This window comes from Myxine glutinosa, chromosome 13 (assembly GCF_964187855.1).
Source record: "Myxine glutinosa chromosome 13, kmMyxGlut1.1, whole genome shotgun sequence".
NCBI classification, from domain to species: Eukaryota; Metazoa; Chordata; class Myxini; order Myxiniformes; family Myxinidae; genus Myxine; species Myxine glutinosa.
The window spans coordinates 84,868,536-84,939,837 of record NC_136273.1 but is presented as its reverse complement, the minus strand read 5'-3'; the positions used below and the strand labels follow the sequence as shown (position 1 = coordinate 84,939,837).

Below are 71,302 nucleotides of genomic sequence, written 5' to 3'. Positions count from 1 at the left end.
GTTAGCAAAACCCAACATTTAAATGTTCACAAAACGTTGGAGCAAAACGTTGCAACAACGAAAGTGAAACGTTGTGGCGACGTTGTGGAAACGTCAGCAAAACCCAACATTTAAATGTTCACAAAACGTTGGAGCAAAACGTTGCAACAACGAAAGTGAAACGTTGTGGCGACGTTGTGGAAACGTCAGCAAAACCCAACATTTAAATGTTCACAAAACGTTGGAGCAAAACGTTGCAACAACGAAAGTGAAACGTTGTGGCGACGTTGTGGAAACGTTAGCAAAACACAACATTTGAATGTTCCCAAAACGTTGGAGCAAAACGTTGCAACAACGAAAGTGAAACGTTGTAGCGACGTTGTGGAAACGTCAGCAAAACACAACATTTAAATGTTCACAAAACGTTGGAGCAAAACGTTGCAACAACGAAAGTGAAACGTTGTAGCGACGTTGTGGAAACGTTAGCACAACCCAACCTTTGAATGGTCCCAAACGTTTTGACAACAAATGGTCACAAGTCATTATCACATTGCAATGACCTCTAAACATTCCTAAACCAATATCCCATTAAAAAATCCCATTAAAATCCCATATTTTGTCACCCTTTGCATTGTTGAAAGCAATTAATTCCATAACTTAATATTACCTCAATTTATATATACTAGGGCGTGCCCGCACGTACGTGCTCGCCCGTACGTGCTTGCAAAAAACATGCGTGCAAACAACAACAACAAAACTTTGAAACCACGTGGCAGTAACGACCACAGAACCCCCCCTTCTATTTGCATGCAATGGTTTGGTCCATTCGCAAAGCCAAAGCGAACGACCACAGAACCCCCCTTCTATTTACATGCAATGGTTCGGTCCATCCGCAGAGCCAAAGCGAACGACCACAGAACCCCCCTTCTATTTACATGCAATGGTTAGGTCCATCCGCAGAGCCAAAGCGAACGACCACAGAACCCCCCTTCTATTTACATGCAATGGTTCGGTCCATCCGCAGAGCCAAAGCGAACGACCCGCGAGCACGGCGACCACACCCTGGGACCCACCCGTCCGATTAATTTCAAACCTTGAAAAGGCACATCCTCGGGTCCCCACAAATATACCTGGCAAGTTTCAAGTATATCGGACCGGTAGTTGTTGAGAAACAGCGGTCGCATACAGACAGACCGACACACACACCGAGATTACTGGAATTATAGATAGATAAAAATCCGATCTCATTAAAACCTTCATACAAACCACTAGCATATATTATTCCTAGGACTAAAATCACCAGGACCATTATCAAACATTTATCAAAATATTAGGACCATCATCAAACGAATGAATGACTCAATCCTTTAATGACTCCATCCAAACCCAGACATTTTGAGTTCCGTAACTTTTATACTTCAAATTTTCCATTCCTTCCCTTCCTTATCCTTCGATGTAGGGATGGGTTCTTTTTAGGATCATGTTGCATCGAGCATTATTTTTCAAACAGTGTGACTATTAAGCCCACGCCAAGACCTCTGACATCCCACCATTAACACCTATTTTAAGCGTGCCGAATCAGTAAGCATCACCCCTTCTATGAGCCTCGACCAGAGGGTGGTTGTCACCCACAAACACTCGTCGCTAGCTATTCCATTGTCTGTTGATTCCCATTCTGCTGTTTTTGTCTCATAATCAAGATAAATTTGGAACAGCCCTTTAAACTAACACCAAGCAGATCAATTTTTATATTTAAATATAAAATCATTTTCTCATTAATTCATAATCATAAAATCATTTAATCCGTGTCACCCATGCTATTTATCTAGCAAATTTCGTCAAAAAATACAACAGCACTGGTTCCGTGTCACCCATGCTATTTACCTAGCAAATTTCGTCAAAAAATACAACAGCACTGGTTCCGTGTCACCCATGCTATTTATCTAGCAAATTTCGTCAAAAAAATACAACAGCACTGGTTCCGTGTCACCCATGCTATTTATCTAGCAAATTTCGTCAAAAAAAATACAACAGCACTGGTTCCGTGTCACCCATGCTATTTATCTAGCAAATTTCGTCAAAAAAATACAACAGCACTGGTTCCGTGTCACCCATGCTATTTATCTAGCAAATTTCGTCAAAAAAATACAACAGCACTGGTTCCGTGTCACCCATGCTATTTATCTAGCAAATTTCGTCAAAAAAAATACAACAGCACTGCTCCCAAAATTCTCTATTTAAAACGGGTGTACACGATTGTACACGTGTACGGACGGACCTTACCGAACCGGCAAACAAGTCGCTTCATGCACATCAGTGGTGCGTTTCTTCGTGGCGCGTGTCAGAAGAATTACACAGCGCAGGAAAAATACGTATTTACAGAAATCGTTAAAAAAAAAAAAAAAACTCGGATAATCGCTAAAATCGTTGTGGCCGGTGTACCATATTGGAAATATATATATATATAAATATAATTCCGTTTCCCGGTTCCCTGTCGCTCGCCGAGCGCCGATCAAGTCAAGTGCTTCGAACAAGTGCAAAAAAAAAAGTAGTACTTTATCCGTGTGCGAGTGGGTAAACGAGTGTACCGGCCTTACACGTCCTCGAAACAAGCGGTCGCAAGGTGCACACTTGCTCCGCCCGCTTCCAGGTCACAGTAAGGCCCTTTAATAACCAGCGCCAAGAAGCCCCAGATCACCTGCTCCCCCATGTATGTACCCATAACTTCCAAGTTCGTAATCATATTGGGCAAGACAAGACACACTCACCTTTTAAAGAAGACTTGCTTGTACAATTGATCGCAGCGGTGCCTCCAAGATTGTCAGGGAATTTACTGGGGGACTCACAGGACTCCAAAGACCGGACACAGGTTACAAAAGGTCTCGTTTATTAAACTGTATTCACTTCATCCAATTACCAAAATGATACCGCATAATATAATGGATCAGGTTTAACTCTTTTCGCTGGTCCTTCTCTCCATCCGACACTCCCGTTCGGTCAGCGCTTCACGTAGCAAGTACTCGTTCATTCCATCGTTCCGTCGGGCAGGGCTTCTGAGGACCAGTGTACTTTACTCAACGTTTGCTCTCGTTATATCGCCAAACTGGACTTAATCTCCTCTCCGCTAATGTCCCGGGGTCATGCATCGCACCGAGTCCTGGCATCAGCTCGCTCCCCTCCTGCTGTGTAAATGGAAATCACAGCAGGGGGGGTGCTCTAGCCTGGGGCCTTGACCAGGTGTTTCAAGAGATTACATTGTTCATACACATAAAATGTATCTGCTTTGTTACCAGGTTAATTAATAAGTTACCAGGGCCAATCAATATGTTACACTGAGTTACACTTCCACACTTCCTATCTTTGCCAATGAAGAGTGTTGCTTCCTATCTTTGCCAATTAAGAGTGTTGCTTCCTATCTTTGCCAATGAAGAGTGTTGCTTCCTATCTTTGCCAATGAAGAGTGTTGCCTCCTATTTTTGCCAATGAAGAGTGTTGCCTCCTATTTTTGCCAATGAAGAGTGTTGCTTCCTATCTTTGCCAATGAAGAGTGTTGCTTCCTATCTTTGCCAATGAAGAGTGTTGCTTCCTTTCTTTGCTAATGAAGAGTGTTGCTTCCTTTCTTTGCCAATGAAGAGTGTTGCTTCCTATCTTTGCCAATGAAGAGTGTTGCTTCCTTTCTTTGCCAATGAAGAGTGTTGCCTCCTATCTTTGCCAATGAAGAGTGTTGCTTCCTATCTTTGCCAATGAAGTGTTGCTTCGTATCTTTGCCAATGAAGAGTGGTGCTTCCTATCTTTGCCAATGAAGAGTGTTGCTTCCTATCTTTGCCAATGAAGAGTGGTGCTTCCTTTCTTTGCCAATGAAGAGTGTTGCTTCCTATCTTTGCCAATGAAGAGTGTTGCTTCCTCTCTTTGCCAATGAAGAGTGTTGCTTCCTCTCTTTGCCAATGAAGAGTGTTGCTTCCTATCTTTGCCAATGAAGAGTGTTGCTTCCTATCTTTGCCAATGAAGAGTGGTGCTTCCTTTCTTTGCCAATGAAGAGTGCTGCTTCCTATCTTTGCCAATGAAGAGTGTTGCTTCCTCTCTTTGCCAATGAAGAGTGTTTCTTCCTATATTTGCCAATGAAGAGTGTTGCTTCCTCTCTTTGCCAATGAAGAGTGTTGCTTCCTATCTTTGCCAATGAAGAGTGGTGCTTCCTTTCTTTGCCAATGAAGAGTGTTGCTTCCTATCTTTGCCAATGAAGAGTGTTGCTTCCGATCTTTGCCAATGAAGAGTGGTGCTTCCTATCTTTGCCAATGAAGAGTGTTGCTTCCTATCTTTGCCAATGAAGAGTGGTGCTTCCTTTCTTTGCCAATGAAGAGTGTTGCTTCCTATCTTTGCCAATGAAGAGTGTTGCTTCCTCTCTTTGCCAATGAAGTGTGTTGCTTCCTATCTTTGCCAATGAAGAGTGTTGCTTCCTCTCTTTGCCAATGAAGAGTGTTGCTTCCTATCTTTGCCAATGAAGAGTGGTGCTTCCTTTCTTTGCCAATGAAGAGTGTTGCTTCCTATCTTTGCCAATGAAGAGTGGTGCTTCCTTTCTTTGCCAATGACGAGTGTTGCTTCCTATCTTTGCAAATGAAGAGTGGTGCTTCCTATCTTTGCCAATGAAGAGTGGTGCTTCCTATCTTTGCCAATGAAGAGTGTTGCTTCCTATCTTTGCCAATGAAAAGTGTTGCTTCCTCTCTTTGCCAATGAAGAGTGGTGCTTCCTTTCTTTGCCAATGAAGAGTGTTGCTTCCTTTCTTTGCCAATGAAGAGTGTTGCTTCCTATCTTTGCCAATGAAGAGTGGTGCTTCCTTTCTTTACCAATGAAGAGTGTTGCTTCCTTTCTTTGCCAATGAAGAGTGTTGCTTCCTATCTTTGCCAATGAAGAGTGTTGCTTCCAATCTTTGCCAATGAAGAGTGTTGCTTCCTATCTTTGCCAATGAAGAGTGGTGCTTCCTTTCTTTGCCAATGGAGAGTGTTGCTTCCTATCTTTGCCAATGAAGAGTGTTGCTTCCTATCTTTGCCAATGAAGAGTGTTGCTTCCTATCTTTGCCAATGAAGAGTGTTGCTTCCTATCTTTGCCAATGAAGAGTGTTGCTTCCTATCTTTGCCAATGAAGAGTGGTGCTTCCTTTATTTGCTAATGGAGAGTGTTGCTTCCTTTCTTTGCCAATGAAGAGTGGTGCTTCCTTTATTTGCTAATGGAGAGTGTTGCTTCCTTTCTTTGCCAATGAAGAGTGTTGCTTCCTATCTTTGCCAATGAAGAGTGTTGCTTCCTATCTTTGCCAATGAAGAGTGGTGCTTCCTTTCTTTGCCAATGGAGAGTGTTGCTTCCTATCTTTGCCAATTAAGAGTGTTGCTTCCTATCTTTGCCAATGAAGAGTGTTGCTTCCTATCTTTGCCAATGAAGAGTGTTGCCTCCTATTTTTCCCAATGAAGAGTGTTGCCTCCTATTTTTGCCAATGAAGAGTGTTGCCTCCTATTTTTGCCAATGAAGTGTTGCTTCCTATCTTTGCCAATGAAGAGTGTTGCTTCCTATCTTTGCCAATGAAGAGTGTTGCTTCCTTTCTTTGCTAATGAAGAGTGTTGCCTCCTTTCTTTGCCAATGAAGAGTGTTGCTTCCTATCTTTGCCAATGAAGAGTGTTGCTTCCTTTCTTTGCCAATGAAGAGTGTTGCCTCCTATCTTTGCCAATGAAGAGTGTTGCTTCCTATCTTTGCCAATGAAGAGTGTTGCTTCCTATCTTTGCCAATGAAGAGTGGTGTTTCCTTTCTTTGCCAATGAAGAGTGTTGCTTCCTTTCTTTGCCAATGAAGAGTGTTGCTTCCTATCTTTGCCAATGAAGAGTGTTGCTTCCTATCTTTGCCAATGAAGAGTGTTGCTTCCTATCTTTGCCAATGAAGTGTTGCTTCCTTTCTTTGCCAATGAAGAGTGGTGCTTCCTTTCTTTGCCAAGGAAGAGTGTTGCTTCCTATCTTTGCCAATGAAGAGTGTTGCTTCCTATCTTTGCCAATGAAGAGTGTTGCTTCCTATCTTTGCCAATGAAGAGTGTTGCTTCCTATCTTTGCCAATGAAGAATGTTGCTTCCTTTCTTTGCCAATGAAGAGTGTTGCTTCCTATCTTTGCCAATGAAGAGTGATGCTTTCTATCTTTGCCAATGAAGAGTGTTGCTTCCTATCTTTGCCAATGAAGAGTGTTGCTTCCTATCTTTGCCAATGAAGAGTGTTGCTTCCTATCTTTGCCAATGAAGAGTGTTGCTTCCTATCTTTGCCAATGAAGAGTGGTGCTTCCTTTCTTTGCCAAGGAAGAGTGTTGCTTCCTATCTTTGCCAATGAAGAGTGTTGCTTCCTATCTTTGCCAATGAAGAGTGATGCTTCCTTTCTTTGCCAATGAAGAGTGTTGCTTCCTATCTTTGCCAATGAAGAGTGGTGCTTCCTATCTTTGCCAATGAAGAGTGTTGCTTCCTATCTTTGCCAATGAAGAGTGTTGCTTCCTATCTTTGCCAATGAAGAGTGTTGTTTCCTATCTTTGCCAATGAAGAGTGTTTCTTCCTATCTTTGCCAATGAAGAGTGTTGCTTCCTATCTTTGCCAATGAAGAGTGTTGCTTCCTATCTTTGCCAATGAAGAGTGTTGCTTCCTATCTTTGCCAATGAAGTGTTGCTTCCTATCTTTGCCAATGAAGAGTGTTGCTTCCTTTCTTTGCCAATGAAGAGTGTTGCTTCCTATCTTTGCCAATGAAGAGTGTTGCTTCCTTTCTTTGCCAATGAAGAGTGTTGCTTCCTATCTTTGCCAATGAAGAGTGTTGCTTCCTATCTTTGCCAATGAAGAGTGTTGCTTCCTATCTTTGCCAATGAAGAGTGTTGCTTCCTATCTTTGCCAATGAAGAGTGTTGCTTCCTATCTTTGCCAATGAAGAGTGTTGCTTCCTATCTTTGCCAATGAAGAGTGTTGCTTCCTATCTTTGCCAATGAAGAGTGTTGCTTCCTTTCTTTGCCAATGAAGAGTGTTGCTTCCTATCTTTGCCAATGAAGAGTGTTGCTTCCTATCTTTGCCAATGAAGTGTTGCTTCCTATCTTTGCCAATGAAGAGTGTTGCTTCCTTTCTTTGCAAATGAAGAGTGTTGCTTCCTATCTTTGCCAATGAAGAGTGTTGCTTCCTATCTTTGCCAATGAAGTGTTGCTTCCTATCTTTGCCAATGAAGAGTGTTGCTTCCTTTCTTTGCCAATGAAGAGTGTTGCTTCCTTTCTTTGCCAATGAAGAGTGTTGCTTCCTATCTTTGCCAATGAAGAGTGTTGCTTCCTATCTTTGCCAATGAAGAGTGTTGCTTCCTATCTTTGCCAATGAAGAGTGTTGCTTTCTATCTTTGCCAATGAAGAGTGTTGCTTCCTATCTTTGCCAACGAAGAGTGTTGCTTCCTATCTTTGCCAATGAAGAGTGTTGCTTCCTATCTTTGCCAATTAAGAGTGTTGCTTCCTATCTTTGCCAATGAAGAGTGTTGCTTCCTATCTTTGCCAATGAAGAGTGTTGCCTCCTATTTTTGCCAATGAAGAGTGTTGCCTCCTATTTTTGCCAATGAAGAGTGTTGCTTCCTATCTTTGCCAATGAAGAGTGTTGCTTCCTATCTTTGCCAATGAAGAGTGTTGCTTCCTTTCTTTGCTAATGAAGAGTGTTGCTTCCTTTCTTTGCCAATGAAGAGTGTTGCTTCCTATCTTTGCCAATGAAGAGTGTTGCTTCCTTTCTTTGCCAATGAAGAGTGTTGCCTCCTATCTTTGCCAATGAAGAGTGTTGCTTCCTATCTTTGCCAATGAAGTGTTGCTTCCTATCTTTGCCAATGAAGTGTTGCTTCCTATCTTTGCCAATGAAGAGTGGTGCTTTCTATCTTTGCCAATGAAGAGTGTTGCTTCCTATCTTTGCCAATGAAGAGTGGTGCTTCCTTTCTTTGCCAATGAAGAGTGTTGCTTCCTATCTTTGCCAATGAAGAGTGTTGCTTCCTCTCTTTGCCAATGAAGAGTGTTGCTTCCTCTCTTTGCCAATGAAGAGTGTTGCTTCCTATCTTTGCCAATGAAGAGTGTTGCTTCCTATCTTTGCCAATGAAGAGTGGTGCTTCCTTTCTTTGCCAATGAAGAGTGCTGCTTCCTATCTTTGCCAATGAAGAGTGTTGCTTCCTCTCTTTGCCAATGAAGAGTGTTGCTTCCTATATTTGCCAATGAAGAGTGTTGCTTCCTCTCTTTGCCAATGAAGAGTGTTGCTTCCTATCTTTGCCAATGAAGAGTGGTGCTTCCTTTCTTTGCCAATGAAGAGTGTTGCTTCCTATCTTTGCCAATGAAGAGTGTTGCTTCCTATCTTTGCCAATGAAGAGTGGTGCTTCCTATCTTTGCCAATGAAGAGTGTTGCTTCCTATCTTTGCCAATGAAGAGTGGTGCTTCCTTTCTTTGCCAATGAAGAGTGTTGCTTCCTATCTTTGCCAATGAAGAGTGGTGCTTCCTATCTTTGCCAATGAAGAGTGTTGCTTCCTATCTTTGCCAATGAAGAGTGTTGCTTCCTATCTTTGCCAATGAAGAGTGTTGCTTCCTATCTTTGCCAATGAAGAGTGTTTCTTCCTATCTTTGCCAATGAAGAGTGTTGCTTCCTATCTTTGCCAATGAAGAGTGTTGCTTCCTATCTTTGCCAATGAAGAGTGTTGCTTCCTATCTTTGCCAATGAAGTGTTGCTTCCTATCTTTGCCAATGAAGAGTGTTGCTTCCTTTCTTTGCCAATGAAGAGTGTTGCTTCCTATCTTTGCCAATGAAGAGTGTTGCTTCCTTTCTTTGCCAATGAAGAGTGTTGCTTCCTATCTTTGCCAATGAAGAGTGTTGCTTCCTATCTTTGCCAATGAAGAGTGTTGCTTCCTATCTTTGCCAATGAAGAGTGTTGCTTCCTATCTTTGCCAATGAAGAGTGTTGCTTCCTATCTTTGCCAATGAAGAGTGTTGCTTCCTATCTTTGCCAATGAAGAGTGTTGCTTCCTATCTTTGCCAATGAAGAGTGTTGCTTCCTTTCTTTGCCAATGAAGAGTGTTGCTTCCTATCTTTGCCAATGAAGAGTGTTGCTTCCTATCTTTGCCAATGAAGTGTTGCTTCCTATCTTTGCCAATGAAGAGTGTTGCTTCCTTTCTTTGCAAATGAAGAGTGTTGCTTCCTATCTTTGCCAATGAAGAGTGTTGCTTCCTATCTTTGCCAATGAAGTGTTGCTTCCTATCTTTGCCAATGAAGAGTGTTGCTTCCTTTCTTTGCCAATGAAGAGTGTTGCTTCCTTTCTTTGCCAATGAAGAGTGTTGCTTCCTATCTTTGCCAATGAAGAGTGTTGCTTCCTATCTTTGCCAATGAAGAGTGTTGCTTCCTATCTTTGCCAATGAAGAGTGTTGCTTTCTATCTTTGCCAATGAAGAGTGTTGCTTCCTATCTTTGCCAACGAAGAGTGTTGCTTCCTATCTTTGCCAATGAAGAGTGTTGCTTCCTATCTTTGCCAATTAAGAGTGTTGCTTCCTATCTTTGCCAATGAAGAGTGTTGCTTCCTATCTTTGCCAATGAAGAGTGTTGCCTCCTATTTTTGCCAATGAAGAGTGTTGCCTCCTATTTTTGCCAATGAAGAGTGTTGCTTCCTATCTTTGCCAATGAAGAGTGTTGCTTCCTATCTTTGCCAATGAAGAGTGTTGCTTCCTTTCTTTGCTAATGAAGAGTGTTGCTTCCTTTCTTTGCCAATGAAGAGTGTTGCTTCCTATCTTTGCCAATGAAGAGTGTTGCTTCCTTTCTTTGCCAATGAAGAGTGTTGCCTCCTATCTTTGCCAATGAAGAGTGTTGCTTCCTATCTTTGCCAATGAAGTGTTGCTTCCTATCTTTGCCAATGAAGAGTGGTGCTTCCTATCTTTGCCAATGAAGAGTGTTGCTTCCTATCTTTGCCAATGAAGAGTGGTGCTTCCTTTCTTTGCCAATGAAGAGTGTTGCTTCCTATCTTTGCCAATGAAGAGTGTTGCTTCCTCTCTTTGCCAATGAAGAGTGTTGCTTCCTCTCTTTGCCAATGAAGAGTGTTGCTTCCTATCTTTGCCAATGAAGAGTGTTGCTTCCTATCTTTGCCAATGAAGAGTGGTGCTTCCTTTCTTTGCCAATGAAGAGTGCTGCTTCCTATCTTTGCCAATGAAGAGTGTTGCTTCCTCTCTTTGCCAATGAAGAGTGTTGCTTCCTATATTTGCCAATGAAGAGTGTTGCTTCCTCTCTTTGCCAATGAAGAGTGTTGCTTCCTATCTTTGCCAATGAAGAGTGGTGCTTCCTTTCTTTGCCAATGAAGAGTGTTGCTTCCTATCTTTGCCAATGAAGAGTGTTGCTTCCTATCTTTGCCAATGAAGAGTGGTGCTTCCTATCTTTGCCAATGAAGAGTGTTGCTTCCTATCTTTGCCAATGAAGAGTGGTGCTTCCTTTCTTTGCCAATGAAGAGTGTTGCTTCCTATCTTTGCCAATGAAGAGTGTTGCTTCCTCTCTTTGCCAATGAAGTGTGTTGCTTCCTATCTTTGGCAATGAAGAGTGTTGCTTCCTCTCTTTGCCAATGAAGAGTGTTGCTTCCTATCTTTGCCAATGAAGAGTGGTGCTTCCTTTCTTTGCCAATGAAGAGTGTTGCTTCCTATCTTTGCCAATGAAGAGTGGTGCTTCCTTTCTTTGCCAATGACGAGTGTTGCTTCCTATCTTTGCAAATGAAGAGTGGTGCTTCCTATCTTTGCCAATGAAGAGTGGTGCTTCCTATCTTTGCCAATGAAGAGTGTTGCTTCCTATCTTTGCCAATGAAAAGTGTTGCTTCCTCTCTTTGCCAATGAAGAGTGGTGCTTCCTTTCTTTGCCAATGAAGAGTGTTGCTTCCTTTCTTTGCCAATGAAGAGTGTTGCTTCCTATCTTTGCCAATGAAGAGTGGTGCTTCCTTTCTTTGCCAATGAAGAGTGTTGCTTCCTTTCTTTGCCAATGAAGAGTGTTGCTTCCTATCTTTGCCAATGAAGAGTGTTGCTTCCTTTCTTTGCCAATGAAGAGTGGTGCTTCCTATCTTTGCCAATGAAGAGTGGTGCTTCCTTTCTTTGCCAATGAAGTGTTGCTTCCTATCTTTGCCAATGAAGAGTGTTGCTTCCTATCTTTGCCAATGAAGAGTGTTGCTTCCTATCTTTGCCAATGAAGAGTGTTGCTTCCTTTCTTTGCCAATGAAGAGTGGTGCTTCCTTTCTTTGCCAAGGAAGAGTGTTGCTTCCTATCTTTGCCAATGAAGAGTGTTCCTTCCTATCTTTGCCAATGAAGAGTGTTGCTTCCTATCTTTGCCAATGAAGAATGTTGCTTCCTTTCTTTGCCAATGAAGAGTGTTGCTTCCTATCTTTGCCAATGAAGAGTGTTCCTTCCAATCTTTGCCAATGAAGAGTGTTGCTTCCTTTCTTTGCCAATGAAGAGTGGTGCTTCCTTTCTTTGCCAAGGAAGAGTGTTGCTTCCTATCTTTGCCAATGAAGAGTGTTGCTTCCCATCTTTGCCAATGAAGAGTGTTGCTTCCTATCTTTGCCAATGAAGAATGTTGCTTCCTTTCTTTGCCAATGAAGAGTGTTGCTTCCTATCTTTGCCAATGAAGAATGTAGCTTCCTTTCTTTGCCAATGAAGAGTGTTGCTTCCTATCTTTGCCAATGAAGAGTGATGCTTTCTATCTTTGCCAATGAAGAGTGTTGCTTCCTATCTTTGCCAATGAAGAGTGTTGCTTCCTATCTTTGCCAATGAAGAGTGTTGCTTCCTATCTTTGCCAATGAAGTGTTGCTTCCTATCTTTGCCAATGAAGAGTGTTGCTTCCTATCTTTGCCAATGAAGAGTGTTGCTTCCTATCTTTGCCAATGAAGAGTGTTGCTTACTATCTTTGCCAATGAAGAGTGTTGCTTCCTATCTTTGCCAATGAAGTGTTGCTTCCTATCTTTGTCAATGAAGAGTGTTGCTTCCTTTCTTTGCCAATGAAGAGTGTTGCTTCCTATCTTTGCCAATGAAGAGTGTTGCTTCCTATCTTTGCCAATGAAGAGTGTTGCTTCCTTTCTTTGCCAATGAAGAGTGTTGCTTCCTATCTTTGCCAATGAAGAGTGGTGCTTCCTATCTTTGCCAATGAAGAGTGTTGCTTCCTATCTTTGCCAATGAAGAGTGTTGCTTCCTATCTTTGCCAATGAAGAGTGTTGCTTCCTATCTTTGCCAATGAAGAGTGTTGCTTCCAATCTTTGCCAATGAAGAGTGTTGCTTCCTATCTTTGCCAATGAAGAGTGGTGCTTCCTTTCTTTGCCAATGGAGAGTGTTGCTTCCTATCTTTGCCAATGAAGAGTGTTGCTTCCTATCTTTGCCAATGAAGAGTGTTGCTTCCTATCTTTGCCAATGAAGAGTGTTGCTTCCTATCTTTGCCAATGAAGAGTGTTGCTTCTGTTGGGGAATAAATATTCATATTGACCATATTGTTAATATAACTACCGAATGTGATCTGGTGTAAAAATGCTCTGTGGTGCAGTTTGATAAAACTGTGAATCCTCTTGAACTATTTAGCTTCTGTTAAAGAGCTAACAGGTGGTCCAGAGAGAGAGAGTTAATTTAAGGAAACAGACTGTGTAATGCTCTTGGACTGCCATCTGTGTCTATCAATATTTAGCCTGTGTTCCATAGATGGAACACAGGCTGCAAATTCTTCCTCAGCAGGTCAGAGCATTTGACCTCTTGAACAGAAATAAGTACTAGCTGGCCAAAAGAGAGCCAAATAAGGTTTTGGATAAGGGACACCCTGCATGCTCTGCAACATCAAAGGGTTTGGGGCTTTAAAACCAGGAGAAAGTTGCGAGCAGAGAGCAGAGTGGACGGGGAACAACTGAAGACTGGTCAGCAACTGAACGAGCTTCAAAAGACCTACAGACTGAGCTTCAACCAAGACCTACCAAACGAGCTTCAACAAAGATTGGAACAAAGCCTCATTAAAGATCTCGGCTTAGTATACAACAAATTCTCAAGTATACAACAAATTCTCAAAAGTGAATAAAACATTGATTTTGCTAAACCGAGTCTCTTGAAGTTTTAGTAACATAACACCAGTAATTGTTAATAATTCTCCAAGAAGTGGTGGCCCGTAGGGACTCAACTGCCCAGGTAAACAAGGTAAGCTTTTGTTTGTTATCTGTGTAGTCTGATGTTAATCTGCGCAAAATAGTTCAGTGTTTGAGTTTTGTGTACGTTTGTTGATGTGTGGAAGGAAAAAACACGAGGCCCTTAACAGGTTTCAGAAATCATGACAATTTTTTTCTCTTTTTCTTCCAAAATTTATGTATACGCATTTTTCAGGAAGGGTGCCATGGACCGTCACAAATATCCTCTAAAGCCTTTTGTCTTTGGAAAAGGTGCTGTGCTTTCATGAAGAACCACTGATATCGTATATACTGTATAATTATTGTACGATTTTTTTAAATTTCAGAAGTCATGACGAAAAATTTAAAAAAAAATAAAAATAAATAAATAAATTGTTTTTTTTGTTTTTCTCTGTAATTTGAATTTTTTTTCGGTACATTCTACGAGTGCAAAGAGCCACTAACGTATCCCGGGACGTTAGCAAAAACGGTGCTGCATTCGTCCAGTCATGAAAATATTTTGTGTATTCATTTGATTTCATACGTTATTTCAGTTCAATGGTCTGTGTTACATATCTCCCCATTCCTTTTGTATGATGATTCAAATTTGCTGGGTTCCTACGGTTGAGACTTATATAATATTTTTCCTGTGGTGAGCCTCTTCTTTGATGTGGTCACGAGGGACGTGTGGATATGTTCTCGCACAAGTTGAACAGCGATTTTTAAAGCGATTTTTAAAAAGCGATTTAAAGCGATTTTTTAAAAGCGATTAAAGCGATTTTAAAGCGATTAAAGCGATTTTTTATAGCGATTTTAAAGTAAAAAGCGATTTTATACAGCATCTGTACAGTAAGCCAAATAATGGTAAAATCGACTGGCTCGATTTTAAGTCATAAAAAATTCCCATTGTGCTACAAAAGTGAGTTTAGCATTGTCATAAAGGTTTTCCGTGTCATCTCCAAGTAAGATTTGCACACACTGATCCTGCCACTGGAATGCGTGCAGGCAGGTTGCCCATGGCAACCGTTTGGTGTTGTGTCCTGGGCCCTAGTCCACACTTACATATGGGATCAGAAACGATTTTTTAAATGTAACCTCTTTCACCTTCTCCTGCCCTACACCCCCCAGCCAAATACATTTGGGCGACGATTGTAATTACATATGTAAGTTACAGACACATTGTATGAGGCATGTATAGGATTGTTGATTGTATGGGATTGAATGGGATTGCATATCCCATATGGATCCCATATTGATTTAGCATATCACCTCATTATGTGGTCTTGCTGTGTTTTTGTGGGTATGTATGTGTGGGTATGCATGTGTTTTTGCACCCCTCTCCCCCCCCCCCCCTCCTCCAACCATGGCCCCAATACTGCTACAATAATTTGTGAAATGGTACGACACAGTTTACATCGTTAAAATAATACACAGATGAGTGTATGATTTGCACCGAAGGTCGAGAGGGACAATAGTATCCATCATATAACCTTTCACAGCCTTGTAAGGGAGAATAAGTGCAGCCAATCATACACAGTTATTTTTAGAAAAATACAATGAGTGTCGTATTTCGCATAGTATTAATACCCCTAAGGGAGCGCCGCCCCACCCCCCCCCCCCCAGCCTCATTCCTCCCTTGGCATTCTGCCACTTCTCCTCCTCCCTTCCCCACCCTTTTCCTCCCCTCTTTCCTCCTCCTTTCCTCCTCTTTTGTTTCACTCTTACCTGTTTCCCTTTTCATAGTTCTCATTGTTTTCTCTCATTGTTTATGAGATTCATTATTGTCATTATGATTGTCATATTGTTGATTATTATTGATGTTCATTCTCAAATTTTGTTAATGATAAACTGTTTCATTGCTGATTATACCACGTGGATGTAATGATACAGTAAATGTTTGTCTTCTGCAATGGATGATTATGGTATGACTCTGATTAGGGTAATGATTTACAATTTTTTATTTACAATTTATTTACAATTACATTTACGATTTATAATTACAATGATTTACAATGGTCATGATTTTACAATCATGAAAATTGCTATGATTGTCAGGCATGTCATCATGTCATCATGTCATCATGTCATCATGTCATCATGTCAGGCATGTCATCATTGGGTTTTGATGTAAATTGAGTGCATGGGCTGTTAAGGATAGTTTTACAGCCCTGCAGGATTAATGCTGTATTACAGGTCACAAAGTTTGTAGGAGGTGTGCAATTTAATGTGATTGAATTGCATTGGTCAAATTATGATGTTCCTTATGATGTAACCTTATGATGTAACCTTAGAAATTGTAACCTTATGATGTAACCTTATGATGTAACCTTATGATGTAACCTTATGATGTAACCTTATGATGTTCTGATGGGGAATGATTTGATGAGGTGCACCATCAATTCATTTTTCCCATGTAAGACAGTAATGTATTTGAATTTGTGATACTAGGGCATGCCCGTACTATATATATATCTAAAATTATATCCCCCCCCCCTCTATTTACATGAAATGGTTTGGTCCATTCGCAAAGCCAAAGCGAACGGCTTGCGAGTACGGTGACAATCCCCCCCCTCTATTTACATGAAATGGTTTGGTCCAAAGCGAACGGCTTGCGAGTACGGTGACAATCCCCCCCCTCTATTTACATGAAATGGTTTGGTCCAAAGCGAACGGCTTGCGAGTACGGTGACAATCCCCCCCCCTCTATTTACATGAAATGGTTTGGTCCAAAGCGAACGGCTTGCGGAGTTTGGTAAAGAAATCGCCATAGCGTGCACAAACGCGCAGGAAAGCGAAAGAATCGCAAATTAGTTTTAATTAGTTTTAAAACATAGTTTAACGCCAACATAGCGCCAACATAGTTTGCCAACGGGAAATAAATGAATACGCTCTCAAATGTGCCGTCCGAGGCAGAGTCTGTTCGCCACGTTCGGCACACGTGATAGCTCGCTGCTCTCTGATTGGTTGAATCGTTTTTTGGACATAGCTCGGTAACTACTTCTCCGATTAATATGAAACCTTGAAAAGGCACATCCTCAGGTCTCCAGCAATATACCTGGCAAGTTTCAAGTATATCGGACCCGTGGTTGTCGAGAAACAGCGGTCACAGACACACAGAGATTACTGGAATTATAGATAGAAGATAATGACCAGACAAGATTGAAAAAAAATAAATAAATAAATAAATATGTCAGATAGGATCACGGGGCAGAACGGTGATTTGTCAACTGACGGCAGATATGGGTCAAACGGTGACGACCGATGCTCATATTCCCCGTCAGTGGATGGAACTGTTTTGGCAACATTGGGAAAAGGTTTAGGTATAGAGTAATGTTGATCCCATATCATAGTTCAGTATCAGACATTGGTTTCAATTCGGTATCAGACTGATAAATGTGAATTTGGATATTATCATTTATATTATTTTATTATATATTATTATTAGAATTTTATTGATGAATATTGATAAATTGATTGAAATTGCATAATTGAATTGATTCTGATTCTGATCCGATTGATCTGATTGATTTTGATCTGATTAATTTAATCTGATCTGATTTTATTTAAATTTAATTTAAACAAGTCAATTGATGGATGAATAAAAAGTGCGGTCTCAAGAAAGAAGCTTTGAGACATTTGCAAAACATCAATGTGCAGACAACCTGGGACGATGAGCGAGGTGGTGAGTCTAGTGGTTATTTGTTATATTATGTGGTTATTTTTGTTTGACCCCCCCTTAACAGGACTTACTGATCCAGACTCATCTGCAACACTGATCAGTGAGATTGGGGTGTGGGAAAAGCCACAGGGCAGGGGGACTCTCTGGAAATCACCTGAAGTCATCAAGTGGACAGGTGGAGAGATACTTCCTGGAAGACCACAGAGTAGAGCTTATCGGAATAAGCTAGACAACAACGCATTCAACGCTACTTTGTATAAGGTGGAACAAACTTCTGCGATTTTTGCAGTACACACAGTTGATAGTGGATACAGGTGTAGTCCGATGTGTAGTCCTTGTAGTTATTTGATATATTGAGTGAGTATAAAGAGGTACTCACACACAGGCAAAATGGGAAGTGGATTCTGCAAGATTAAACAAGGTCAATTGGATTTGAGTCAAAGAGGTGCTTGTATCAGCTCCAAGTATCAGAAATATGGGGCAGAATCACTTAAAGATGTGGAATCCTGGTATGAATGGACGAAAGGTCGAAAAAGTGGATTCTCACAGGAGGGCACTTTTGATAGAAACGTATTGGCAACACTCAGAAAAGAATTGGAAGCAAGAGGGCGACAGAAGTTCAAAGTGGATTGGCAACCATTCTATTACTGGGACGCTGAATCTAGGGAAAGGGAGACCAAAGCAAAGATGGGGGGGGCTTGAAGAAAGAGGTGAAACAGATACAACATAGGTTGTGTAAGGTAGCAAATCAGATGCCTCTTCGAGTCAGCAATGGAGAGCAATCCCAACCCAAATTGTATCCAGAAGCCAGATCATACGAGACAAATGAACTGGAAGACGAGACTCCTCCACCTTATCGGAGACATATTGTATATCAGCCACAGGTAGTGCCTGTACCTGTACCTGCCGAAAGACCAGAACAGAGTGCAGCGATTGGTTCTAGTCAACAGAGGACAGGTGAAAGACGTGACCCATTTGAGGTAACTACCCAAGAGGGTGCAATTGGGGCACAGGAACCGACTCAAAGTGGGCAAACGATGCAACCAGCTGCTATACCTTTATCATGCTCTCCATTTCACCATACAAGGAGTAAGGGTCGTGTGATAAATGCCAATCAATCTAACGATCAATGTGATTGGCTAATGAATGATCAAAAGTTGACTCTCTCACAAGGAGGGTTTGAGCAATGTGGTGTTATGAATTTTCCTCAGCGGCAATTTCCAGGGGCAAATCAGCAACAACCAGATCTGATGTATAGACCATGGCAGGTACATCAATTGAAGGCATTGCAGAGTAGTATGCCATCAATCAAAACAGATCCACTTCAATTTGCGGAGGAACTGCGGTTAATTGTGGAAACTCAGTTGCCCACTGCAAGAGACATGGCAATACTTTTAAAATGGTTAATTCCTAATACCACCACTTTGAGGAACTTAATGCGTGAGGCCAACTGGGTAAATACGGAAGATGGACAGGTAGACATGCCCACGGAGGCTAGAACGGCACAGATCAATAAATTGATAGAGGCCATAAAAAAAATTGCCACCAGTGACGGATTGGAACAAAGTGGTTACATGCAAGCAGAAAACAGGCGAAGATGCTAGCGATTATTTGGACAGATTGCGAGATGTTTTCCGACTATATTCAGGCATAGACCGGGCACAAATTGACAATGCCTTAAAACCCCTTTTTATTAATGGTCTATTGCCCAAATTGAAGAGTGAAGTGGAAAGACAATGTATTGCTTGGGAAGGCAAGTCAATGCAAGAAATATTGAATTACGCCTTGCATCATCAGCGGATTCAAGCCAGAAATAGTGCTGTAAATGCCGAGAAATTGATGCAATTACAGACTCAAGCCCTGATGACTACGAATCAACGCAATAGGTTTTCTGGGCAACAACGCAACAATGCAGTAGGAGATAACCAGGGAGTGGGGTGGCAACTCAGGGATCTGGAGAGGCAGCCCAGCGATACAAGTGAACAGGTGGACAAACCAGCCAATGACAGACATCGATGTTTTAATTGTGGAAATATTGGACACTGGAAACGATGTTGTCCATATTCAAATAGGAAGACTAGTTCATAGGAGAAACCAGGATCAAGGGTACCAGTGCTTACTGGTACCTCAGATAACGATTAGGCCTTCATTGCTGCAGATCCCAAATGCCAACAGACCAACATGAATAATTGTTCCTGCTTCTTGTCTCAAAAAATTTTTCGGAGCAAGAATGAATTTTACTTTTGCTTATTAGCGAATTAATAATTAGTTGATTAAATGCCAAAATTGGATTTTTTGGAACATGAATTAAAAGATCCAGAATTAGAGTTCATTCTGGAAGCCTCATATTTGCCAATTATAAATGTCGTTTTAGGGAGTACTTTGGGCGAAACAATTTTTTTACAACAAAACAATTACCAAAGTGTGGAACATTGCTTTGCAAAATTTTTTGGAAACCAAGTGACGAGCATCACATGATCAGCAGCTGGGCATTTTGGACTATTTTTTGCATGCTCATAGGTCAGTGGTCGACTGACATGTAAATAGAGGTGTTGTAAAATTTGTACAATTTGTAAATTTGTACAATTTGGATAAATTATTGTAGGACCAAAAAGGGTAATTTCAATGTGACATTATAGGGGTTTTCTAAAAAAAATAAACTTTTTGTCTATTTGTGTATTAGCGTTTCTAACATTAAAGGATAAATTTTACGAAATTGAAATGAAAATTGACACCCATCTTGATCTGTTAATGATGGTTCAAATGCAAACAAATATACATAATGCTTGGGTTTGTGTATGTTTGTGTGTCAATGTTTTTGTTTTGTGTGTCAATCTTACAAGAATATCCAGAAAATTCGTAAAATAAAATAGGAATATAATTTGATTATGAACATTATCTCTTTTGTCAAGGGCGATGGAATATACAGATTTGATGTGCTAGGTTATGAGCAGCCATTAATTAATAGTAAAATTGTGAGTAATTTTGGGATTCCATTTTTGATAGAATTTATATGAGAATAACAGCTATTTATGGATAGGAGCTTCATAAACAAAATGAGTACAAAATTAGCCAAATTTGGAAGTGGTCTTACACTGACTTTCCAGAGTACTCTGCTCATGGATTTTTACATATATAAACTTGACCTTTATCAGCATATAAATTGTGCTGTATGTATGGATGTGTCTTAGGCATAGACGATATGGGCAGATAGTAAAGACAATTTTGTTGAATTGAACTATTGTGAGTTTTAAAACGAAATGCATTGTGAATCTTAAAACCAAGGGGCAGACGTGAATGCGCTGTTATGTGTTTTACACTCAGATGGGTTTTTTTGTTTGTTATGTTTTTACACTCAGAACATGATGTTACGTGTACCTGCAACATATTTTGTTAATCTGCCACACCTATATTGGCATACTGGTGTTAGTAGTATTCACTAAGTTGCATCGAAATGGATAGTAAATAAATTCTTCAATGCTGGGTAAAGTTAATGAGATATTACAAAGACTTATAAGAGCTACTGTTCTTCCTTATAGCAGTGGGAAAAGAGAGAATTAGAACCAAATGAATCTATAAATGAATGTGATAGGGATAATATCCTCAATTTGTGTTACTTATTTGATTGTGGGTAAAGAAATTATTTTATCGTAATGGATTGATAACAGCAGCCTGCAATGTCCTGAGAGTGTGCATCCATGTAATTAGAAATCCCAGATTTGTTTTTACAAACAACATTTGGTAGAGGTCTTATGTCGACGAGCACTTATTTGGTAGATAAAAAAGGTACTGCATGTTGGCAGCCACTTTTGCGGCCATTTAGGCCAAACACATTGAGAGAAAATTGTCGTTCAATACGTAATTTACACATGGCTATTTGTAAAAGGGAAGTTGTTGCGATGGGCAACATTTCTGAAGGTTTATTAAAATGTTATAATATGACATGTGTCAAGGCAAACTATTGGATGGGAAAATTAGATCTGGTTATAGAATGAATTTGCTGACCCTTTGAAGTTAATTCTTTGAAATTGATTGTTTTACTAGTATTTTGAGTTCACATTGGACATAGTTTGGTAGAGCTTTGTTAAAACCTATGGTTGTGGTATTTTGGAACGAATTCACAGATCATAGGAAGTTGATAACAATAGAAATAAATATGGACCCCGGGAGATAGGGGCATCAGGATAAGGCAAATAATCAGATTTATGTTATAGATTAAGGGATTTTTCTTTAGTCACATTTTAAGAAGTTTGTTAGTTTGGTATATAATGTTGAATGTCATTGACATAAATGAGGGCATAACAACTTGTTGTGCACTATGTCCGTTTTACACGATCGATGAACTGATATAACCACAAGTAACACTGTTAAAGAAAAAAAAAAAAAAAAAAAAAAGCGGGGAGGACTATGCTAATAACACATTAGGCATAGTTTGCTTGTTTGCAAGAATTGTTGGGAATTAGATATTCCTGTTTGTGATTTAAATCATATATAATCATTATTAATGCATTTATTAATGCATTTATTTTCTTTGAGTTGAGTTACAACACCTGCATGTGTTTAATTTTTTGAATTATATGAACCTGAAAGCAATTGTGGATGCTATTCTTAGTTTTAGTAGTGTAAAACACATGTCTGATTTGAATATTATTCGTGTGAAGTTGTTATAAAAGATAGTGATTTCATGTTACAATGTACCCCATCTGATTCAATCTGTGTGGAGAGCAGATATAAATGTGGCTAAGTAAAGGAAAGACAAGACCACATCCCAAATGGAGTGATAACGACATCTGGGAAGAAGTTTGAAAAAGGAAATTTGTGAAAATGAAGTTAATCTTGGCATACACCCTCTTTCTCAAAGAATGATGAAGAAATGCTTCTTTGGAAGATGGATGTTTACCTTCACCAAGGGAAAATTATGTGACCATTTGTCTGGGTCACACTGCAACATATGGAAAAGGGCGATCAATTACTTGTGTTCAAATACCTCGAACATTCATCACATCAGCAATTGCAGGACGACGATATTTTACCTGCAACGTTTACGGGATACGGTGACGTGTGTCATTACTTCACCAACTTCCGGGGAGCCAGCATGGAGCTGCAAGCGAACGACTGCCTTTTCCTTCACAACAGCTGTGCACGATTCTGCTGTGGGCTCCTGGTATGGACCATGGGCAACTGAGTACCATGGTCCCAACATCATCATTGCGGATGCATCCGGCATCCCTGCTCCACATCTTGTTGAAAAATCAACATCACATCAATACTTGCTCCATGCTCACGATTAGTGAGGAGGCAAGTCGACTACAACTGGATGGAGGCCTTGTTCAAATCTACTATGGCTCACAGCAAGAGTGGCAAGGATGCTGCATGGAGAGCAGGGTCAGTCTTTGACTCTGCCCAGCTATCACAACAGCGGAAAATCCTATGCAAATAGTGAAGGTGTGATGAAGACAACAGGAGAAAATTGTTTTATGCTGAAATTCCAAACACAAGTGATCTGCCCCTTTTTTCAAACAAAGAAAGTCAATATTTGATTAAAGGCAAATATTTTGCCAAATGTTGCAGATGCTTTATTATTTTAATGATGAACTGAAATTATTGCGTTTTGGTGAAGGTGAAATGTTTTGTGATCTTTATGCAAATGAGTTGAATTGAATTATCAACATAGAAAGAGTCAATGAACAAGGAAATGTATTGTGATCAAAATTCTTCCAGAATGACGGTGTATGCCTTAGGAAATTGAATTACCAGATTAGTGGTTTGAATATTTAATGTGGTAATGTTTAGATTAATGGTTAATATAAACATAAAAGAAAAAAACCGGGGACTGTTGGGGAATAAATATTCATATTGACCATATTGTTAATATAACTACCGAATGTGATCTGGTGTAAAAATGCTCTGTGGTGCAGTTTGATAAAACTGTGAATCCTCTTGAACTATTTAGCTTCTGTTAAAGAGCTAACAGGTGGTCCAGAGAGAGAGAGTTAATTTAAGGAAACAGACTGTGTAATGCTCTTGGACTGCCATCTGTGTCTATCAATATTTAGCCTGTGTTCCATAGATGGAACACAGGCTGCAAATTCTTCCTCAGCAGGTCAGAGCATTTGACCTCTTGAACAGAAATAAGTACTAGCTGGCCAAAAGAGAGCCAAATAAGGTTTTGGATAAGGGACACCCTGCATGCTCTGCAACATCAAAGGGTTTGGGGCTTTAAAACCAGGAGAAAGTTGCGAGCAGAGAGCAGAGTGGACGGGGAACAACTGAAGACTGGTCAGCAACTGAACGAGCTTCAAAAGACCTACAGACTGAGCTTCAACCAAGACCTACCAAACGAGCTTCAACAAAGATTGGAACAAAGCCTCATTAAAGATCTCGGCTTAGTATACAACAAATTCTCAAGTATACAACAAATTCTCAAAAGTGAATAAAACATTGATTTTGCTAAACCGAGTCTCTTGAAGTTTTAGTAACATAACACCAGTAATTGTTAATAATTCTCCAAGACTTCCTATCTTTGCCAATGAAGAGTGTTGCTTCCTATCTTTGCCAATGAAGAGTGGTGCTTCCTTTATTTGCTAATGGAGAGTGTTGCTTCCTTTCTTTGCCAATGAAGAGTGTTGCTTCCTATCTTTGCCAATGAAGAGTGGTGCTTCCTTTATTTGCTAATGGAGAGTGTTGCTTCCTTTCTTTGCCAATGAAGAGTGTTGCTTCCTATCTTTGCCAATGAAGAGTGTTGCTTCCTATCTTTGCCAATGAAGAGTGGTGCTTCCTTTCTTTGCCAATGGAGAGTGTTGCTTCCTACCTTTGCCAATTAAGAGTGTTGCTTCCTATCTTTGCCAATGAAGAGTGTTGCTTCCTATCTTTGCCAATGAAGAGTGTTGCCTCCTATTTTTCCCAATGAAGAGTGTTGCCTCCTATTTTTGCCAATGAAGAGTGTTGCCTCCTATTTTTGCCAATGAAGAGTGTTGCTTCCTATCTTTGCCAATGAAGAGTGTTGCTTCCTATCTTTGCCAATGAAGAGTGTTGCTTCCTTTCTTTGCTAATGAAGAGTGTTGCATCCTTTCTTTGCCAATGAAGAGTGTTGCTTCCTATCTTTGCCAATGAAGAGTGTTGCTTCCTTTCTTTGCCAATGAAGAGTGTTGCCTCCTATCTTTGCCAATGAAGAGTGTTGCTTCCTATCTTTGCCAATGAAGAGTGTTGCTTCCTATCTTTGCCAATGAAGAGTGGTGTTTCCTTTCTTTGCCAATGAAGAGTGTTGCTTCCTTTCTTTGCCAATGAAGAGTGTTGCTTCCTATCTTTGCCAATGAAGAGTGTTGCTTCCTATCTTTGCCAATGAAGTGTTGCTTCCTTTCTTTGCCAATGAAGAGTGGTGCTTCCTTTCTTTGCCAATGAAGAGTGTTGCTTCCTATCTTTGCCAATGAAGAGTGTTGCTTCCTATCTTTGCCAATGAAGAGTGTTGCTTCCTATCTTTGCCAATGAAGTGTTGCTTCCTATCTTTGCCAATGAAGAGTGGTGCTTCCTTTCTTTGCCAATGAAGAGTGTTGCTTCCTATCTTTGCCAATGAAGAGTGTTGCTTCCTATCTTTGCCAATGAAGAGTGTTGCTTCCTATCTTTGCCAATGAAGTGTTGCTTCCTTTCTTTGCCAATGAAGAGTGGTGCTTCCTTTCTTTGCCAAGGAAGAGTGTTGCTTCCTATCTTTGCCAATGAAGAGTGTTGCTTCCTATCTTTGCCAATGAAGAGTGTTGCTTCCTATCTTTGCCAATGAAGAGTGTTGCTTCCTATCTTTGCCAATGAAGAGTGTTGCTTCCTATCTTTGCCAATGAAGAGTGTTGCTTCCTATCTTTGCCAATGAAGAGTGTTGCTTCCTATCTTTGCCAATGAAGAATGTTGCTTCCTTTCTTTGCCAATGAAGAGTGTTGCTTCCTATCTTTGCCAATGAAGAGTGATGCTTTCTATCTTTGCCAATGAAGAGTGTTGCTTCCTATCTTTGCCAATGAAGAGTGTTGCTTCCTATCTTTGCCAATGAAGAGTGTTGCTTCCTATCTTTGCCAATGAAGAGTGTTGCTTCCTATCTTTGCCAATGAAGAGTGGTGCTTCCTTTCTTTGCCAAGGAAGAGTGTTGCTTCCTATCTTTGCCAATGAAGAGTGTTGCTTCCTATCTTTGCCAATGAAGAGTGGTGCTTCCTTTCTTTGCCAAGGAAGAGTGTTGCTTCCTATCTTTGCCAATGAAGAGTGTTGCTTCCTATCTTTGCCAATGAAGAGTGATGCTTCCTTTCTTTGCCAATGAAGAGTGTTGCTTCCTATCTTTGCCAATGAAGAGTGGTGCTTCCTATCTTTGCCAATGAAGAGTGTTGCTTCCTATCTTTGCCAATGAAGAGTGTTGCTTCCTATCTTTGCCAATGAAGAGTGTTGCTTCCTATCTTTGCCAATGAAGAGTGTTTCTTCCTATCTTTGCCAATGAAGAGTGTTGCTTCCTATCTTTGCCAATGAAGAGTGTTGCTTCCTATCTTTGCCAATGAAGTGTTGCTTCCTATCTTTGCCAATGAAGAGTGTTGCTTCCTTTCTTTGCCAATGAAGAGTGTTGCTTCCTATCTTTGCCAATGAAGAGTGTTGCTTCCTATCTTTGCCAATGAAGAGTGTTGCTTCCTATCTTTGCCAATGAAGAGTGTTGCTTCCTATCTTTGCCAATGAAGAGTGTTGCTTCCTATCTTTGCCAATGAAGAGTGTTGCTTCCTATCTTTGCCAATGAAGAGTGTTGCTTCCTATCTTTGCCAATGAAGAGTGTTGCTTCCTATCTTTGCCAATGAAGAGTGTTGCTTCCTTTCTTTGCCAATGAAGAGTGTTGCTTCCTATCCTTGCCAATGAAGAGTGTTGCTTCCTATCTTTGCCAATGAAGTGTTGCTTCCTATCTTTGCCAATGAAGAGTGTTGCTTCCTTTCTTTGCAAATGAAGAGTGTTGCTTCCTATCTTTGCCAATGAAGAGTGTTGCTTCCTATCTTTGCCAATGAAGTGTTGCTTCCTATCTTTGCCAATGAAGAGTGTTGCTTCCTTTCTTTGCCAATGAAGAGTGTTGCTTCCTTTCTTTGCCAATGAAGAGTGTTGCTTCCTATCTTTGCCAATGAAGAGTGTTGCTTCCTATCTTTGCCAATGAAGAGTGTTGCTTCCTATCTTTGCCAATGAAGAGTGGTGCTTCCTATCTTTGCCAATGAAGAGTGTTGCTTCCTATCTTTGCCAATGAAGAGTGGTACTTCCTATCTTTGCCAATGAAGAGTGTTGCTTCCTATCTTTGCCAATGAAGTGTTGCTTCCTATCTTTGCCAATGAAGAGTGTTGCTTCCTTTCTTTGCCAATGAAGAGTGTTGCTTCCTTTCTTTGCCAATGAAGAGTGTTGCTTCCTATCTTTGCCAATGAAGAGTGTTGCTTCCTATCTTTGCCAAAGAAGTGTTGCTTCCTATCTTTGCCAATGAAGAGTGTTGCTTCGTTTCTTTGCCAATGAAGAGTGTTTCTTCCTATCTTTGACAATGAAGAGTGTTGCTTCCTTTCTTTGCCAATGAAGAGTGTTGCTTCCTATCTTTGCCAATGAATAGTGTTGCTTCCTTTCTTTGCCAATGAAGAGTGTTGCTTCCTATCTTTGCCAATGAAGAGTGTTGCTTCCTATCTTTGCCAATGAAGAGTGTTGCTTCCTATCTTTGCCAATGAAGAGTGTTGCTTCCTTTCTTTGCCAATGAAGAGTGTTGCTTCCTATCTTTGCCAATGAAGAGTGTTGCTTCCTTTCTTTGCCAATGAAGAGTGTTGCTTCCTATCTTTGCCAATGAAGAGTGTTGCTTCCTATCTTTGCCAATGAAGAGTGGTGCTTCCTATCTTTGCCAATGAAGAGTGTTGCTTCCTATCTTTGCCAATGAAGAATGTTGCTTCCTATCTTTGCCAATGAAGAGTGTTGCTTCCTTTCTTTGCCAATGAAGTGTTGCTTCCTATCTTTGCCAATGAAGAGTGTTGCTTCCTATCTTTGCCAATGAAGAAGGTTGCTTCCTTTCTTTGCCAATGAAGAGTGGTGCTTCCTATCTTTGCCAATGAAGAGTGTTTCTTCCTATCTTTGCCAATGAAGAGTGTTGCTTCCTATCTTTGCCAATGAAGAGTGTTTCTTCCTATCTTTGCCAATGAAGAGTGTTGCTTCCTATCTTTGCCAATGAAGAGTGTTGCTTCTTATCTTTGCCAATGAAGAGTGTTGCTTCCTATCTTTGCCAATGAAGAGTGTTGCTTCCTATCTTTGCCAATGAAGAGTGGTGCTTCCTATCTTTGCCAATGAAGAGTGTTGCTTCCTATCTTTGCCAATGAAGAGTGGTACTTCCTATCTTTGCCAATGAAGAGTGTTGCTTCCTATCTTTGCCAATGAAGTGTTGCTTCCTATCTTTGCCAATGAAGAGTGTTGCTTCCTTTCTTTGCCAATGAAGAGTGTTGCTTCCTTTCTTTGCCAATGAAGAGTGTTGCTTCCTATCTTTGCCAATGAAGAGTGTTGCTTCCTATCTTTGCCAAAGAAGTGTTGCTTCCTATCTTTGCCAATGAAGAGTGTTGCTTCCTTTCTTTGCCAATGAAGAGTGTTGCTTCCTATCTTTGCCAATGAAGAGTGTTGCTTCCTTTCTTTGCCAATGAAGAGTGTTGCTTCCTATCTTTGCCAATGAAGAGTGTTGCTTCCTATCTTTGCCAATGAAGAGTGTTGCTTCCTATCTTTGCCAATGAAGAGTGTCGCTTCCTATCTTTGCCAATGAAGAGTGTTGCTTCCTTTCTTTGCCAATGAAGAGTGTTGCTTCCTATCTTTGCCAATGAAGAGTGTTGCTTCCTATCTTTGCCAATGAAGAGTGGTGCTTCCTATCTTTGCCAATGAAGAGTGTTGCTTCCTATCTTTGCCAATGAAGAATGTTGCTTCCTTTCTTTGCCAATGAAGAGTGTTGCTTCCTATCTTTGCCAATTAAGAGTGTTGCTTCCTATCTTTGCCAATGAAGAGTGTTGCTTCCTATCTTTGCCAATGAAGAGTGTTGCCTCCTATTTTTGCCAATGAAGAGTGTTGCCTCCTATCTTTGCCAATGAAGAGTGTTGCTTCCTATCTTTGCCAATGAAGAGTGTTGCTTCCTATCTTTGCCAATGAAGAGTGTTGCTTCCTATCTTTGCCAATGAAGAATGTTGCTTCCTTTCTTTGCCAATGAAGAGTGTTGCTTCCTATCTTTGCCAATGAAGAGTGATGCTTTCTATCTTTGCCAATGAAGAGTGTTGCTTCCTATCTTTGCCAATGAAGAGTGTTGCTTCCTATCTTTGCCAATGAAGAGTGTTGCTTCCTATCTTTGCCAATGAAGAGTGTTGCTTCCTATCTTTGCCAATGAAGAGTGGTGCTTCCTTTCTTTGCCAAGGAAGAGTGTTGCTTCCTATCTTTGCCAATGAAGAGTGTTGCTTCCTATCTTTGCCAATGAAGAGTGATGCTTCCTTTCTTTGCCAATGAAGAGTGTTGCTTCCTATCTTTGCCAATGAAGAGTGGTGCTTCCTATCTTTGCCAATGAAGAGTGTTGCTTCCTATCTTTGCCAATGAAGAGTGTTGCTTCCTATCTTTGCCAATGAAGAGTGTTGCTTCCTATCTTTGCCAATGAAGAGTGTTTCTTCCTATCTTTGCCAATGAAGAGTGTTGCTTCCTATCTTTGCCAATGAAGAGTGTTGCTTCCTATCTTTGCCAATGAAGTGTTGCTTCCTATCTTTGCCAATGAAGAGTGTTGCTTCCTTTCTTTGCCAATGAAGAGTGTTGCTTCCTATCTTTGCCAATGAAGAGTGTTGCTTCCTATCTTTGCCAATGAAGAGTGTTGCTTCCTATCTTTGCCAATGAAGAGTGTTGCTTCCTATCTTTGCCAATGAAGAGTGTTGCTTCCTATCTTTGCCAATGAAGAGTGTTGCTTCCTATCTTTGCCAATGAAGAGTGTTGCTTCCTATCTTTGCCAATGAAGAGTGTTGCTTCCTATCTTTGCCAATGAAGAGTGTTGCTTCCTTTCTTTGCCAATGAAGAGTGTTGCTTCCTATCCTTGCCAATGAAGAGTGTTGCTTCCTATCTTTGCCAATGAAGTGTTGCTTCCTATCTTTGCCAATGAAGAGTGTTGCTTCCTTTCTTTGCAAATGAAGAGTGTTGCTTCCTATCTTTGCCAATGAAGAGTGTTGCTTCCTATCTTTGCCAATGAAGTGTTGCTTCCTATCTTTGCCAATGAAGAGTGTTGCTTCCTTTCTTTGCCAATGAAGAGTGTTGCTTCCTTTCTTTGCCAATGAAGAGTGTTGCTTCCTATCTTTGCCAATGAAGAGTGTTGCTTCCTATCTTTGCCAATGAAGAGTGTTGCTTCCTATCTTTGCCAATGAAGAGTGGTGCTTCCTATCTTTGCCAATGAAGAGTGTTGCTTCCTATCTTTGCCAATGAAGAGTGGTACTTCCTATCTTTGCCAATGAAGAGTGTTGCTTCCTATCTTTGCCAATGAAGTGTTGCTTCCTATCTTTGCCAATGAAGAGTGTTGCTTCCTTTCTTTGCCAATGAAGAGTGTTGCTTCCTATCTTTGCCAATGAAGAGTGTTGCTTCCTATCTTTGCCAAAGAAGTGTTGCTTCCTATCTTTGCCAATGAAGAGTGTTGCTTCGTTTCTTTGCCAATGAAGAGTGTTTCTTCCTATCTTTGACAATGAAGAGTGTTGCTTCCTTTCTTTGCCAATGAAGAGTGTTGCTTCCTATCTTTGCCAATGAAGAGTGTTGCTTCCTTTCTTTGCCAATGAAGAGTGTTGCTTCCTATCTTTGCCAATGAAGAGTGTTGCTTCCTATCTTTGCCAATGAAGAGTGTTGCTTCCTATCTTTGCCAATGAAGAGTGTTGCTTCCTTTCTTTGCCAATGAAGAGTGTTGCTTCCTATCTTTGCCAATGAAGAGTGTTGCTTCCTATCTTTGCCAATGAAGAGTGGTGCTTCCTATCTTTGCCAATGAAGAGTGTTGCTTCCTATCTTTGCCAATGAAGAATGTTGCTTCCTATCTTTGCCAATGAAGAGTGTTGCTTCCTTTCTTTGCCAATGAAGTGTTGCTTCCTATCTTTGCCAATGAAGAGTGTTGCTTCCTATCTTTGCCAATGAAGAAGGTTGCTTCCTTTCTTTGCCAATGAAGAGTGGTGCTTCCTATCTTTGCCAATGAAGAGTGTTTCTTCCTATCTTTGCCAATGAAGAGTGTTGCTTCCTATCTTTGCCAATGAAGAGTGTTTCTTCCTATCTTTGCCAATGAAGAGTGTTGCTTCCTATCTTTGCCAATGAAGAGTGTTGCTTCTTATCTTTGCCAATGAAGAGTGTTGCTTCCTATCTTTGCCAATGAAGAGTGTTGCTTCCTATCTTTGCCAATGAAGAGTGGTGCTTCCTATCTTTGCCAATGAAGAGTGTTGCTTCCTATCTTTGCCAATGAAGAGTGGTACTTCCTATCTTTGCCAATGAAGAGTGTTGCTTCCTATCTTTGCCAATGAAGTGTTGCTTCCTATCTTTGCCAATGAAGAGTGTTGCTTCCTTTCTTTGCCAATGAAGAGTGTTGCTTCCTTTCTTTGCCAATGAAGAGTGTTGCTTCCTATCTTTGCCAATGAAGAGTGTTGCTTCCTATCTTTGCCAAAGAAGTGTTGCTTCCTATCTTTGCCAATGAAGAGTGTTGCTTCCTTTCTTTGCCAATGAAGAGTGTTGCTTCCTATCTTTGCCAATGAAGAGTGTTGCTTCCTTTCTTTGCCAATGAAGAGTGTTGCTTCCTATCTTTGCCAATGAAGAGTGTTGCTTCCTATCTTTGCCAATGAAGAGTGTTGCTTCCTATCTTTGCCAATGAAGAGTGTCGCTTCCTATCTTTGCCAATGAAGAGTGTTGCTTCCTTTCTTTGCCAATGAAGAGTGTTGCTTCCTATCTTTGCCAATGAAGAGTGTTGCTTCCTATCTTTGCCAATGAAGAGTGGTGCTTCCTATCTTTGCCAATGAAGAGTGTTGCTTCCTATCTTTGCCAATGAAGAATGTTGCTTCCTTTCTTTGCCAATGAAGTGTTGCTTCCTATCTTTGCCAATGAAGAGTGTTGCTTCCTATCTTTGCCAATGAAGAAGGTTGCTTCCTTTCTTTGCCAATGAAGAGTGGTGCTTCCTATCTTTGCCAATGAAGAGTGTTTCTTCCTATCTTTGCCAATGAAGAGTGTTGTGGCCGAGCATGATAATCCTGGGTGTTTTGCATTGCCTTCCCAACAATCATGGTAGGGATTTGCATTTTGTTTAATTGCCTATCGTTCGCGTAAGACTTTGTAACGTAAGGATTTGTAACGTAAGACTTTGTAACGTAAGGATTTGTAACGTCCAGCCACCAATGCCCTTCTGATGGAGGGTGCACCCGTTGATGCCCTGTTTGCGAATCATCAACATGATAGTTTATTGCTGCGTTGAGCTTCAAACACGGAGAGACGATGCTGGTTGTGCAGGTCCTCAGACCCTCCCCAGCAACCACCTTCCTCCAAAAACTCCATCCTGCTTCAACTTACATCATGCACACCTAAAGGTAGAGACTCAAAATCCAAGCTGATTGCACACCCAAAGGTAGAGACTCAAAATCCAAGCTGATTGCACACCTAAAGGAATAGACTCAAAATCAAGCTGATTGCACACCGAAAGGAATAGACTCAAAATCAAGCTGATTGCACACCTAAAGGAATAGACTCAAAATCAAGCTGATTGCACACCTAAAGGAATAGACTCAAAATCAAGCTGATTGCACACCTAAAGGAATAGACTCAAAATCAAGCTGATTGCACACCTAAAGGGATAGACTCAAAATCAAGCTGATTGCACACCTAAAGGAATAGACTCAAAATCAAGCTGATTGCACACCTAAAGGAATAGACTCAAAATCAAGCTGATTGCACACCTAAAGGAATAGACTCAAAATCAAGCTGATTGCACACCTAACGGAATAGTCTCAAAATCCAAGCTGATTGCACACCGAAAGGAATAGACTCAAAATCAAGCTGATTGCACACCTAAAGGGATAGACTCAAAATCAAGCTGATTGCACACCTAAAGGAATAGACTCAAAATCAAGCTGATTGCACACCTAAAGGAATAGACTCAAAATCAAGCTGATTGCACACCTAAAGGAATCGACTCAAAATCAAGCTGATTGCACACCTAAAGGTAGAGACTCAAAATCCAAGCTGATTGCACACCCAACGGAATAGTCTCAAAATCCTAGCTGATTGCACACCTAAAGGAATAGACTCAAAATCAAGCTGATTGCACACCTAAAGGAATAGACTCAAAATCAAGCTGATTGCACACCCAAAGGAATAGACTCAAAATCAAGCTGATTGCACACCCAACGGAATAGTCTCAAAATCCAAGCTGATTGCACACCCAACGGAATAGTCTCAAAATCAAGCTGATTGCACACCTAAAGGGATAGACTCAAAATCAAGCTGATTGCACACCGAAAGGAATAGACTCAAAATCAAGCTGATTGCACACCGAAAGGAATAGACTCAAAATCCAAGCTGATTGCACACCTAAAGGTATAGACTCAAAATCAAGCTGATTGCACACCTAAAGGAATAGACTCAAAATCCAAGCTGACTGCACACCTAAAGGTATAGACTCAAAATCAAGCTGATTGCACACCTAAAGGAATAGACTCAAAATCCAAGCTGATTGCACACCTAAAGGTATAGACTCAAAATCAAGCTGATTGCACACCTAAAGGAATAGACTCAAAATCCAAGCTGACTGCACACCTAAAGGTATAGACTCAAAATCAAGCTGATTGCACACATAAAGGTAGAGACTCAAAATCCAAGCTGATTGCACACCTAAAGAAATAGACTCAAAATCAAGCTGATTGCACACCTAAAGGTAGAGACTCAAAATCCAAGCTGATTGCACACCCAAAGGAATACTCAAAATCAAGCTGATTGCACACCCAACGGAATAGTCTCAAAATCCAAGCTGATTGCACACCCAACGGAATAGTCTCAAAATCCTAGCTGATTGCACACCGAATGGAATAGTCTCAAAATCCAAACTTATTGCACACCTAACGGAATAGTCTCAAAATCCAAGCTGATTGCACACCTAAAGGAATAGACTCAAAATCCAAGCTGATTGCACACCGAAAGGAATAGTCTCAAAATCCAAGCTGATTGCACACCGAAAGGAAAAGACTCAAAATCCAAGCTGATTGCACACCCAAAGGAATACTCAAAATCAAGCTGATTGCACACCCAACGGAATAGTCTCAAAATCCAAGCTGATTGCACACCTAAAGGAAGAGACTCAAAATCAAGCTGATTGCACACCGAAAGGAATAGACTCAAAATCAAGCTGATTGCACACCTAAAGGTAGAGACTCAAAATCCAAGCTGATTGCACACCTAAAGAAATAGACTCAAAATCAAGCTGATTGCACACCTAAAGGTAGAGACTCAAAATCCAAGCTGATTGCACACCCAAAGGAATACTCAAAATCAAGCTGATTGCACACCCAACGGAATAGTCTCAAAATCCAAGCTGATTGCACACCCAACGGAATAGTCTCAAAATCCTAGCTGATTGCACACCGAATGGAATAGTCTCAAAATCCAAACTTATTGCACACCTAATGGAATAGTCTCAAAATCCAAGCTGATTGCACACCTAAAGGAATAGACTCAAAATCCAAGCTGATTGCACACCGAAAGGAATAGACTCAAAATCAAGCTGATTGCACACCTAAAGGTAGAGACTCAAAATCCAAGCTGATTGCACACCCAAAGGAATACTCAAAATCAAGCTGATTGCACACCCAACGGAATAGTCTCAAAATCCAAGCTGATTGCACACCTAAAGGAAGAGACTCAAAATCAAGCTGATTGCACACCGAAAGGAATAGACTCAAAATCCAAGCTTATTGCACACCTAACGGAATAGTCTCAAAATCCAAGCTGATTGCACACTGAAAGGAATAGACTCAAAATCAAGCTGATTGCACACCTAAAGGAATAGACTCAAAATCCAAGCTGATTGCACACCGAAAGGAAAAGACTCAAAATCCAAGCTGATTGCACACCGAAAGGAAGAGACTCAAAATCCAAGCTGATTGCACACCTAACCGAAGTCTCAAAATCCAAGCTGATTGCACACCTAACCGAATAGTCTCAAAATCCAAGCTGATTGCACACCTAACAGAATAGTCTCAAAATCCAAGCTGATTGCACACCTAAAGGAATGGACTCAAAATCAAGCTGATTGCACACCGAAAGGAATAGACTCAAAATCCAAGCTGATTGCACACCTAAAGGAATAGACTCAAAATCCAAGCTGATTGCACACCGAAAGGAATAGACTCAAAATCCAAGCTGATTGCACACCTAAAGGAATAGACTCAAAATCCAAGCTGATTGCACACCTAACCGAATAGTCTCAAAATCCAAGCTGATTGCACACCTAACCGAATAGTCTCAAAATCCAAGCTGATTGCACACCTAACCGAATAGTCTCAAAATCCAAGCTCATTGCACACCTAACGGAATAGTCTCAAAATCCAAGCTGATTGCACACCTAAAGGAATAGATTCAAAATCCAAGCTGATTGCACACCTAACCGAATAGTCTCAAAATCCAAGCTGATTGCACACCTAACCGAATAGTCTCAAAATCCAAGCTGATTGCACACCTAACAGAATAGTCTCAAAATCCAAGCTTATTGCACACCTAAAGGAATAGTCTCAAAATCCAAGCTGATTGCACACCGAAAGGAATAGACTCAAAATCAAGCTGATTGCACACCTAAAGGAATAGACTCAAAATCCAAGCTGATTGCACACCGAAAGGAATAGACTCAAAATCAAGCTGATCACACACCTAAAGGAATAGACTCAAAATCAAGCTGATTGCACACCTAAAGGAATAGTCTCAAAATCCAAGCTGATTGCACACCCAACGGAATAGTCTCAAAATCCAAGCTGATTGCACACCCAACGGAATAGTCTCAAAATCCTAGCTGATTGCACACCGAATGGAATAGTCTCAAAATCCAAACTTATTGCACACCTAACGGAATAGTCTGAAAATCCAAGCTGATTGCACACCTAAAGGAATAGACTCAAAATCCAAGCTGATTGCACACCGAAAGGAATAGACTCAAAATCAAGCTGATTGCACACCTAAAGGTAGGTAGAGACTCATAATCCAAGCTGATTGCACACCCAAAGGAATACTCAAAATCAAGCTGATTGCACACCCAACGGAATAGTCTCAAAATCCAAGCTGATTGCACACCTAAAGGAAGAGACTCAAAATCAAGCTGATTGCACACCGAAAGGAATAGACTCAAAATCCAAGCTTATTGCACACCTAACGGAATAGTCTCAAAATCCAAGCTGATTGCACACTGAAAGGAATAGATTCAAAATCAAGCTGATTGCACACCGAAAGGAATAGACTCAAAATCCAAGCTTATTGCACACCGAAAGGAAAAGACTCAAAATCCAAGCTGATTGCACACCGAAAGGAAGAGACTCAAAATCCAAGCTGATTGCACACCTAACCGAAGTCTCAAAATCCAAGCTGATTGCACACCTAACCGAATAGTCTCAAAATCCAAGCTGATTGCACACCTAACAGAATAGTCTCAAAATCCAAGCTGATTGCACACGTAACAGAATAGTCTCAAAATCCAAGCTGATTGCACACCTAAAGGAATGGACTCAAAATCAAGCTGATTGCACACCGAAAGGAATAGACTCAAAATCCAAGCTGATTGCACACCTAAAGGAATAGACTCAAAATCCAAGCTGATTGCACACCGAAAGGAATAGACTCAAAATCCAAGCTGATTGCACACCTAAAGGAATAGACTCAAAATCCAAGCTGATTGCACACCTAACCGAATAGTCTCAAAATCCAAGCTGATTGCACACCTAACCGAATAGTCTCAAAATCCAAGCTGATTGCACACCTAACCGAATAGTCTCAAAATCCAAGCTGATTGCACACCTAACCGAATAGTCTCAAAATCCAAGCTGATCTTTTGTTTCTCCTTCATGTGGAAGTGTCCTCCAGAAGTTGTTATCCCACTCTTTCCTCTGGCGATGCACCGTAATCTCGTCACTCCATCACCCCCAATCCTTACGATCCCCAACACTTCCAAAGCCAACCCCCTTATTGGCAGGTTAGTCTTTCCTCCTCTCTCTGTTTGTTCTTTCATTCATTCATTCATTCCCTTCCTTACCATGCCCAAGGGTCTCCGACCTACAGTTCATACCCTTCATCATCTTGCTCTTCCAGATGAATAATTCTTATGAGATTGTGTGCCTCGATCCTAGAGATTAATCATTTCATATTGCTGCCTCTCCTTCAGTCAATAATTGATTCTGGTACCAAATTGAAACCTGGGTGTTTCTCAGGCATCGACATTTATACATACATCCCAAATTCCTTTTTAAAATCAACTTTGACATTAAAATGACCTCTTGAAAACACAAACCATAGTCGAGTGTTCTTAGGTACTTTGGGACCCCACTGTTCATCCAACCTTTCCCCAGACTTTTCAGGTTCATGTTAAGAATGCAAAAGCTTGTGAAACGACAGTCCATTGGAGCTTGAGGCCAAAGATAGCGAGTCCAACAAACCACTTCTTCTCACGGCCATAATTATTCCCACATTGTCGTGGTGTTGGCCGGGGGAGGTGTTGGCCCAAGTCTTTCATGAATCGGTTGGCCAGGCATGACGCTTGACTCAGCAGTTAGGGCAGAAATTTGGAATTTGTTTAGGGTGCCGGCGATAGCCCACCGACTCTTTGTGAAGGACACCATGAGATCTTTAACGGCCATCAACTAATGCTGGCAGACGAGAAACCGAGCTCTCTCTGACCATTCTCAGAGAGCCTCCTCAGCGTCGACGAGTCTGGCATTTCACTCAAGCCAACTGGCACAGTCTTCAAGCAGCCATCAATCTGGACTGGTCTCCCATCTCTACCACCTCTGACATCAACTCATCCTGGGAATTCTTTCAAAGTAAATTGCTCTCTCTCATTCACAGATTTATCCCATCTCGTCTTCAGTTGTCATACCCTTCCTCCCGTCCATGGTACACGGAATCTTGTGGTGAGGCTGTTGCCCTGAAACAACTTGCTTTCGTCTCCTGGAAAGCAAATCCAACGGAAGGAAATCTCATTTCCTTTCACAAAGCCCGAAACAAGTGTGTATCCACCCTCAGGAGAGCCAGGAAACAATATCTCACCGTTCTCAAGACCGAACTCTCTTATCTGTCTCCCTCTTCCAAATCCTGGTGGCATCTGGTCAAATCTGTTTCTGGTGTTTGTTCCCCCTCCATCCCCTCCCTCACCTCAAACGGCTTAACGGCTGACTACGCACGTGAAAAAGCTGAATGCCTCAACTCTGTGTTTGCCTCTAAATCTTGTGTCCCAAACCCATCCCTCTCTGTACCCACCGTACCCAGCTGCTCCTGGACTCTGTGTCCTTTCCTCCTGACAAGGTGGAAAAGTTTCTGTCAACCCTCGACTCTGATTCTGCAACTGGTCCTGACGGCATCAGCCCACGGGTCCTAAAATCATGTTCTTCCACTCTTTCACTCCCTCTTTCTGTTCTCTTCACCCTCTCTTTTGCTCAAGGTCATCTGCCATCTGCTTGGAAATCAGCCAACATCACCGCTTTGCACAAAAAAGGTGCAAAAACAGATCCTAGCAACTACAGACCAATCAGCCTTCTCCCAATTATCAGCAAAGTCATGGAATCCATCATTGCTTCAGATATGAAATCTTTCCTCTTCTCCAATGGCTTGATCTCTGATCATCAATTTGGTTTCAGACCGGGTCACTCTACTCTGGACATGCTGCTTCTGCTTTCTCAACAATGGATGGAGGTCCTCAACGCCAAACAGGAAATTAGAGCCGTCTCCCTTGACATTTCACGTGCCTTCGATACGGTCTGGCACCCTGCTCTGCTCACCAAACTCTCCTCCTTTGGTATCCATGGAAATCTCCACGCATGGCTGGCGGACTTCCTCTCTGGTTGTAGTCAACGTGTGGCCCTGAATAGGTTTCTCTCATCTCCTCTTCCTGTTCAGGCTGGAGTTCCCCAAGGTAGCGTTCTGGGCCCTGTGCTTTTTCTGGTCTTCATCAATGATCTCTCTGACTCTCTTGAAAATCCTCTCTATCTCTTTGCTGACGACTCTACTCTCTGTCACTCCATTCCGCATCCCTCAGATCGGCAGTCTGCAGCCTCCTCACTCTCTGCAGACCTGGACAAAATCACAGACTGGGCAAACAAATGGAACATGTCTTTCAATCCTGATAAATCTCACACTCTTACGATGTCTCTCCGAAAAGACCGACTGGACAACCCTCCTATCCACTTTCTGAATAATCCTCTCCAAGAAGTTCTGTCACTCAAGCTTTTGGGTCTCACTATTTGCCATGATCTTTCCTGGGAAAACCACATTTCAAATCTGGCCTCCAAAGCCAGTCGCCGACTGGGCATCCTCCGTCGTGCGAAGTCCTTCCTTGGCACACCTGAGCTCCTCACCACATACAAGGCTTTCATCCGCAGCTCTATGGAATACTGCTCTCCCCTCTGGTCTGGTGCTCCTGCCTCACACCTAGCTCATCTTCACGCTGTTGAAACCAAAGCTTTCAGAATCATTGGAATCTCCCGCGATGAAGCTAACTCCAAGGGCCTTTCACTCACTCACCGCAGGCAGGTTGGTGGTCTTTCCGTCTTCTACCGACTCCTCTCTGGCCTTGCCCCCCCAGCTCTCTCTGGGCTCTGTCCCCCAAATATTCCTACAGGTCGCACAAGATCTGCCTGCAACCCTCTTATGGTTAAACTGCCAAAATCAAGACTCTCTGCTCACCTTCACTCCTTCATTCCTCTTTTCTCCTGCCTCTGGAACAAACTCCCTCACTCTCTTCAATCCCACTCCACCCTCCAGGTCTTTAAAACAGCTGTTCACCACCATCTCTTATCCTCCCCCATCCAAAACCTTGATGTTTTCTACCCCCGCTAATTTCGGTCCCCTTGTGTTTTATACCTCTCCCCCCCCCCTGCCCCCCTTCCCACGCCTCCTCCCCCGAAGCCCTCTCCCTCCCACACTTCTCCCTGCTCTCAAATGTTGTGGTTGTGTGTTGTGGTGTGCCCCTTCTCTCCCCATCTTGTCTTCCACTCCCTCTTTTTGTATATTTTGTTTGTCTGGTTGGTTTTGTTTGCGAAATAAATGTTAGCTCTTTCACGAGCCGCGATTCAGTATACAAAAAACAAACAAACAAAAAAAAACCCAGTTCAACGTCCATCCGCGAGGCGATGCAAACATTGATGGATCATCCCACCTGTGAAACACGGGGATGACAGTTTATAGCTGGATCGAGATTCAAATCAAAGATTTTTCTCCCGCCTCTGGAACAAACTCCCTCATTCTCTTCAATCCCACACCTCCCTCCAGGTCTTTAAAACAGCTGTTCACCACCATCTCTTATCTTCCCCCATCCAAAACATTGATCTTTTCTACCCCCGTTAATTCACCCCAGATCCACTTTTTTGAAATATCAACTTCTTTTGTGGAAGTCCTAGCAGTGTCCATGTGTTTTATACCTCTCCCCCCCACCCCCCACTTTCCATACCTCCTGCCCCCAAGCCCTCTCCCTTCCACAGATCTCCCGATGTCCTTGCTCTCCATCTTATTCTCCCGCTCCCTTTATCATATGTTTTATGTGTCAGTTTGTCTTTTTGTGATCAATGTTAGCTCTTACACGAGCCTCGATCTTGTACACAAAAAAGCAAAAAACAAAAAACAACTCCCCAGACTAGACAGCTTAGAAGTAAGTGAGCGTACCTCCATGCCATTCCCCACTACAATGAAATAAATTTATATCTAAATGGACAACCGGAAATGTGATCCTTTAGTTTACACTACTCACAATAAGTTTGGGATATTATGGGAGTGAGTTTATTTTTTTTATAGGGGTTAGGGTTAGGGTATTGAAATCAAGAATGCTGTTTTTTCACACTCATTAATAACCATAGAATTGGGACCAACAACTTTTCTCCAACATAATTAATACACAAAATCAACCACACCGAAGAACCTGCCAATATCCCTAACTTATTGTGAGTTGTGTACATCCCGACTAGTTTACATATAAGCATAGTGGAGACCAGTTATTCCTTGGCTGGGAGATCTTGATGAATGCCCGAGGCGTCGTCGGCTCAGGTGTGGAAGGGTTCGTTGGTGGTATGCTCAATCTCCGAGTTGTGGTCATGGATACATTCTCCTGTGGAGTCAAATCTGACGAAAACTTCCATCATGGTGCAGTGCCAGCTGCATCTGAGCATGCCATTCTTCGGATGGGGACGTAAAGCCGGCTGCCCCCAGACCTGCATTTAAGTTTCACACTCGTGATTTAATTGCATTTTGAAAAAAATAAAAATGGCAAAAAGTCATTGTGTACAGATATCCGGGCTAAATTCCATTGGAGATCAAATGATGCAACTTCAATGTAAAAGGAATGTGAATGCTGTTAAGCGAAGTGAACTTTGAAATCTGGAAACCAAAAGGTTAAAGGTTAACGCACAAGCATACCCGGTGTGTACCCTGGTTAGAATAGGTACACCGTATCCCTGCGTGTCGTAAGAGACGACGAAGAGGGTTGGCGTCAGGAAGGGCATCCGGCCATAAAAACAGCCTCAAAAAGAGAACCATGACAATTACAACTACATATGGGCAGGGTACAGCCCGAAGTGGAGATCGGTTTCTGAGGTTTGGGACATGGAATGTAGGGACAATGACAGGGAGATCAGAAGTGGTGGAAGTATTGATCAGAAGAAGAGTGGACATATGTTGTGTGCAGGAGACGAGAAGGAAGGGAAGTGGTGTGAGAATGGTGATGGGTAGGCAGGGACAGAAATACAAGTTTGTGTGGCAAGGGTGCCCAGAAGGCGTGAATGGTGTTGGTGTCCTGTTTTCTGAGGAGTTTGTAGACAGTGTGGCGAGTGTGACTAGTGAGTGATAGGTTGATGATGGTGAAAATGATGATTGGAGAGCTCTTGGTGAACGTCATCTCGGGATATGCTCCGCAGGTTGGTCGGAGCAATGAAGAGAAGGACAAGTTCTGGTGTGCGATAGAGAAGCTGATGGAAAACGTGAAAGATGAGGAAGTTGTTGTGGAAGGAGGAGACCGAAATGGACATGTGGGAAGGAGTATGGACGGTTTTGAGGGAGTTCATCGGGGTTACGGATATGGTGTGAGAAATGGAGAAGGTGAAAGGATTTTGAAGTTTGCTGCTGGAACAGGTTTGTTGATTTGTAATACTCAGTTCCAGAAAGAGGATAATAAGCTTGTTACATACACGTCAGGTGGGTCGACGACAACCGTTGACTACCTGATGGTGCGTAGGTGAGATAGGGGGCACCTCCGGGACACAAAGGTGATCCCGGGGGAGGAGGCTGTTTCACAGCACCACTTGGTTGTCTGCGACATAAGGGTGAAAGGTGCGAGGAGAGCTCGGCGGGTGAAGTACCAACCGAGAATGAAGGTGTGGAGGTTGAAAGAGGTGACAGTAAGGGAGGCATTAAAAGAGAGGCTGAGTAGGGTAGAGGATGATGTGGTTGAGCTTGAAAGTGGTTGGATGTCAATGAAAGATAGTCTGTTTGGAGCCGTTGGTGAGGTATGTGGATGGACAAAAGGACCACCGAGGCACTCGGAAACATGGTGGTGGGATGAAGTTGGAAAGAGGATTGACGAGAAGAGGAAGAAGTTCAAGGAGTGGCAGAAGGCAAAGGGGAAGCGAGCAGAAAAAGCAGAGCATGAAAGTTATAAGGCAGCCAAGAAGGCTGCAAAGAACGAGGTAGCAAAGGCACAGGAGGCATGGAGGAAAATGTTCGGAGAACGCTTGGATTCGGAAGAGGGTCAGAGAGCGGTATTCAGGATTGCAAAGCAGATAGCGAAAGAGAGGTGTGATGTGATGGGGGTGAGTTGCTTGAAGGATGAAGTGGGGCAAATCGTTGTGGACCCAGATGGAATTAAAGGAAGATGGAAAAGATATATGGAAATGCTGTTGAATGCAGAGAATGAATGGGATGGCAACATAGAGAGTAACCCAGTTTTAGGACCGGCAGAGAAGATAACTGAGAAGGAAGTTGAGGAAGCGATAAAAGCAATGAAGAGTAGAAAAGCGGGAGGGCCGACGGGAGTTGTGGGAGATATGTTGAAGGCAGCAGGAAGTTGGGGTGTGAAGAGAATGACAGAGATCTGTAATCTGGTGGTGAAAGAAGGCCGCATTCCAGTGGATTGGGAACTGAGTACCCTCGTCCCTCTATACAAGGGGAAAGGTGACCCTCTGGAGTGTGGCTCGTACCGAGCGATAAAGTTATTGGAGAATGGAATGAAGGTATTGGAAAGGGTGTTGGAGAGGAGGATAAGGAAGAAGGTGAAGATTGACGAAATGCAGTTTGGATTTATGCCAGGAATAGGAACGACAGACGCGCTTTTTATTGTGAGGCAGTTGCAGGAGAAGTACAGGGAGAAGAGGAAGAAGTTGTTTCTTGGATTTGTTGATCTGGAGAAAGCATTCGATAGGGTTCCACGTGAAGTATTGACATGGGCATTGAGGAAGTTAGGAGTGGAGGAATGGTTGATCAGAGTAGTGATGGCAATGTACAAAAGAGCGCGCACAGCTGTAAGGACGAAGGATGGGAACAGTGGTGAGTTTGAGGTGAAGGTGGGAGTGCATCAGGGGTCTGTACTAAGTCCACCACTATTTGTAGCTGTGATGGAGGTGCTGGCTCGGAATGTAAAGGAGGGTTTACCGTGGGAGTTGTTGTATGCAGATGATCTGGTGTTGATTGCAGAAAGTATGGATGGACTGAAGGAAAAGATGAACAAGTGGAAGGAATGTATGGAGGCAAAAGGTCTGAGGGTGAATATCGGAAAGACGAAGGTGATGGCAAGTGGTAAAGCATGTGGTGAGGTGGAAAGAACTGGGAAGTGGCCGTGTGCTGTGTGCAGGAAGGGTGTCGGAGTGAACTCCATTCAATGTACAATGTGCGCTGAGTGGGTTCATCAAAAATGTAGTGGTCTGAGAGGGTCATTAACCAGTGTGGCAGCTACATTCAAATGTAAGGTGTGCACAGAGGGAGCTGCGGATGGAGGAAATGTTGAGTTGGATCTTGGAGACGGCGTGAAGCTGGAAGGTGTGAAAACACTTTGCTACCTCGGAGACATGCTGAATGGAGAAGGTGGATCAGACTCGGCAACGGTTGCTCGAGTGAGATGTGCATGGAAGAAGTTTCGGGAACTGAGTGGCGTGCTGATGAGGAGGGGTGTCATTGAAGCTGAAGGGAAAGGTGTATGCTGCATGTGTGAGAAGTGTTGTGATTTATGGGAGCGAGACATGGGTAATGAACGTAGAGCAGCAAAGAAGGCTGGAAAGGGTGGAAATGCGAATGGTTCGGTAGATGTGTGGAGTATCGTTGAGAGAGAGAGGAAGACAAATGATGAATTGCGACAGATGATGGGAATAGAGCCTATGATTGATGCTGTGAAGAGAAACAGGTTGAGATGGTTTGGTCATGTGTTGAGGAAGGATGAAAGTGACTGGTTGAGAAGTGATGGAAATGAATGAAGAACGAAGTAGAGGACGGGGAAGACCGAGAAAGACTTGGCTGAAGATGGTGGAAGAAGAAATGTGGGCAAGGGGGTTAACAAGGAGAGATGCAGAAAATAGGGCAAAATGGAGAAGATTGTCATGGGGACCGCAAGGCTCACCCCCGCTCTCACAGGGAAAATGGCCTTAAAATGCATGTTGTTGTTTGTTGTTGCACAAGCATAATGGGCCAAACATCCTCCCATGCACAGCAAGTTTCCTTGTAATAAAAGAAATCCCGAATAAATTAGAATTAAATACTTAGGTCGAGACAACATTATTATAGGTATCGTACTTTTCTCACCCATGTGCCGAACCAGGCGGCCGTTCCTGAAACCGACCGTCGAGCCGTGGCCCTTTCAGAAAATAAAAAGACCCACATACTTCAACATATCATCAGATTCTTTATAATGGCATTGAACCAAAGGTAATTCGTGAAACAGGTGTTAAAAACAACAGTGGTTAGCACGTTTCATGTCTCCAAGGTGTATTCAAAGTTGAAACGACAAAGTGCATTAGAAACATTTTCAAAAACCGATCTTTTGGAACAGTTGCAATCTCTTCGAACCCACCATCACCGCATATCTGAAAACTGGTTGATGGGGTTACCAAGTTGGGAAAGAAAGGGGGGGGGGGGGGGGCGGGAATTTATTGGCTTATTAGTTACAATTGAAACAAAAACAAAAAACAATCGGAATTGTAAAGACGAGGCCAAGGTGTTTGAACGTGATATCTTTTGTAAAATTAGCTTCCAAAAGGTCCAGCCCATGTAACCAATGGGTAATCCAACTAGTCTTCTCCCCCTACTCCAAGTTACCAACGGAGACATGACTAGCTAATTCCCCTCCCCCAAATCACAAACATAGGTATCAACATGTGCTCCTCCCCTCGCAATATAACCCAAAATGATGGCCCAACTCATTGCAAGTCTCAACAGATGAAAATGCCCAAGCAGTAACGTCAATAAAGTTCAATAGCAGTTGCCAACAGAGAATTCCTCATGGAAAACAATCTGAGGGGAACTGAAGGGACAATTTCACAAACTCAGACAGTTTAGCGAATACACACCAAATAATGGGAATTAAAAAATATATATCACAAATAACAGGACCATTCCTCATTTTGCCTGACTCGTGGCTGCAGCGATGCGATATGTACACAAATGTTCATTTGCAGGTTCGTCAAGAACACGTGTGGCACAGAGGATCGAGGATGGGGCGGGGCCGTGGGCTGTTAGAACAAACTAGTCTTACATCGAGCCTGGGCGCTTAAAGGTCCTGTCACCCGCCGTGGAAGCCCAATCCACGCGGACTTAGGCCTCGGCCGACGGATGGGCTGCAGGTTAAACAGAAATCGAGAGGAAGAAGAAACCATAAAAAAATAATTTAAAAAACACCCAACAAAGTACAAACAAAATGGTCAACAAAAGTAGTTCCAATTTCGTGAGATTTGGTTACATTTTTGTGCGTCTCATACGTTCCACCTGCTGTACCATCAAAAGACATTTAAATATGAATAACAGCAATTACAGTATTTACTTCTTTGTTGTTTTTGTTTTTGTTTTTACAGAAAATCTTTAAATAATGCAAATGCGCTGCATGCGCTGCAATGGTCGGGTCACCGGGACCGTGCTGCGCGGGCGAAGGAAGCAGGAGAGGTTCATCTCCAAGCTATAAATCAGGACGTGAGTGATTCTCGCTTCACAGCGAGCTCAGGCGGGAAGGATGTGTTCGGCAGTCGAGGCCACCCGGCAGGGCCCGAGTATGTGGCCGAATTCCCCTCAGTGGCCCAGCCTTTATTGCCCTGGTTTTGCTCCTCCACCCTATGGCGTGTCCTCGCCCTCCCCCCCTCTGTAAGCAATCTCCCCATCAGCAGTTATCATCTGTGGAGAGGAGCGAGGAGAGAGGAAGGGGAGGAACCGTTTAGGTGGCACGGAAAAAAGCAGGAACGAGAGAGAGCAACCTTTCGTTGCATGTACAATATTCACAAAATAAAATAAACATCGACGAGGTCAATTCAAATTTGACCAGGACTTGTTTTTACTTATTTCTTTTTTTAAATAAAGGGGAGAGTAATGAATGTCGATGAAATTATTTCAGGGAATTAGTGTTTCGATCATTAATCACTGCAATCCCAAATCCCGAGTTTCCTGGTTTTATGGACGTGCTCAGAATCAACATGGTGGCAAACAAGATAACAGACAAGTAAAGATACATTCAAAGTACACCGCCCCCAGGCCAAATAATTAAATATCCTGCAGCATGGCATTGCAAGGGCGCCTCAGGTGCCCGGCAATACCGCAGTGCAGCTCATAGAGAGTGCATTGGGAGGGAGATGTGTACAATAAATTGATTGAGTAATTGCATAATTAAAATCAATAAAAGATTCTCACAAAATATTTTCTTCATCAATTGGCAAATAGCATAACTAAACCACAAGTGCTTCATCCGACGATGTATCTTTTAGAAATTTAATTAAATAAGTCATTAATATAAAAATAAAATAATTAATTTATTAATCAATAAATAATTAATCGATGAATTGATTAATCAATAAATCAAAAATACCCTTTACAGACAAATCACTTGGTCATTGTCATGTCCAAATATCAGCGTCCTAGGTCAAAAGGTGCTCGAGATATTGGACAGATGAAAAAGAAAATAAATGATTAATGAGGAAAATAAATAAATAATAATCATAAAAAATTAAATAATTAATCAAATGGCTAATATAACACATAAACCACCACCATTTCATCCGAATCTGTAATTTAAAATATATATTTTAATTAAGTCATTCATCGAATAATTAAATAATTAATCGATTAGTTAATTAATCAATAAATCAAAAATACTCTTTACAGCCAAATTACTTGGTCATTGTCATGTCCAAATATCAGCTTCCTAGCTCAAAAGGTGCCTGAGATATTGCTCAGATGAGAAATAAAATAAATAAATAATTAATAATGAAAATAAATAAATAATAATCCTAAAAAAATAAAATAATTAATCAATTCGCTAAGAGAACACATAAACCACCACCATTTCATCAGAATCTATAGCTTAAAAAAAAAAAAATTTTTTTGTCATTAATCGAATAATTAAATAATTAATCGATTAATTGATTAATCCAAAAACAAAAAATATCGCTTTTGACAAAGTACTTGCTCACTATTGTGCCCAAAATTTCAGCTTCCTAGCTCAAAGGATGGCTGAGATATCGCCCGGACAAACAAACAAGAAAGAAAGAAAACAAGAAAACAACCAGAGTGAAAACTGAGTACTCCCTTTCAGCGTGCGTCATTGCCGAGCCCCCTTAGGTGCCCGGCAATAACGTTATGCAGCGCCTGGAGATGGCGTAGGAAAAGAGCGGTGTACAACAAGGTGGAAAAGCAAATAATTGGGAAATTATTGGAACAATGTCATGAAAAGCTTCTTATTATTTAGAATGAATGGCAATGGAGTCGACTGATGGTTGTGAAGATCAAATTTATAACTAAATACATACATTGATAACAAATAAATCAAATAAATAAACAAGATCGAGTCGTTAAGCAAAAGTCAAAGTCAAAATCGAACCATCTTGATGGTAACATCACTGACTACCTGTGTGTTTGCCAACAAGGGAATGAATAAACTAATAACAGCATAATACCCTCTCTCCAACCTCATGCTCCACCCACCACCAGGTAAAGCCACCACCTGGTAAAGTTAAGCTGGCTGTCCCATAGTTGCCAACATTGAGAGCAAAAGCGGTAGGATGGAAAGGATCTGTGGTACGAGGGAGCGAACGACCAAGGGAGGGAGTATCTGGGAGGCCGGTTCCCCCTCCCATGGTGGGGAAATTTTGTAATTGAACCTTAAATATGTAAATTCTAACGCACTCTTTTATGCAAAATTAAAGCAGATTAATCATCGTCTCCTGATGAATTAAAGTATTATTTTTTTCCTGAATATGTTTTGGACTTCAAATTGTATAACATATTACCCATGGGGCAAAGGGGGTTTGACCAACATGGGATGTTATAAAAGGTTACCCACAAACGATACCTATAATACATACATCTGGGATCGCATTCTGGGTCCACAACCTTAGGAACAAGCTGCAGGAAATCTGTGGACAGCACCTAACCAACATGACCGTATCTGCAAAAAGGATGATTTTGGCTATCGTCACCGATCCTGGTTTACCTGTGTCTCTCAAGTATAAAACACGTTTCTAACAACCCAAATCTATACGATAAGACAGCCGTTTCTCTGTGTGTATCCATTTTTCTCAGAGATGGCTGAACGGATCTTTGCCAAACTTTGAGAGGTTCATCAGTGAGTGCCGGGGAATGTTTTACGCAAAAACAATAATAAAAACAACATCACTCTATAGTGCCTGAGCCTTTGCAGCTGTGTGAAAGGTAATATTAAATCATCCCCCATTACTGTGTAATATTATAGCATTAAATATAAATTTTCCTTTGTGGGGAAGTGTTTTTGGCACCCACAATTTTTATATATTTTTATTTAAAATGTCAACAGGACGAGATCATCACCGGGCAACGTCAGGTATTACTGCTAGTATATCACAAATGAGGTATTATTTATCTACACCACATGTAACACCAACAACGCAAGGCACATAGTGTGGCGAGTAATTAAATAATGATTTAAAAGTCATTTTTTAATGCAATGTTGAAAACATTTCTTTTACAGATCCACAAACTGAAAATGTTCGGCTTAATCTAGTCAGTCTGTCTTCTGTATTGCGTAATCAAATGTATCTGCCTTTGTAAAATGAATAAAAGTACAGGGAAGTGCTGCTTTTGTATATCTGAGCAAGATGTTAGTCACCATTGTCTGATTCGCTGCTGCTTCCAAAGGTGGCAATGCACCATGCTTGACTGCACTTGTTCTTGGATCCCTGGCAGTGATAGCCTGGCAATATAGCAGGGAATGTTCTTGTTGCACCAACAGTTCCGGCAAGCCTTTCAGCAGGGTTGCTGCATTGCATACACATGTAGTGATGATGTCCATGCCATTGGCATGGATAATAACTCGCTCCACCCTTTTCATTCTGGACACTGAATACAGTATAAAACCCTGGTATTGGCCTCTTCATGGGTGGACTCCAGCGTAACGATGTCCATCACTGAACCGTTCGATATCAGCACACTCCTTGCTTTTTCTTTGAAGCCACCACTAGGTATAAACGAGCCAAACCCATGGATGGTGGGAGCTGCTCGTAGTGGCTCCATGTCTCTCGCAGAAAGTTTCGGAGTCCCGCTTTGTTGGCAATGACAGAGAAGAACTCCTGTGGGTCTGTAGCTTTGGATTGTTCACAGACTTTGAATAGCCTTGCTGGTTTTAACCGGGCAAATCTATGCTGCTGCTCCGAAAACCTGGTTCTGGGTGTGAAGGGTCTTCAGTCTGACAACGGCCGTCTTCTTCTGACCACCTGAGATAGAGTAAGATAGTGCTTGCAACCAACTTCCTTCACATTGAGCAGGTCATCTTTCACTTCAGGATCTGTGCAATGAGCAGTTGCTATATTGACCAGAGCAGGTGTTGTGGCTGTGAATGGGTTGGAGCCATAGCCACCATCACTTTGAGAACCATGTCTCCATCTCCTGTCAAGCGTTTGTGACCGGATTCATGGTGAGCATTGGCAGTGTTGAGATTTAGCATTGACTTCAATTCGGCAATATCCTGTGGGTGCAGAAAGGGCTGCAACAGGAAGAACATTCCCTGCTCTATTGGCTGTCACTGCCAGGGATCCGGCAACAAGTGCGGTCGAGCACGGAGCGCTGCCATCTATGAAAGCAGCAGTGAACTAGACTGGCACTCCGCCAGGAAGAACAGTTTGTTTTGTATCCGACCGATAGGCCACATCTTGATCCGGATCTGAAACAAAAATCGAATCGGCTTGTTCTTGTCGCCTAACCAACTCATCCACCTAGTTTTATCATACATCATCCACAACATTTTGAAATATCATGCTGTATATCGTTTTGGCCCAATATCTCAATGGTGAAGAATCACTTTCTAATTTTAAATATTCTCACATCCGGATCTGCATTCGGATATTCACCAAAATCAAATTGATTCATCCTTGTCTCATACCCAAGAAGTCCACCAAGTTTCATCCGGATCTGTCCACAACCTTTTGACATATCGTGCCATACAATCTGTTTTAGCCCAATCATTCATTGGTGAAGAATAACTGAAAAAAAAAAATTTCAATGACCCGGATCCGCATTTGAATCTTCACCAACATTGAATCAACTAGTCCTTGTTACACAAATAACCAATTCACCAAGTTTCGTCAGAATCCGTCAACAACTCTTTGAGATACCTGCTCACAAGCACACAGACAAAGAAACAGCCAATCAGACATGGGTGAAAACATAACCTCCATCCACCTAGTGGTGGAGGTAATCCCAGCGACAACTAATATCCCGCTCTGATATACAGAAGCAGCACTTCCCTGTACTTTTATTCATTTGCAAAGGCAGATACATTTGATTACGTAATACAGAAGACAGACTGACAGATTAAGCAAAACATTTTCAACTTGTGGATCTATAAAAAATGTTTCAACATTGTATAAAAAAATTAAGAATAAATTCACCAAAAAAGTTTTAAATCGGTATGCAATTGATTTCCACACTACATCCCCTTGCGTTGGTGTTGCATGTGGTGTAGATAGATAATACCTCATTTATGATATATTTGGGTTGTTAGAAACCTCTTTTATACTTGAGACACACAGGTAAACCAGGATCAGTAATGACCGCAAAAAGCGCCCTTTTTCAGATACGGTCATGTTGGTTACGAGCTCTTCCACGGATTTCCTGCAGCATGTGGACCTAGAATGTGATCCCAGATGTATATAGGTATCATTTATGGGCCACAACCTTTTATAACATCCCATGTCTGTTTTCCCTTAAAAATTGGGGTTTGTCCCAAAGGTATATGTTATAATGAGTAAACTATAAACTCAAATTTAACTAGAACGTCACTTGGTAGAGCGCATTTCTCCACGAGGATGAACAGTTTACGTTTTGTATCCCACTGACAGGTAGGATCTGGATTTGGAGCTGAACCAAAATCTAATCGGCTTGTTCTTGTCCCCTAACCAGCTCATCCACCAAGTTTCGTCAGAACCCCTCCACAACTTTCTTGAAATATTGTGTTATACATCGTTTTTAACCCTATCCCTCAATGGTGAAGAATCACTTCAAGAAAATTCTCGGATTCGGATCCGGATCTTAACCAAAATCTAATCATTTTGTCCTTGTCAAGTACCCAACATCTCCACCAAGTTTCGTCTGAATACGTCCACAATGTTTTGAGATATCCTGTTTACAGACAGACAGGGGGGAAAACAGGTGGCAGAGGTAAAGATCAACTTGGACTTGGCCATGCCTTACTCTCCAACACAGAATTCAGGTAAATCTACTACAATTACCTCATGTCACTGGGATGCTTGGGACCTCACACTAAGATTGTGGTAGGTCGCTGTCGTCGCCTTGGCCAACAGCTTCTGTGTGTGCATGTACTGTGTGCACGTGACTCATGCATACGGATAATGCAGCACAGCTGCGGCCCTCATTGCTACAATGTTTTGGTCCAAATTACATAATCTTCTTTCGTGTATCATCAGATGGCCAGCTCAGTGTCGTGCAGCCATGCCCTCGTCTCTGGTCCTACGTCGAAGAGGCCGGCTTCTGAAGGTGGTCTGTATAGGGGGCAGGTGGTAATTATGTGTTCGGCAGTCTGCTCAGGCTCGTCGCACTCGCAACGATAGTGGCGCTGTCTGCCAGGCCCCACATCTTCAGCGATGATTTGAAGCGGCCGACCCCCGTACGTAGACGGTTCAGCAAGGTCCATTGCAGGTGTGGTAGGTCTTCTCCTACGACGCCACCTCCTGGGTCCCAGATGTAGCGGTGGATGCGGGTGGGCCCGGCCGTTTCCCACACCTGCTTCCAAGATGCCGCCAGCCATGCGCTTCTAGACAGGTCCTCAGGGATAGAACTGAACATCTCTTGTGCCGCCTTGTTGTAGGGATGGCAGGACTTGAGTCTGCTTGGAGGCGCCACTATCGTTGTGGTGTTGTGCAGGATGTGCCAGTCGTGTTTCTGGGCATTCCTTGCCAGGGCGAGGGTAGCAGCCTCCCGTCGGAGGCCGGCCGGGACGATTCCCGCTAGGACTGGCAGGTGGAATGCCGGGGAGGGCTTCAAGCAACCAGCTACAATGCGGAGGGCGTTGTTAATGGCAACATCAGCCTTTCTCACGTGTGGGCTTCTGCTCCAGGCTGGGGCGCAGTATTCGGCTGCAGAGAAGACCAAGGCTTGCGTGGATATTCGTAGGGTCTTGGCAGAGGCTACCCAGGTCGTACCAGCGAGACGTCGGATAAGTGAGACCCTTGCGAGAGGGTCTTGCGAGAGGCGTCGGATAAGCGAGACTCAAATTACATCATGTCAGTCAACCAATGAGAAACATCCTACAATGCTTTTAAATAGGACAGCATACTTGGTCGACAGATGGAGCCTGTGATTGATCCTGTGAAGAGGAACAGGTTGAGATGGTTTGGTCATGTGTTGAGGAAGGATGAAAGTGACTGGTTGAGAAGAGTGATGGAAATGAATGTAGAAGGAAGTAGAGGACGGGGAAGACCAAGAAAGACTTGGCTAAAGATGGGGGAAGAAGAAATGCAGGCAAGGGGGTTAACAAGGGGAGATGCAGAAAATAGGGCAAGGTGGAGAAGATTGTCATGGGGACCGCAAGGCTAACCCCCGCTCCAGCAGGGAAAATGGCCTTAAAATGCCTGTTGTTGTTGTGTACTTGGTCGACAGGTTGGGAGTGGACAAAGTGATTCGAGTTTGGTGAAGATTCGGATGCAGATCTGAGTCTGAGATGCGGATGCAGATACGAGAATTTTTAAAGTGATTCTTCACCATTGAGAGATGGGGTTAAAAAATGATATATCGCACGATATTTCAAAAATTTGTGGACGGATTTGGACGAAACTTGGTGGACCAGTTGGTTAGGTGACAAGAACAAGCCAATTAGATGTTGGTTCAGGTCCGAATGCAGTTCTGGCCGCTCAGTGGATACAAAACATAAACTGTTCAGCCTGGCGGAGGTATGCGCTCCACCGAGTGACGTTCTCGTTGTGCAATAAAAGTGGCAGGCTGTTCAAGCATACTAAATACGGTAGAGTTGGCAACGAAGCTGTCGATTGTACTTACAAGTAAATAAATTAACTCAAATTGCAACCACCCCAACAGTGTTTCCCCTACCCTCCACCATTTTTCCACTTCCCTCCTTACCATGATACCACCACTTGGTTTTCTTTGGATTCTTGTCACATGTGCGCACATACAGCGCATTGTCTGGTGGCCTTTTCTGAAAGGAAAGCAAAACACCACCGACACCATATTAGAAGCCCGATCTCAAAGAATGCTACCTACACTGCTTTCTCCATGCTTAACGCTGCGGTTCTTGGTTAAATGGCTCACTCAAGCCCGGCGGAGGCTTCTCCGAGAGCAAGCGCACGTCGTGCAGTCGGTACCTTGTCCTTACAGCTGGAAAGCATACTGACGATGCTGAGACAGACAGACTGCACAGACAGTGCCGGAGACCAGTCCTCGGTCAGGATGGACAAGCAGATGTGACCGTTGCTGTAGACGTGCGGATGCACGGGAATGTTCTCGCCGATAAACACAACCTGCACGACACATAACCATGAGTCAAAATTTTTCTATTAAAATCACATGAAGGCCTAGGATGAACACACAAAACCCAAAGCAATTAGTCATTCACTCGACCGTGTGATTCACAAAAGGATTCGCCATCGGCTGTGCTTGCAATATACGGCTTCACGAATCCTAATTACATCATCTTTGTTTAACTTTTTTTTTTTTTAAATTAATTGCCATAACTATCAAAATAAACATTTAAAGTTTCATAGGAATGGCGAGGCTGCAAAACACAACGTAACTCTGCCTTGTGTTTGCAATTTCAAGGAAGCTCCCACAGGAGTCTCTGCCCAGGTAACGAGGAACCCCTGAGGCCTAAATAAGGAGCTCAACATTAAGGAAGCACCATCTTTGAACCATGACACTGGCAACAAAGCAAAGATGCAAACATGTAACTCGACCACTAAGTTTGCTTGACTACATGCAGAACACACATTGAACATTGCCAATTGTCATGTGAATGGGTCCGTGCGTGGCACCAGATGTCATTGGGAGTTCAAAAGGGTCTTCAACAAAGAGAGGGATAATTTTGAGACGTCACAATCCAGGACAGCATGCCTGGTACCCAAAATGACCACTCCTCTCCTGCACCCACCTCGGGTGAGTCGAATGGGTAGCGGCTGCTGAATTTAAACAGCAATTGAAAACGCTCTCCCTCGTACAAAGTGCCTGAAGCTCCCTCCATATCAACAATCCACCTGCGACAAATAAAAAGTTCTCATCTCATTGCATCCACACCACCAACTCCCCCATTGCACCATCCACCCCGGAATGCACCAACATTCAAACCCCATCTCCCCCATTGCACCATCCACACCCCATCTCCCCCATTGCACCATCCACACCCCATCTTCCCCAGTGCACCATCCCATCCCATCCCCCCATTGCACTATCCACACCCCATCTCCCCCATTGCACCATCCACACCCCATCTCCCCCATTGCACCATCCACACCCCATCTCCCCCATTGCACCATCCACACCCCATCTCCCCCATTGCACCATCCACACCCCATCTCCCCCATTGCACCATCCACACCCCATCTCCCCCATTGCACCATCCACACCCCATCTCCCCCATTGCACCATCCACACCCCATCTCCCCCATTGCACCATCCCATCCCCCCCATTGCACAATCCACACCCCATCTCCCCCATTGCACCATCCACACCCCATCTCCCCCATTGCACCATCCACACCCCATCTCCCCCATTGCACCATCCACACCCCATCTCCCCCATTGCACCATCCACACCCCATCTCCCCCAATGCACCATCCACACCCCATCTCCCCCATTGCACCATCCACACGCCATCTCCCCCATTGCACCATCCACACCCCATCTCCCCCATCCACACCCCATCTCCCCCATTGCACCATCCACACGCCATCTCCCCCATTGCACCATCCACACCCCATCTCCCCCATTGCACCATCCACACCCCATCTCCCCCATTGCACCATCCACACCCCATCTCCCCCATTGCACCATCCACACCCCATCTCCCCCAATGCACCATCCACACCCCATCTCCCCCATTGCACCATCCACACCCCATCTCCCCCATTGCACCATCCACACCCCATCTCCCCCATCCACACCCCATCTCCCCCATTGCACCATCCACACCCCATCTTCCCCAGTGCACCATCCCATCCCGTCCCCCCATTGCACTATCCACACCCCATCTCCCCCATTGCACCATCCACACCCCATCTTCCCCAGTGCACAATCTCATCCCATCCCCCCATTGCACTATCCACACCCCATCTCCCCCATTGCACCATCCACACCCCATCTCCCCCATTGCACCATCCACACCCCATCTCCCCCATTGCACCATCCACACCCCATCTTCCCCAGTGCACCATCGCATCCCATCTCCCCCATTGCACCATCCACACCCCATCTCCCCCATTGCACCATCCACACCCCATCTTCCCCAGTGCACCATCCCATCCCATCCCCCCATTGCACTATCCACACCCCATCTCCCCAATGCACCATCAACACCCCATCTCCCCCAATGCACCATCCACATCCCATCTCCCCCATTGCACTATCAACACCCCATCTCCCCCATTGCACCATCCACACCCCATTTCCCCCATTGCACCATTCACACACCATCACCCCCATTGCACTATCCACACCCCATTGCACCATCCACACCCCATCTCCCCCATCCACACCGCATCTCCCCCATCCACACGCCATCGCCCCGATTGCACCATCCACACCCCCCATCTTCCCCATTGCACCATCCACACCACCATCTTCCCCATTGCACCATCCACACCACCATCTTCCCCATTGCACCATCCACACCACCATCTCCCCCATTGCACCATCCACACCCCAAGTCACCCCATCTCCCCCATTGCACAATCCACACCCCAATGCACCAACATTCACACCCCATCACCCCCATTGCACCATCCACACCACCATCTTCCCCATTGCACCATCCACACCACCATCTCCCCCATTGCACCATCCACACCCCAAGTCACCCCATCTCCCCCATTGCACAATCCACACCCCAATACATCTCCCCCATTGCACCATCCACACCTCATCTCCCCCATTGCACCATCCACACCCCATCTCCCCCAGTGCATCATCCACACCCCATCCCATTCCCCCATTGCACCATCCACACCCCATCCCATTCCCCCATTGCACCATCCACACCCCAATGCACCAACATTCACACCCAACCTCCTCCATTGCATCATGCACACATCCCCTCTCACTGGGTGAGTGATGCTTGGATGCTTTTTTCATCCACCTTCATCCCAGGTGGGGGGTCTCTCTGCAGTGCGAGCAGTTCCTTCTGGAGCCTTTTCTGCAACACAAAATAACATACCGGTTGGGGGGGTTGCATTCTAAAGGGATGGCTCCGGCTCGGTGCATGGTTCAAACGGGATGGCTCTGGCTCGGGGCATGGTTCAAACGGGATGGCTCCGGCTCTGGGCATGGTTCAAACGGGATGGCTCCGGCTCGGGGCATGGTTCAAATGGGATGGCACCGGCTCGGGGCATGGTTCAAACGGGATGGCTCCGGCTCGGTGCATGGTTCAATCGGGATGGCTCCGGCTCGGGGCATGGTTCAAACGGGATGGCTCCGGCTCGGCGCATGGTTCAAACGGGATGGCTCCGGCTCGGGGCCGGCTTCAAACAGGATGGCTCAGGCTCGGGGCATGGTTCAAATGGGATGGCTCAGGCTCGGGGCATGGTTCAATTGGGATAGCTCCGGCTCTGGGCATGGTTCAAACGGGATGGCTCCGGCTCGGGGGCGGGTTCAAACGGGATGGCTCCGGCTCGGCGCATGGTTCAAACGGGATGGCTCCGGCTCGGGGCCGGCTTCAAACAGGATGGCTCAGGCTCGGGGCATGGTTCAAATGGGATGGCTCAGGCTCGGGGCATGGTTCAATTGGGATAGCTCCGGCTCTGGGCATGGTTCAAACGGGATGGCTCCGGCTCGGGGCATGGTTCAAATGGGATGGCACCGGCTCGGGGCATGGTTCAAACGGGATGGCTCCGGCTCGGTGCATGGTTCAATCGGGATGGCGCCGGCTCGGGGCATGGTTCAAACGGGATGGCTCCGGCTCGGCGCATGGTTCAAACGGGATGGCTCCGGCTCGGGGCCGGCTTCAAACAGGATGGCTCCGGCTCGGGGCATGGTTCAAATGGGATGGCTCCGGCTCGGGGCATGGTTCAAATGGGATGGCACCGGCTCGGGGCATGGTTCAAACGGGATGGCTCCGGCTCGAGGGCGGGTTCAAACGGGATGGCTCCAGATCGGGGCAGGCTTCAAACAGGATGGCTCCACTCGGGGCCGGTTTCAAACGGGATGGCTCCGGCTCGGTGCATGGTTCAATCGGGATGGCGCCGGCTCGGGGCATGGTTCAAACGGGATGGCTCCGGCTCGGCGCATGGTTCAAACGGAATGGCTCCGGCTCGGGGCCGGTTTCAAACAGGATGGCTCCGGCTCGGGGCATGGTTCAAATGGGATGGCTCCGGCTCGGGGCATGGTTCAAATGGGATGGCACCGGCTCGGGGCATGGTTCAAACGGGATGGCTCCGGCTCGAGGCCGGTTTCAAACGGGATGGCTCCGGCTCGAGGCCGGTTTCAAACGGGATGGCTCCGGCTCGAGGCCGGTTTCAAACGGGATGGCTCCACTCGGGGCCGGTTTCAAACGGGATGGTTCCGGCTCGGGGCCGGTTTCAAACGGGATGGCTCCGGCTCGGGGCCGACTTCCAAAGGGAAGGTCCCGGCTTCTAAAGTGACGGTTCCGGCTCGGCGCACTTCGAACTGATGTCGTTAAGGAATCCTGGTGACGCCACAAGCATAAAAAGAAGACCGACCTCCTCAATCCACCCTTTTGTTTTGATGGAGCATTCGCCGCGTCGCCTTTGAGCCTGAGATTAGCGACTTCGTCATCGACCAGGACATCAATCAACGAGTCCTATTAATTAAGACACAGCTACACATCCCACAAAGAAGAAATGCGGGAAACCTTACAACTCCCACAGGACGAGTACTGTGACTATCATTATCAACCGGAAAACGATCAACTCGGAATAACAAGCCCTGCCCTGGGTGTACAATGCCCAAAAAGGGCCGGCGGATAACAAGTCAAAGTGTCGTGATTATTCGACAGATTACGGGGATTGTGCCGCCCGACATCGCACCTATCCGCTCCGTGCTGTTGGGAAAACACGACCGACCAACCTGCATGGACGCCATGGTTGCACCGCAAGGCACTGTGGGACGTAACTATGTCTTGCTTCCGGGTTCCGAAAATGCAAGCAATGAGTCGCTGGCACCGACTGCAATCGACCAAAATAACAAGTTACTACCGAACTACCGCCGAAATAACCACCGTTCACGAAGTCACCAACGGACTACCACTCATTAGTCCTCAAACACCATGCAACCAACACTCACAAGTTCACTCACCTCCGGAACGATTCACGTCATGACTCATGGTGCACGTCGGTCACGCAAAAACCCGCCAATCCTCTCCGACCACGATTAACAACCGACCATTGACAATACACTCCCCAATGTATTACCACCATTGGATGTTTTAATCCGGCATCTTCAACCTTTTTCTCTGAAATTCTGGGAATAAAATGACGTCAAGGAGCCATGTTATTGTTGACAAAAGGATCCGCTCATTACGATCCGTTGATTTCATAACTTCAAACCCAATAATTTAAAGCTATCAAATTTGGGGTTACCCAATGTACTTCCATCAAATTTAAAGCAGACGCCACTAGGGGTTACCCAATGTGCTTCCACCAGTTACACCTGGTTATGCCAGTTCCCTCACAAATAACCTCAACACAGAAGACCATTCAGGCCAGGAAGACTGTGCAATGGTTGTTCGTCCGTGCTCTCTTTTTAGCTGTGACGAGCAGCTCTGAGAGGACCGCGTTGTTGTTCTTGTTGTTGGGGTACCTTTGTGAATAGCGCATGCGCATATAATTTAATGACTGGTCGAATTTGGTAGCGCATATTGCAACGGATATCCTCATGATTCTACACGTCGCACCTGGTGACCACACTGTGGTCATTTTTCTCTTGTTAAATACTGAGCGTCAAGCAAAGAAGCAGCACGCAAGTCTTAGGTTATGAGTCAGGTGGGCCTTCCGACTGCCAAACTCCCAGAGGACCATTGTGCCACAGAATCTGGGGCATCGAAGTTTACCTTTAAACGAAACAAACAAAAAAAACTTCTGCATAACTTACTATTACACATACATATCCAAAGCAATATAAAACAGAAGCCAAAGAAACATTCGCTATTTATTTCAGCAGGCGAGACAGCGACGCGTCTCATATTTCACCATTCCCATCATAGCTGCTTCAAACGTAGGTGTCAAAAAATAAAAAATAAAATCCTAAAAGGGTGAAGTTTTCAGCATCACCCAAGTCAGTGCTCTGACATCACAACAAACAAATCTCCAAATATGTAAAAAGAAAATTTTTTTAAAAAAGGTCACCTGATAATATGCACCTCATGAAAAAACAACAACGACAAGAGGATTTGGTGTAAATGCACAGTGGGTGAGGGTAGGGAAAGAGACCTATTTCTTGCATTTTATCGATTTATTTTTATACAAACCGACAAGCAGAGTTCAATGGAGAACAATCTATGCAAACGTGCAACAATGCTTGTAAAAGAAGCCACGAAAGTTTGCCAAAACGGTCAACCGGACCAGAAAACTCAAAGTGGACGCCGTCCCCAAACTTGATGACTTTCAGATAATACATGCCTGTTGCCAGTTTTAACTATCATCTTATGCAGTTTAGGAAACACGGGATAAAAAGAAAACAACTGGCACAATCTGTTGTTGTTTTTTTTAAATCTCAGCACAGTCCATTGACAAAAGGAAGAAAGAAAAAAAGAAAAAAAAAAAGCACGTTTAAATACGACACAGCAAACACGGCGTGGTGGGCACGAACGACCCCACAAGGCCAAATTCAGCAGTCGAGGAAATTTGCCGCCATGAGTAGTTCCAGAGCGATCTCGGGAGCGATGGGGAACTCCGGGATTTCGGTCGAGCTGTTGGTGTAACGCACTTTGTAGGTGAAATACATGCACACTTTGGACAAGACGTGCGAAGGGATCTCGCGGAAGTTCACTTCGTTTGTTTCGTTCTCTGCAAACTGCCCTGGGAGCGGTCCAGGTGGTGGGGTTGGGAGGACGGAAGAGAAAGGAACAGGAAATCAGAGGGCAAATAAACAAAAGCAACGATCCTCAGCGCAAAGAGGCATCGAGTACCAATTAGCAAACATTATGCTTCAAACCACTCAGGAAAATAACTAGGCCAGAAAGTTTGTTCAAATTTCCTGAGACCACGTAGTCAAAAAAAAGAAGTATAAAAACAACCAATTATGAAACAACTCGTCTTGTACCACATGACCGTGCAAGGCCAAGATTACAAACACATTCCAACGAGTCTTCCTCGACAGATTATACCTATTTAATCCAAATCACAAACTAGGCCTCATTTCAATCCAATAGCACCACAGTGATCACACGAGACACCATTTTACTCGGTTGCAAAATGTAAACCAGCAACAAAATATTTTAACCTGTTTCCTTGTATGCAGGACTGCAGGTACAAACCCAAATTGGTTAGATCGACACCACCGTGCTACGTTGTAAAACCCTAAAACAGTTTCCGTTGTGGTCATGTCGCCGGTTTTGCTATTTCGATGACGAGCCTCAGTTATATTAATGAAAGGATGTGGTCTGTGCATTTGCTACGTTTCCTCTCTCCTCTCGCGGTTTCTTGAACTCGTTACGCAAGATAACCTACGCCACCAAAGGTAACCCTGCCTGTTTGTTTGTCTACCTGTGAAGAGGATATCTCAAAAACGTTGTGGATGGGTTCGGTCGAAATTTGGTGGGCAGATTGGGGGCTCGACAAGAATGAAATGATTAGATTTTGTTGAGTATCTGGATCCAGATCCGGATATTATAATTTTTTAAGTGATTCTTCACCATTGAGAGATAAGGCAAAAAACAATGCGACGAGGACGAATTTATTCGATTTTTGTGAAGAATTGAATCCGGATCTGGACACTAATTTTTTTAAAAGTAATTCTTCACCATTGAGAGATTGGGACAAAAATGATATATACCATATCTCAAAAAGTTGTGGACGGGTTATGTCAAAAATAGGTGGACGGGTTATGTCAAAAATAGGTGGACGGGTTTGGTTAAGTGACAAGAAAAAGCGATTAGATCTTGGTTCAGGTCCGGATCCATATTCGGTCGATAAGTGGGATACAAAATGTAAACAGTTCAGCCTGGCGGAGGTATGCATCAATGCTCATTAGTACACCATTGTGCATATCATGTCATGCTCATTGTACGTCATTACTATTACATTGGATGCATGTTCATTTTACATCGTCATACTTGTACCAAGTTTGATTTAAATCTCTTCAGCTGGTCTCAAGTATCATATTTTTAGCTTGACATGACCACTGCCCTTTGATGCCAAAATCGAATCAGTTGAACTTTTCATCATAATATATAATTATACGAAGTCTGGTGAAAATCCCATCATTGATTCACAAGTTAGCTCGGTAACAGAATTTTTACCAAACGGGACACCTGATATTTGACCTTTGACCTCGAGCCCAAAATCTAATCAGTTCATCTTTGCACGATAATATATAATTATACGAAGTTTGGTGAAAATCCCATCATTGATTCACAAGTTAGCTCGGTAACAGAATTTTTACCAAAGGGGACACCTGATATTTGACCTTTGACCTCGAGCCCAAAATCTAATCAGTTCATCTTTGCACGATAATATATAATTATACCAAGTTTGGTGAAAATCCCATCATTGATTCACAAGTTAGCTCGGTAACAGAATTTTTACCAAACGGGACACCTGATATTTGACCTTTGACCTCTTGAGCCCAAAATCTAATCAGTTCGTTGCCTCATTATACAAACTTGCACCACGTTTGACTGGCAATGAAATAAAATTCGAAATACTAAGAAAGGTCACCCCTCCCTGTAAAGATCAGCATATATTGCATCAAGCTGAAGAGCATCCAAACAAGTTTACGATGTCTAGGAGCGAGAGATCTACTTGTGGGCGTGACCATGTTGTTTGTTTACTTACAACACTCGACATAAGCAATAAATAGTCTTGTGAGCGCCTGCCGGTGAAAAAGACCGTCCTGCTACGGTCTCTCGCTGCACGGCCCTGGATCACAGAGGGCTGGTCGTGAGTTACCATGCAGTATCTCGCATGTTAGATTACAGCATGGCGCATGCTGGAATTGGTATGAGGGTGGAGTGTTCCGATTCAAAGAAAACCTGCACAACCCACCAGCACCACACAAACTTCAAAAGTACCTTCGAGCTCACCTTCTGAAACCAAGACAGCTACATCTACCCTCTCTACCAATAATAACAATAAGCCGTCTGTTCCAAATGAAAGCACAGTAAATCCGTGGATAAAGTGTCATAAAAGCAATCGAAAGCTAAAAATGCCATTGCCAGCCATCTATATTGTTGCGGATATGGGATTTGGCCTCCATCCATATCCACTTGTAAATATTCCCCTATTTCCCCAATACTCCCCAACTATCCCCAATCCCCCATTCCCTAGTCCCATTGTCTGTAAACAACACTCTGTAGAACCGACCTTCCCCTTTTTCCCCCATTAAATGTCGTGCCCAGGTTCACCGCATCTCACGTAGACAACTATAGGACATCTTGCTAGTTATTCTTAGTCTATGTCAGTTAAGGACTCGTTTCCATTAATTCTGACTCTTCGTTGCACCAGAATGTGATTGTATGGCACCAGTAGTGAGTTTAGGACCTCCCAATACCTCCCCACAACCTCATCTCCGCATCCTCCCATCATCTCATGGAACAACAACAACTACAACCACAGCGGGGGCGGCGCGGCCGCGGTGCGGGGAGTGGGCGTCCTCACTCCGGCTTGGTTAGCCGCCATTGCCCATGTGCTCCGACGGGGTTACCACGAAGGGGCTGACTGTCAGCTCCTCGTCAAGGGCGGAGCCCGGTAACCCCCCCGCACCCAATAAGAAGCGGCGGGCCGATTCCATCTGGGGCGGAGCTAACGAGCCGAGGGCGTGTCACTCCCCGCTGGATATACGCAGCCACTTACCGGAGGTGACGTGAGATGCGCCCCCAGCTTGGAGAGAGAAGTCGCCACCTCCGAGCGCTGAGAGACCTCCCTGCATCTTTTGGACCGTGCTTTATCCTGTCCCTGAGCCAAGGTGCACCTTGTGCTATCCATCGACTACCTGCCCTTCCTTGCCATCAATCCCTGTGTGAGTCAGTCTTGTCCCGTTTATCTGTGGTCTGTCGGGGCTAATATAAGACCGTGTTTAAGTGCCCACCTTTCTATGTTGTACCTCTTGTCAGTGTAATCTAAACGTTCTGCATACAAATATTATAACCTCCTCCGGAGGTCTTGAGAACTGTACCTCTGGTGTCGTGTCATTTAATCCCAGCCGTTGTGTCCTTTCCTTAAATTGATTTAGCATAGCGCGATTTGGCCAACGTTCGAGTGGAATCGTGTAAACTGTGCAGACGCGGTCATACCAAACCGCTCGGTAAATTAACATCCAAAACCGCGTCTAACAATATTATAAAAGCGAATTTGTTTATTTGTTTATATATGCTTCAAATATAAACATATATATGTTTATATATGTTTATATGTGACTTCCGGTTCCTCGGGCGAGTGAGGCGTGCTTCGAGCTCTCCACGGCATCGAAGTTTGAGTGTTTTCCCATTCTTGTCTTTGTCAAATTTCCACTGGTTATTTTGCTGTGTACGTGTTATTGTGTGTTTCTAGTTGGTGTTGGTTTGTGGTTCGTGCAAACTTGTGTGTAGTTAATCGTTTTCTGGGTCGTACCTCGTGCGCGGCCTGGTGACTTGGGGCTTCCCTCCCCCCGTCGGTGTTTTGTCGGTTTGGGTTATTTCCTTCGCTGTATTGCTTGTTTCTTTTATTTTGTTTTCTCCCCCTCACCTCACCTCCCTAGACAAATAATTCTATATTGATTCTTTCTCTCCTCCCGGACACGTGCTTGTTCGCTCTCCTCCTCGTCTCGGCTTGTGCCCCGCCCCCTGTATCTCGTTTTCTTCCGCCTCTGCTCCTTCTTTCTCAAATCGACGTTCTCGCTTGGAGACTTTTCCCGGATTGTTTTTTTTTTTCATCGTTCTGTTTGGATATTGTTGGAATATGTTTAAACCGCAGCCGTGATGCTGACGCCTCCCCCCCCCAGAATTTACATGTTTTAAACGTTTCCCAGTGTGTACCCTGGTCAGAATAGGTACACCGTATCCCTGCGTGTCGTAAGAGACGACTAAGAGGGTTGGCGTCAGGAAGGGCATCCGGCCATAAAAACATTGCCTCAAAAAGAGAACCATGACAATCACAAGTACATATGGTCAGGGTGCAGCCCGAAGTGGAGATCGGTTTCTGAGGTTTGGGACATGGAATGTGGGGACAATGACAGGGAGATCAGGAGAAGTGGTGGAAGTATTGGTCAGAAGAAGAGTGGACATATGTTGTGTGCAAGAGACGAGATGGAAGGGAAGTGGTGTGAGAATGGTGAAGGGTAGGCAGGGACAGAAATACAAGTTTGTGTGGCAAGGGTGCCCGGAGTGCGTGAATGGTGTTGGTGTCCTGTTTTCTGAGGAGTTTGTAGACAGTGTGGTAAGTGTGACTAGAGTGAGTGATAGGTTGATGATGGTGAAAATGATGATTGGAAAGCTCTTGGTGAACGTCATCTCGGGATATGCTCCGCAGGTTGGTCGAAGCGATGAAGAGAAGGACAGGTTCTGGTGTGCGATAGAGAAGCTGATGGAAAACGTGAAATATGAGGAAGTTGTTGTGGTGGGAGGAGACCTGAATGGACATGTGGGAAGGAGTATGGATGGTTTTGAGGGAGTTCATGGGGGTTACGGATATGGTGTGAGAAATGGAGAAGGTGAAAGGATTTTGGAGTTTGCTGATGGAGCTGATTTGTTGATTTGTAATACTCAGTTCCAGAAAGAGGACAATAAGCTTGTTACATACACGTCAGGTGGGTCGACGACAACCTTTGACTACCTGATGGTGCGTCGGCGAGATAGGGGGCACCTCCGGGACACAAAGGTGATCCCGGGGGAGGAGGCTGTTTCACAGCACCACTTGGTTGTCTGTGACATAAGGGTGAAAGGTGCGAGGAGAGCTCGGCGGGTGAAGTCCCAACCGAGAATGAAGGTGTGGAGGTTGAAAGAGGTGACAGTAAGGGAGGCATTAAAAGAGAGGCTGAGTAGGGTAGAGGATGATGTGGTTGAGCTTGAAAGTGGTTGGATGTCAATGAAAGCTAGTCTGTTGGGAGCCGTTGGTGAGGTATGTGGATGGACAAAAGGACCACCGAGGCACTCGGAAACATGGTGGTGGGATGTTGATGTTGGAAAGAGGATTGACGAGAAGAGGAAGAAGTTCAAAGAGTGGCAGAAGGCGAAGGGTACGGGAGCAGAAACAGCAGAGCATGAAAGTTATAAGGCAGCCAGGAAGGCTGCAAAGAAAGAGGTAGCAAAGGCGCAGGAGGCATGTAGGAAAATGTTCGGAGAACGCTTGGATTTGGAAGAGGGTCAGAAAGCAGTATTCAGGATTGCAAAGCAGATAGCGAAAGAGAGGTGTGATGTGATGGGGGTGAGTTGCTTGAAGGATGAAGTGGGACAAATCGTTGTCGACCCAGATGGAATTAAAGGAAGATGGAAAAGATATATGGAAATGCTGTTGAATACAGAGAATGAATGGGATGGCAACATAGAGAGTAACCCAGTTTTAGGACCGGCAGAGAAGATAACTGAGAAGGAAGTTGAGGAAGCGATAAAAGCAATGAAGAGTGGAAAAGCGGGAGGGCCGACGGGAGTTGTGGGAGATATGTTGAAGGCAGCAGGAAGTTGGGGTGTGAAGAGAATGACAGAGATCTGTAATTTGGTGGTGAAAGAAGGCCGCATTCCAGTGGATTGGGAACTGAGTACCCTCGTTCCTCTATACAAGGGGAAAGGTGACCCTCTGGAGTGTGGCTCGTACCGAGCGATAAAGTTATTGGAGCATGGAATGAAGGTATTGGAAAGGGTGTTGGAGAGGAGGATAAAGAAGAAAGTGAAGATCGACGAAATGCAGTTTGGATTTATGCCAGGAAGAGGAACGACAGATGCGCTTTTCATTGTGAGGCAGTTGCAGGAGAAGTACATGGATAAGAGGAAGAAGTTGTTTTTTGGGTTTGTTGATCTGGAGAAAGCATTCGATAGGGTTCCACGCAAAGTATTGACATGGGCATTGAGGAAGTTAGGAGTGGAGGAATGGTTGATCAGAGTAGTGATGGCAATGTACAAAAGAGCACGCACAGCTGTAAGGACGAAGGACGGGAACAGTGGTGAGTTTGAGGTGAAGGTGGGAGTGCATCAGGGGTCGGTACTAAGTCCACTACTATTTGTAGCTGTGATGGAGGTGCTGGCTCAGACCGTAAAGGAGGGTTTACCGTGGGAGTTGTTGTATGCAGATGATCTGGTGTTGATTGCGGAAAGTATGGATGGACTGAAGGAAAAGATGAACAAGTGGAAGGAATGTATGGAGACAAAAGGTCTGAAGGTGAATATCGGAAAGACAAAGGTGATGGCAAGTGGTAAAGCATGTGGTGAGGTGGAAAGAACTGGGAAGTGGCCGTGTGCTGTGTGTAGGAAGGGTGTCGGAGTGAACTCCATTCAATGTACAATGTGTGCTGAGTGGGTTCATCAAAAATGTAGTGGTCTGAGAGGGTCATTAACCAGTGTGGCAGCTACATTCAAATGTAAGGTGTGCACAGAGGGAGCTGCAGATGGAGGAAATGTTGAGTTGGATCTTGGAGACGGCGTGAAGCTGGAAGGTGTGAAAACATTTTGCTACCTCGGAGACATGCTGAATGGAGAAGGTGGATCAGACTCGGCAACGGTTGCTCGAGTGAGATGTGCATGGAAGAAGTTTCGGGAACTGAGTGGCGTGCTGATGAGGAGGAGAGTGTCACTGAAGCTGAAGGGAAAGGTGTATGCTGCATGTGTGAGGAGTGTTATGATTTATGGGAGCGAGACATGGGTAATGAACGTAGAGCAGCAACGAAGGCTGGAAAGGGTGGAAATGCTAATGGTTCGATGGATGTGCGGAGTATCGTTGAGAGAGAGGAAGACAAATGATGAATTGCGAAAGATGATGGGAATATTGCCTGTGATTGATGCTGTGAAGAGGAACAGGTTGAGATGGTTTGGTCATGTATTGAGGAAGGATGAAAGTGACTGGTTGAGAAGAGTGATGGAAGTTAATGTAGAAGGAAGTAGAGGACGGGGAAGACCGAGAAAGACTTGGCTAAAGATGGTGGAAGAAGAAATGCGGGCAAGGGGGTTAACAAGGAGAGATGCAGAAAATAGGGCAAAATGGAGAAGATTGTCATGGGGACCGCAAGGCTAACCCCCGCTCTAGCAGGGAACATGGCCTTAAAATGCATGTTGTTGTTGTTGTTGTTTATATATGCTTCAAAAATAGAAAATACAAAAATACTTAAGCAACTCCAAACAAATTTTGCATGATGCCGAAGGATAACCCAAGAATGGTTTCTGTCAGGGTAGCAGATCTGGAGGAGCGGGGACCAGAGCGGGGGAAGACCCCAATTCCCTCCATGTAAATGGCGATTGTACAGCATCACCAGGTGGTATCCGACATTACAAATAATCTCGCATAAAGAAAGTTTTAAAAAACCTGATAATATGCATTCCGCTGATGTTGAAATCAGAGTGAAAATAATTCTAAATTTTTGAAAATGTTTCATTTCATTCATTTTAAGCAGAAGTTCAAATCAGAGAATCCAACACATGAGCAAAAACCACTTTTTTGCAGTGAAGAGGAAGTCATTTTTCCTCGCGCCATATACCAGCAGCAAGGATGGTCGACTTATGTGACGTTAGCCGACTTCCAAGGAGATGGAAGATGACCTCGGGCATATGATGGATTAAAGAGTAGAATGTTTGTGGAAGTACAACATGTTGTCTTTTGATTAAATAAATCAGCAAAGCGATGGGTAAGAATGCCCAATCCATCCATGAAACTGTAAAAAGGTCGATAGAAAAGAAAACTTACAAGCAAATTCAATACAAATACAGAAGTAATGTTACTATGTGACTGCATCATCTAACAAAGGGTTATGAATATGAAAAAATAATTATATATATATATATATATATCAGCCCTGAAATCAACACTAGTTTTACCGAACTACCGGACACCGTACGGGTCAAAAAAGGGAGAGCAAGGGTCTTTGAAACATACCAGGACCGCTGAGCATGGCTTTAATTGTGCCAGAAGTGAGGGCGTGATCGCGCTTCACAATAAACTCGTGCCCATCCGAAGACACCAGCTTCACGTACATGGCATCAGGACCCTCACACCCCCCGTAAATCTTTTCTTCGCATTCTGCTTGCCACAAAAGCACACCGAGCCTCCACTGTCATCCACTTCAACGAATGCAAAACATGGTGCAAATACCAGCCCTGAAAACATTGCACTATTCTATGGTGTGGTCATATGGAGATATTTAACGGATGTTCTGAATTACTTAGGCAATTACATTTTTTTTTTATCGTATCCAGATCCCGATCTTCACCAAAATTAAACCAAATCGTTGTGGATGTCTGTCCACCATGCTTCTTCCGAATCCTTCAATAACCTTTTGCGATATCGTGCTCAAAAACAGGCAGGCATACAAGGATGAAAACATGACCACCGGTGCCGGAGGTAATTTAAAACGATAACAGCAATCTTCAATGTCGCAACGTCGACCGATATGCCTCCACCTATATTATTACATTATAGATACTTGCACCAAGTTTGATTTAAATCCCTTCACCTGTTCTCAAGTATCACATTTTTACCTGACATGACCTCTAACCTTTGAACTGTTGACACCATAATCGAATCAGTTCATCTTTGCATCATCATACGTACCTGTACCAAGTTTGGCTAGGATCCCTTCAGCCGTTCTCAAGTATCACATTTTTACCTGACATGACCTCTAACCTTTGAACTGTTGACACCATAATCGAATCAGTTCATCTTTGCATCGTCATACGTACCTATACCAAGTTTGGCTAGGATCCCTTCAGCCGTTCTCAAGTATCACATTTTTACCTGACATGACCTCTAACCTTTGAACTGTTGACACCATAATCGAATCAGTTCATCTTTGCATCGTCATACGTACCTGTACCAAGTTTGGCTAGGATCCCTTCAGCCGTTCTCAAGTTATCACGGTAATGAAAAGTCATCACGGACGGACGGATGCACGGACAACCTAAAAACATACCAGTCGGCGGAGGCATAAAGGTACTGCACTACCTGCCTATTCTTACTCATCTGTACCTTGTCATTTCTCAGCCTCCAAGATTCTACTTAGTTACTCTGACTTGGGCCAGTTCCTCTTCCTGAAAAACATTTAAAAACAACCAAAAAAAAAAAAAGAAGGAGTAAACAGAGGCCGATCAAGCCCTACATTTTAGCTTCCTCCAACATGCTTTGGAAGACAGTACCCAAGATGACACCCGAGCACATCGTGCTCTCATTGGTACAGCATACGGGATAATGGGGCCCGGCAGGATACACACTCATCTTCAGGCGGTCTGGAGTAGCCTGCATTTGAATCCCGACCGACCTATCGACCTTCATCGGGGCGTTTCACATGCAAGATGAGGCGTCTATGTGTGAGAAATTGACCAGAACGACATGAAGCCAGAGGACCCATCTGCCACAAATAGTTTTTACCTGACACCTGTTTTACCAATAACCAAGCTACTTTGGTCTGATACCAGACCTGAATCATCTTAGCTCCCACGTCACATAAAGCAAGCATTACCTCTTTCCCTGTGCGCCATCTTGAAGGAGCGCTGGAAAGAGAGAAACACAAATGAATTAAAACACACAAGGATATGCTGTACTAGGTGTACTGTATAAATAACTCTGGCACAGGAGGCCATTGGGCCCATCATGCCTGAGCTACACCCCCATCAAGAACAGATTCAGCAATAACTATCCATATTATAAATCCAAGGCTCATGGACGAGCTTGTGCATAAAGCAGCCATATGACAGAAGAAAAAGACGAAGCAAGACATCAATATGAACATGATTTATGAGGACAAGAGTAAACGATGGACAGGGATCTTCTTCAAATAAGACAAGGTTCTTGATTAAAAAAACAATGACAAAACGAGAAAAAAAGAACGAAAAGTTGACAAGGTTCTTCTTTGTCTTCTCCCCCTCCCTCCCCTCTGTCTGTCCCCCACCCCTTCATCCAGGGCTCTTCCCCCTCCCTCTCCCTTCTCATTTGTCCCCCCCCCCCTCCTCCTCCTCCTCCTTTTCTCTCTCTCTCTCTCTCTCTCTCTCTCTCTCTCTCTCGTTATACCCCCGTCGCAGAGCGACTCTGCGTTGCTTGGCAACGCTGGATACCTTTGCTAGTTGGGAATAACACACGTGGTATATATATATGTATATATGGGGTTCCCCATATATATGATATATTCCACATATATATTCCCCATATATATGGGGAATAACACACGTGGAAGTTCAAACCCCATATATAATATATATATGTATATATGGGGTTTGAACGCGGCTTCTCCAAACTTTGACACAGATTCATATGGCAACACCGACAGGCCAGCCTTAGGGAATGGGCATGGAAGATTCAGGAGAATTCCGGCGCAGACTCCACACTCTCGGAATTTGGTCACTGGTAACTGCCGTCCAGGTACAGGATTCAGCCTGGGCGTTGTGAAGCTCGTACCAATGACGGAACGTAAAACGCTACACCTGGGCACGACCCTCCCACGCACCCAAACACCATGTCCCACAAGGCCGAGGAGCCCCCGAAACATAGATACGAACAGTTAGGTGAGCGACCCCTCGGTGGGCCCGTGAGTAAAACACCGCGGGAGGGAGACCGACACAGGTGCTGCCTGGAAGATCGCGGGCCTCGTACCGTGATCGCGGCAGCCAGGCCGCGCCGTGCGCCGGAAGCACAAAGCGACACACATTAAACTTTCCCTAAAACATTTAAAATCATTTCCGCATTTCAAAACGTAATCCTAGAAAATAACGAATGAATAAAACAACCACGTGATATAAACCATCGAGCAACGTGAGATAAAAAGTAAAATAAATTATTTTAAGATGACGTCATCTAGTCGCGTGAAAACTCCTGAATTGATATTTGTTTATTTTTAGCGTTTACTTTATTACAATTTAGGAAGAAAAGTAAATAGTCGGCACAAGTTCGAAAATAAACTTTGCGAATTAAAACGTTTATAAAAAATTTAAATAAATGGCGACCTCTTCTTCTTCAAATCTTTCACACGACACATATAATACCGTACTGTATATAAATATATAATTTACCGTATACGTGAGAGCGTTAATTTAAATCCTTTCAGGTTTTTACAACAACACTGT

At 43.6% G+C, this 71,302-nt stretch overlaps 3 protein-coding genes across 9 annotated transcripts; 1 reads left to right on the top strand and 2 right to left on the bottom strand.

The window, feature by feature from the left end:
* The first annotated feature begins 12,851 nt into the window (after positions 1–12,851).
* On the top strand, positions 12,852–21,165 carry LOC144888716 (uncharacterized). The gene is made up of 2 exons (XM_078767718.1): positions 12,852–13,157; positions 16,867–21,165. The coding sequence occupies exon 2, from the start codon at positions 17,555–17,557 to the stop codon at positions 18,404–18,406; it is 852 nt and encodes a 283-aa protein (XP_078623844.1). The 5' UTR covers positions 12,852–13,157; positions 16,867–17,554; the 3' UTR covers positions 18,407–21,165.
* A 22,718-nt stretch (positions 21,166–43,883) lies between these two features.
* UBE2W (ubiquitin conjugating enzyme E2 W) lies at positions 43,884–58,276 on the bottom strand. 2 transcript variants are annotated; one of them, XM_068134795.2, is made up of 7 exons: positions 58,213–58,276; positions 57,985–58,082; positions 56,004–56,095; positions 53,839–53,941; positions 53,057–53,212; positions 52,815–52,890; positions 43,884–45,374 (listed from the first exon to the last, which is right to left on the bottom strand). In XM_068134795.2, exons 2-7 carry the CDS (start codon positions 57,997–57,999, stop codon positions 45,361–45,363), a joined length of 456 nt encoding a protein of 151 aa, XP_067990896.1. In that variant the 5' UTR covers positions 58,000–58,082; positions 58,213–58,276; the 3' UTR covers positions 43,884–45,360. The 2 variants fall into 2 exon arrangements, with proteins under 2 accessions (XP_067990896.1, XP_067990895.1); XM_068134794.2 differs by lacking the exon at positions 58,213–58,276 and having other exon boundaries at positions 53,004–53,212; positions 57,985–58,083.
* Positions 58,277–59,051: 775 nt separating this feature from the next.
* On the bottom strand, positions 59,052–71,051 carry ELOC (elongin C). 6 transcript variants are annotated; one of them, XM_068134792.2, is made up of 4 exons: positions 70,833–71,051; positions 69,706–69,736; positions 68,127–68,270; positions 59,052–59,933 (listed from the first exon to the last, which is right to left on the bottom strand). In XM_068134792.2, exons 2-4 carry the CDS (start codon positions 69,722–69,724, stop codon positions 59,743–59,745), a joined length of 354 nt encoding a protein of 117 aa, XP_067990893.1. In that variant the 5' UTR covers positions 69,725–69,736; positions 70,833–71,051; the 3' UTR covers positions 59,052–59,742. The 6 variants fall into 6 exon arrangements, with proteins under 6 accessions (XP_067990893.1, XP_067990894.1, XP_078623852.1 ...); XM_068134793.2 differs by having other exon boundaries at positions 70,739–70,859; XM_078767726.1 differs by having other exon boundaries at positions 70,781–70,854.
* Positions 71,052–71,302: the final 251 nt, after the last annotated feature.

Coding starts and splice junctions, on each gene's coding strand:
- LOC144888716 (XM_078767718.1), top strand. CDS start 17,555: ATGCCTCTTCGAGTCAGCAATGGAGAGCAATCCCAACCCAAATTGTAT.
- UBE2W (XM_068134794.2), bottom strand. Junction 53,942..56,003: donor ATCCAAGCATCACTCACCCA/GTGAGAGGGGAT, acceptor TATTTGTCGCAG/GTGGATTGTTGATATGGAGG. Junction 45,375..52,814: donor AACCAAGTGGTGGTATCATG/GTAAGGAGGGAA, acceptor TCCTCTCCACAG/ATGATAACTGCTGATGGGGA.
- ELOC (XM_068134792.2), bottom strand. Junction 59,934..68,126: donor AGCCATGCTCAGCGGTCCTG/GTATGTTTCAAA, acceptor GACCGCTCCCAG/GGCAGTTTGCAGAGAACGAA.